Source organism: Tetrao urogallus (genome assembly GCF_951394365.1).
Source record: "Tetrao urogallus genome assembly, chromosome: 3".
In the NCBI taxonomy this organism is placed as follows: domain Eukaryota; kingdom Metazoa; phylum Chordata; class Aves; order Galliformes; family Phasianidae; genus Tetrao; species Tetrao urogallus.
This window is the reverse complement of record NC_136815.1, coordinates 30020999-30093087: the sequence shown is the minus strand read 5'-3', so window position 1 is coordinate 30093087 and position 72089 is coordinate 30020999. Positions and strand designations below refer to the sequence as shown.

The window sequence follows — 72089 nt, the reverse complement described above, 5'->3', positions numbered from 1 at the left end:
TCGGACTATGCTCAATAGAGGGAGAGACCAGTTCATAGTTCCCAACTGGGTCCAGCCTTACCATTGTGGGACTGCAAACAACCATGCAGAAATACAAGTCTGGAAACACGATACTCAGATTTGGGATAGCCTCTGAATTAGATGTAATATGTGATTTGGCAGAATTATTTAGGCTGACACCCAATGCAGGATATTAGAGAGCAGTTAAATCCTCTCAAAAAGAGAGCCTCAGTAAAAGGCAACTCTATAAAACCAAATTTTAGATTTGGTCATCATTAGTGTACTGGAAAATAAACGAAGGTATAACCATGCTCTGCAAATTTTATTTCATTTAGGAAGACTATGCCCCATGGCATACATGCTCTGTCTGTGCTGTTAAGTACATGATGTGAGAAATGGTGGCATGAAGACTTAGAATGGAAGAAGAAAGACATAGTCCACACTGAAGCAAAGCAGAAAATATTTCAGCTTTGTTTTACAAATTCATACATTTCTTAGAAGTCTCCATGGAGCTTTCGTAGAGGTTGAGTTAGAGATCAGGCCTGATGGCAAGTCCCAGGTTAATTCTGAGCAGCTGCCAAATCCCTCAGTAAGGCACACTGTAAAACAATGGCTACTCTAGACTCTAAAGAAGTATTTTAATAATGTTTCTGGAGTGGTTAGTGTAGTGTATAATGAAAACACCTGTGCCCCTGTCAGTATGGAATCAAATGAAACTTACATAAGCCTGGCTTACTCTAGAACTGATCTTATTACCAAACTTCCAAATAAAATGCATAATATTACAAATTCCTCTTTCATTACTTTTTAAAAAGTAGAAGAGAGAGGGGAAAATTATAAGTGAAGAGAAAATGTTGCATGATCCCTTAGCTAGACATCTGGAAACCAGTCAGCCCTTAAGACAATCTTGGAATAGATATGTGATTCCTTTATCTTCTTTATCCACAAGTCTAGTTCATGTAAATAGAGATGAAAACACAAACTCTGTCTTCGAAGACCCAGAAATATATCCAAACATTTTCAGTTGTCTTTCTTGTTTGGCAACAGATGAGAACCTTGTATAAAATAGTCTTTCCAATCTGTGCTATTTGCCGTGGAACCAATTTTTTTTTCCTTTTATTTCTAAGCAGGAATTTTTGAGGGACATTGGTGATTTGGATGGTAAAACATTTGGACCCTTTTTGTTTCCTACTTTTCACTCCATAGTCTATAATTCCATAGAATTGCCACCAAATGACCTAAACATCCAAGTAGTCCGTGGATACAACTCTCCAAAGTGCTCAAGATTGAAAGAAAGGGAAGAATTTTCCATTTCAGCTTCATATCATAGGTTTTATCATAACTTAGGTTGTAGTACAGTAGGCTTTTCATACTTCTAAAGCTCAGGGTTTAACTAATGAGCCTGTCTATGCACAGCAAGGGTAAAAATTTTATTAAAAAACAGTATGCCTTTCATATCAAAATAATCTTTCTACAACATGACTCAGAGAACAAAAATAAAATGCTACCAAATTCTTTTACTTATTCACACTTCTTTCCCTTGCTTGATACCCCATGTGTTGTATGTCATCGCAGATCAATAATTCTGAGTTATTTAACATTAGGAGTCAAAGACATATTAAATAATGGCAATATTTAATGTGTAATGTGAGATACCAGAGCACTTATGGCTGAGTTTTTGTATGAAGAAATTGCAAGGTCCTTTTGGTACAGTTATGAAATACAAAAGAAACAGTGTCCAAAGGTGAATTTTTTTGAGTATGCAAATATCTGACCTTGCCTGGCACTGGCTAAAATAAGCTCCCGAATACGACTTCATTAAGAACTGTTTTTGAACAAATTTGCCAATGCAGGATTCAACTCTATTCCTAATCCCAGATTACCTTCATTCAGCACTGTGACAAGAAGGAGTGAGAGAGAGATATGCCACAGATCACACCAGGTCCTAGCTCTTGACTTTACCACACTGGGACTTGCGCACAGTGCACAGCGCACAGCAAATCGCTTCCACTTCACTCAGGTTGTTGTGGAATGAGACAAAAAGCAAGGGAGACTACCAAGTCTCACTGCCACCTACAATCAGGAGAAGGAGAGAATATGACTACATTTGAAAAACCTATCTTTTTTATTGAATGCACTGGGAGACTAAAGAGACTGGGTAAATGGGTGAATTTTATAAAAGTTCCCTTCAAAATCAGTGGTGATGTACTCTATTCTTATGAAACACTGTTTTTACTCCACTGATTAGCAAGGGAAACCAGATTAAGGCATATCACCAGATGATTCTACATTATGCGAATCTTTTAATAAGCTCATAGTACAGATATATAAAGTAAACATTAAAATAACGTCATACTACTACCCCATGTTGACATGTTCTGTGATATTCTTTCTCATTCTTCCCCTCCTTATGGGAAAACAACATTTAGAGCACTGTTTTCAAGGTCAAATAAATGTGTCAAGTTGTCCTGACAGAATTTACTGTAGTTTTTAAAAAACAGTGATGATAATGTTAGTCTCAGGGGGTGTTTTTCTTCGTATTTTTGGACCAGTCCCCAGGAAAACACTGCATCTAGCGCAGATGACAAATAGCAAAAAAGTAATGGAGTTTCAATTGAAATACTGGCTTTCTTTGAGTTTAAAAATGGCGCCTTAATCACAGGTCTGGTTCCCATGTTTGCATTTTGAATCATTTCTACTTGGTTTACTGACAAAAATAATATTTTGCTACATTTTATTTTCTCCAAAATTGGAAAAATATGAAAGATAGAGTTGTACGTAAGTTCTAACTTTTTCTTCTCAAATTTGAGATCTCATGAATTCTATTTTGTGTCATTATAACAAACAATAGCTGTGGCATTTTTTAAAGAAAATATAATATTTATTTCTTCTTTTTCTACAACAAAACTGCTGTGGTACAAAAGTGTCTCTGATCACATAATTTTCCATAACAAGTCTCATTACCAGTGATAATACTGTAAAAAAACCTACAGTATTAACTGAAGAATCCAAGCTGGGAATCTAGAATACCATTTAAAAAGAATATTTCTTGCTTTAAAAAGTGGTATGTTTACTTCAGAAGTCTTATTTAATAAACACAGGATCTATACTGTCTTTTATAGTCAAGCAATACTTTAAAAATTGTGAATGTTATTGTTTTTACCATAATATCATCTATGATTCTATAAAAGGTCAACATTTTTGCTACGTCATACACACGTAATTTATTACAAATATGACTGATTTTCAATATTCCTACAGGGTTTTTTTTTTTTTGTTTTTTTGTTTTTTTTCCTTTCCTTAGTTATAATAGACTTAAATCTTTAGGTCTCAAGAATCTGGATTTTTTTCTGAAAAGAAATATTAAGAAAAGAATGTTAGCAACATAAGTCCTAGGGATCTGTGAACCTTGTCTTAGGTGTTATTCAAAAGATCTCAGAAAGTCCACATTTTCCTCACAGAATTGGTAATGTTAGATCGTCTTCACTGAAAATCAGCATAAAAGGAAAATTTCTTTGGAAACCATATTTGAAAACAGAACTACAGAAAAACTGCTTTGAAACAAGACATAAGATCACTCAAAATGTTTGCAAACTATTTGATAAATAAAATTTTAGTTTAAGGATATATTTCAGGGTAGTGACTGTGAAATGGTGCTAGTTCACAGCTCCAATTTTTATTGCCTGCCTCATGTACAACTGAGTAGCAGAACAGTGACAAAATTCACTTGAGATGCAAGCTTTGAGTGGCAGTAGCATCCAACAGTTTTCTTTCCACAAAACTGACATTACTTCATTGGGATGTTGCAATTTCTTAAACAGTTTGCTATACTAAATAAACAAATAAAAAAAGACACATCAGTGAAACATGCAAAGACGTTGATAGGAAATGGTGTTCCATAATAATGGCCTATTTTTCAGAAGATCATTTAAAATGAAAAAATTTAGAAGTATATGATAAAAGTAAATGTCTTTTATATCTCAGTAATACTGAACTTTGGAAATCTTCTATACACTTAACATTAGCCACTCAGTTTCTCTTTGTGCACTGAGTCTAAACATAGGTACTAAATCTCCTTCCAGCTGTTCCATCATGACGATAATGCATACAATTTTTTAAAATTCTACTTATGCTACTGTAATGTTCATCTTAATATGGACCTGAGTGCTGGTATTTGTATGCGACAATTGTTTTTTTTCAGATCACAGTAAATGCATGTGTTAAGCTCATTACAGAGCGCATTTGAACTATCTTCTAAAGTATTTTTTAGCTCTTGAAGTAGTAGAGTTTCAGTTAAGTGTCAAAACAACAGCAGAAGTATGTCTTTCTTAGAGATGTTAATCTAGGTGTGTGTGTGATGGCCCTGAACTCTAATAAGGTAAGCCTTCGTTAAGGGCTCAAATTTCATCCACTTCAAAGAGAGATGAAAACATGATAGAACAGAAGAAAGAATTTTGAGAGGAAAATTTGCTGTGCAATGAAGGATATTTATCACTTTCTCAGCTTGTTAATGCATTTTTATTTTTAAAAATTACTTATTTAAAAACATTTTAGGATGAAATGACAAGTGATATTTCCAGTTAAAAGGTTGGTGCTTCTCCTTAAGCCATTTCATGCGTCATCCTGCTTTCATTTGTCCAGCCGCTAATATAAATGATGATCTGCTGAAGTGCATCTCTCTTGGCAATATCTAAAGCTGGCAAGGATTTCTGGACAGTTGCGTACATTTACTTTATGAACAAGTACACCATCCTGTGCACCAGCACTTACTGCATCGCATTAAGCAGTACTGCAAATATAGAGCGACTTTCAGAAGGATTTAAGTAACAAATCTTTTGTTTCAGGAATCTAAGATTTGCAGTGACTGTTGCTTTTGTTTCATCAGGCCTGATAAGGTTCTTTAAAAGGTTTGAGAGAAATTGAACTAATTGGAGAATGAGCAAGGCAATGAACAGTCTTCTGTCTTCTTCGCCTGGTATCATATCCAGGTTTACTAAAAATATCTGGAATTAAACTATGGTCTCACTTAACAACAGAAATCCTTTGTCTTCAGTGTATCCAAGACTACATCACCAACACAAAGGCTTCTCTGTTTTTGGAGCAAAATTCCGCTACTACCAATGGCACCGAAATAGTAACCAATTTCAGAATAACGTCTTGTAAGTATGGTAGAGGGACAATAGCAGTATTTTATCTGGGAATTCTTTTAGAGTGGCAAATTTACTCATGAGCAGCTCTACTGTGGAGGCAGATGGCATGATCAGATCCTGACTGGATTAAAACCTATACCAGGAAGATACTATCAGTATGTTGATTGGAAAACCGTTTCCGCTCTTTTCTTAATATTTATGTTGGTTAAGGACAGTTCTGTGAAAATTGGACCTTTATCATGTCTTGAAGGCTAGGTCGCACCTCGAGTATTGTGTTCAGTTTTGGGCCCCTCACTACAATAAAAACATTGAGGCCCTGGAACGTGTCCAGAGAAGGGCAATGAAATTGGTGAGGGTCTGGAGCACAAATCTTATGAGGAGCGACTGAGGGAGCTGGGATTGTTTAGTCTGAGAAGAGGAGGCTCAGGGGAGACCTTGTTGCACTCTACAATTTCCTGAAGGGGGTTATGATGAGAAGGGGGTCGGCCTTTTCTCCCAGGCAACAAACAGGACCTGGAGAAATGGCCACAAGTTGCGCTGGGGAGATTTAAATTAGACACAGGGAAAAATCTCTTCTCTCAGAGAGTGGTCAGGCACTGAAATGGCCTTCCCAGGGAGGTGGTGGAGTAGCAATCTCTGGCAGTGTTCAAGAGAGGATGAGGAGCTATGAGATATGGTTTAGTAGCTTAGAGGGTAGTAATGGTTATAGGAGGACAGTTAGACTAGATGAACTTGTAGGTCCTTTCCAACTTTGTTATTCTATGACTCTATGATTCTATGTTACAGCATATGCTGGAGCAGTTTGTGTTTGCACATAATTTTTATAATGGAGACCACTAAAAATACAAAGAAAGGTAATGCAAAATCTTGTTTTGCTTTCTTTTTACAGGTTTCCGTAGTTGCAAGTCCATCCTGTTCTGGTCTTATATGGCCACATACTTATCTCTATAATCTTGCAAAATTCTGATGAAAATTTGGAAATTTCTTTTTAAAATATCAACATTGTTTAAAGTACTGTTTTGGAATGGTCGAGGCTGCAAGAAAGATGCTCGTAAAGTCTCATTTTCTATGTCACTATTCTTCCAACACCACAATTCTCTTATGGCACAGTACAGTGATTATAAACACTGGAGCCAGGGCTTAATCATTCCCATCAACAGTGATTTTACCCATCTTCAGACTTCCTTAAATGTACCATCTTTGAGCTGACACAGTGCAACCGAACAGTGTTGTTAGTAATTTTTGTGAGATAAGAGACTTTGACTCTAAAACAGGTTGATCAACAACTTGTGGCTTAGAATTTTACTATAGGAACCTGCATGGTCACTTTACAACATCTGGCATAACGATTTTTCACTGCTGGAGGCAGTGAACAGGCATTAAAGTAACAGTTCAGAGTAGATTAAGTAGTACATGAATTGGCAATTTAACTAGCTGTATTTATTCACATAAGCCCACAATGAATTTCTGACCTAGCATCATTTACTTACGGATGGTTTTCTTATAGAAGTTAAAACTAAGTACAGTTATTAAAGATCATGCTGAGCTCTGCAGAAGACTAGGGGTATTTTCCTGAATATTTTGGCTATATTGTAACTTGGATGCTGCTATTCTGCCTTCTTATATTTCTGCCACTGATTGATAGGAAATGTTCTAGTTTTTAATCTTTTTTTTTTTCCTTTTATTCTTTTCTTTCTATTGTGTTCTGCTGAAAGTATTTTATATTGGCATGGACACAGCTGGCTTTGGCACAAAAAGCTGAAAACCAGTTCACAATAACAGCAGTGGATTGTCAGGTTTTGTGTTTGAGGCAAGAGGTCTAAGGAAAATAAAGTGCTCATCTTCCTATTTATATCTGGAGTTTGGACCTTGAAATAACTACTGACTAGTATCTGGCTTTCTGACAGATCCTGCTGCTATGATTTATATGAGAATTGCTCCAAAAGTAATGCCTCCTATTTTTTTGGCCCACGGTGTCAAAGGCAGATGTTGGTGACATGGCAGTCAAGGTTGAAGCTTCCCACCAATATTCTGTTACATTTTGTTGCTGTGCGACAGATGGCAGCAGAGGGGCAGTCAGACAGAATGTTTTCTGACATGAAGCGTGTATAAAGCAGATGCATGTCACTGAATTCCCTCATGCAGAAAAAAATTGCACCCATTGACATTCATCACTGCTTGGTGAATGGTTTATGGAAATCAAATAGCGGATGTGAGCACAGTGAGGTGGTGGCTGGTGTGTTTCAACAGTAGCGATAGAGATGTAAAAAGCAAACCATGTTCTGGATGGCCATGCAGATATTTCTGAGTGTGGTATGCAAGCTGTTCATTGCTGGCAAAAATGCATAGCTAATGATGAATCTGTGAAAAAGTAGTGTTTTGTACCTGAGAATTTGCTCTAACAAACAGTATTACTGTGCACCTTGTATTGGTTGTATTTTCCAGGGAAATAAATAGGAGATCTTACATTCAGAGGGACCTGCATAATAGTATCTTAGAACTTAGCAGATTTAATCTCATTGATTTTCATTGTGAAATAATTGATTTAGATAATGTTTATTGTCAGTTAATTGAAATTGCAAACAAATTTGCAAAAAACAACAAAAAAATCTGAAGGGTTAAAATATTTGGAACACAGATATTGAGATGGCTCTTTTAAGACTGAAAAAGATATATTATCCCTTTTCCTCTGGAAACTTTCCACCACTCCAGTTGCCCTGAACTGTTTTGCACTTTTATGGTAAGGCATCACAATTCTGTTAGAAATATCTGCTTTATTACTGAAAGTTCCTCTCAGTTGACGTATAGTATGAACATTGCTTGAATAAAGTTTCTGTCTTAAGAGCTAGTATACTGATGCAGACTGTGATCCATCATTTTTGCACATTGAAGAACTGGTAAAGATGTTGTTCCAAGATGTAAAACATTTTTAAGGTCAGATTTTCTGATCTGAAGTTCTCTTTCCTGAAGACATCTGTTGAAATAGATTGTAGTTCTTTACAATCTGAGATAAATCATATCAATCTAATTTCTGTACTTCCTAGTCTTAAACATCTCCTGAAGTATAAGCACGAGAGTACTTCTACATTTGCCAATGACATATGTTTTATAATGGCACGAAATGAGTTAAAATACAATCTACCTGTGTGCTAGATAGAACTGTGTTACAACATTTGGGAAACATGAATGGCTTTATCTTTTTTCACAAGAACAAGATGAGCAAATAGTATCTTTCAGCAGGTTCACAGCATCACTGATATTTTAAATTCTGCATTAGCATTTTTTTTTTTTCCTAAATCTACAATCTTCTGGATCTAGAAATACTCTATTTTTTCTCAGAACAGAAAAGATGTTCTGTAAGACATAAGAAATGTATAGGAGTAGTTTTGACTGATGTAATCAAGGAAATTAAAACATAGCACCATGTACAAAATAAACCCATTGCCATGTGTGGATTAAACTACGTTGGTTACTTAGAATGCCAATATATGTCTACACTTTCAGACTTAGGATCCCAGGTATTGTTTTGGTTTAACCCAAGCAGGTAGCTCACACTTCACAGCTGCTCACTCACTCTCCAGGTGGAATGACTGAGAGAATTGGAAAGGTGAAAGCTAGAGAACTTACAGATTGAGATACAGACAGTTTACCAAGTAAAGCAAAAGCCACACAAGCAAGCAAAGCAAAACAAGATGTTCATTCACTACTTTCCATTGGCTAGCAGATGTTCAGCCAGTTACAGGAAAACAGGACTCATTGCAGCTGTTTTGTGAGAAGACAAATATCGTCACCGCAAATGTCCCTTCGTTCTTTACCCCAGCTTTTATTGCTGAGCATCATGCCACATTGTATGGGATATTTTTTTGGTCAGGCTGGCTCAGTTGTCCTGGCTGTGTCCCCTCCCAATTATTTGTGCAGCCCAGGTTCCTCACTGGCCAGGCAGTGTCAGAAGCTGAAAAGTCCTCGACTCCTAAGCACTGCTCAGCAACAACTAAAACATCACAGCGCTTATCAGTACTATTTTCATCAAAAATTCAAAACGTGGCATTCTACGCACATCTGTAAAGAAAATTAACTCTAGTGCAGCCAAAACCCTAATTGATGTGCCCTTCCATGTTCCTTTACATCGCTGTTTTCTTTAAAACATGCTGTTTTAGCTATTGGATGCCTAGGGTTTCATAGCCTGATTTCAGGGGACAAAAATCCCAACAGGAGATGAAATAAAGCTAGGAGGCTTTCAGTGCTGAAAGAAGCTATTCTCCACATAGCTTAATAATCATCCCAGATTAGGGTGATTAAGCAGTATCAAACAGGTATTAGAAAATTAATTAAAAGAACACATACAGTAGCCATGCAAACACAGATGCCAAATGAAACCCTGTTGTAATCAGTAGAACTTAACTGATTTCATATGAGTTGTGCCTTACCTTTAGTGCAGTTGAATTTATCCATTTAAGTGAGGGCTTAGAGTAATTTCGTGAAACCATTCTCATTAACACAATCTCAAATTTTGATAAAACAATGGCTTTATTTTTACTAAATTAAATAAATTCAACATCTGAATTGGTTATATTTTATGAACTTTACCTTTGATCAAGAAAGGAATGTCATTTTCCTACCAAAAGATCAGCACTGCTGTATGCACAACATGAAAAAATCATTCAGAAGGGCATCAAAGAATAATATTGTGCTCTGTCTCTTGTTAATACAGAATGTGGAATTCCAATTTGCATTTGCATCACTTGGCAAACCCACTGTAAAAACAAACTCAACACCACCATTCCCCTATTTTAAAATATTTTGTCTAGTTGTCTTACCAGAGATCTTTGTTAGCGATCTTAGCTTGAGGTCAAAGAGGCCATTGTATTGCCTGTATTCATAAGAGTGTAAATAATCTAATGGGACATAGAAGATTGACATGAGTTGAAGATATCTCCTTTAGTCTTTGCCAGTTTTTTTCTAAATTGAATGCAGATGTGTTTAGAGGATGACAAGAAGATCTAAAAATAAAGCTGTAAGAATTACCTTTCCAGTAACTATTTTTAATGCAAACAGCGAGACAAATAATTGAAATGCACATCTCTTCAAACCTTTTGGTCTCTAGGAACAAATCTTACAGAATAAGTCATAACAAATGAATAATAGAAAGTACACCTTTGTCCAATTCCAAATCAGCCTTTAAAAAGCCATTGCCACCATTTCTGTTCAGCAATAAGATCTGCCTTTTTCCCATCATGTCTGCATCATATTGTATGGTTTCCCCAGAGCCTTTCTAGCCAGTGATTTAATGATTTCTCCGAATTACCGTTTTCCTTCTGTCCTAATGAATGTTCACATCAAGATGTTGTAAACTTTCTAAAAGCTAGTGAGTCTCACACACCTTGTGTAAAGTAGAAGTAGGTCATTCCACTTTTCCAAGGTGATCCAAGCTGAGCCTGAGTCTCATTTCTTCTATCAGATGTAAAAGATCTTTAATATGAAAGAGCTCTTAGTTTGAAAGCATTATTACATGTTGCTTGCTTTCCATATGGTACTTTCCACATTTCTGTTGAAAGTAAGGACTTTTCTCTATTGTTTTAGAAAACACTTTGTGAACCACATTTGGTCCATTGGCTGCATGTTTCACCCTATATAGAAAATATGAAACAAATGAAAACTGTTGATTTAACCAGGATCCAAAGCAATTGGGGTTTCTGCAACAAAAATATCAATACTTAAGAATGAATTTCTGTGAGGCACAAATATTCCAGATGTAACCAATATCAAAAGTAGGTGTGATGCTAATGGCCTTCTCCTTCTTTTCATGCCACTAGGTTTCAACTTGCTTAAACAGCATTTCTTAACAGCAGACAAGATATAACCATACAGAAAAGAATATGGGACTTTTCGTTTCTTCTGATGTAAAACATTTGCCTTAATGAATTATATATATATATATATATTTAACTTCAGAATGACTTGAACTGTAGGGAACCAAGTGAAAGGAAATTAGAAAAAGTACACAGAGCACAAACTGTAGATGACTGCCCTTCAAACATCCACCTAGGGGGATTTTTCTTCTAAAAGACCTGTAATTTCTTATTTTATCCTTATGTAAGAATGAATGGAACAGAGACTGTATCTGCTTATAAATGGACAAAAAATTAAAACATTTTATTACCAGTCCTTTCTTGGAAATGAATCAGATTCACTTTCAGAGCAAAGGAAAAACACTCAACTTACTTGACTCTGTTCTTTACAACTGTATCAATAAAGTATTCTGTGAAATGTTAAGTGTTCACATTTTTAATCATCTTTGTTGCGTGCACACCAGGCTAAATTATAGTCACTGGAATCAGATGAAACCTGCAGAGTTGCTTTTTCTTCACTACTGTGAAAGCCTTTATATGGCAAACTCATAGCTCATAATTGTGGCTGGCTATTTTCTCATTGCAACTAGCAAATGCTACTGGTGTTTTAAATTTAGAATGATTCAAATAAATGGCTTTTAACGTCATTTGACTACTTACAAAACAAACTGTACCACAATATGAAGAAATTATTTTCATCAGTCTCTAGTATAACACTTGAAACACTTCTGGGAACCTTCAAAAGTCCAAAATTTCTGGGAGCCAAAACATGAAATCATGTTAGACATCAGAGTAGATTCAAACAAGTACAAGGAGAGTTAACAAGTTTTTCCTGAAATGGGAAGAAGCATTCTATAGATAGATAAATCTTTTCCCCTGAGTTCTAGTGTTGTATATCATAGGGTTGAGATGAAGTTCAAAGTCAGACAAAGTCAATGTCTCTGACCTTCTGTTATCAAAACAAACACTAATGGTGAGTGTCATTAACAACTCCATAACAATGAATGTTTTTCTTAGAGAAAAGCAGTTTGGGACCCTGCTCTCCCTTCTCTTCTGAGAGAGAGCTTGTTTCATTGCTGGAAGAGTACACTTAAAAGCAGCTCAGAAACTCAAAGATGCTATTATGTTAGGGTGGTGATAGCAACTCTATGGAAATGGAAGATGAAGAAAAAAGGATCTGACCTCATCAGTCTTGCAGTTACTGAACCCAAAAATCAAGTTCTTGACTTGTGCTTCTACATCATGATGAACTACTAAGAAGCTATCATTTGAGAGTGATTCCCCAATCTATACTTTCTTTACCATGTGCTAAAAATATATTTATTTGTTGTGATTTTTTTTTCCCAAGTCTGTGTAAAATTTTTAAGGAAGAATTTCAGAGTTCATCTAGTCCAACCTTATGCTGAAAGCAGGGTAAGCTCTAAGTTCAGACCAGGTCGCTCAGAGTATTGCCTAGCTGGATTTTGAAAGTTTCTAAGGACGAAGATTACTTAAAAACCCATGCCAATCTGTCCTGTTGTTGAAATGTCCACCTGGAGGAAATGCTTTTTCATATACACAGACTGTGCCTCACAATGCCAATGCTGTGTTGGTCATGGATGTCCACATCTTATCTCTAATGCTCTTGCCTGGGTAAAGACCTCTGCTGTGCCAGAGGTAACTGGTCTAAATGGTGCTGGGGACTACGCCCCGTGGTTCTTAACAGTGCCACACAGTTTTCAGTATGCAACCTCCTTCTGCTCAACTGTCTGCAGAAACCACTGTTGTAAGAGATGCACTGGAGGACCTGACAGCATCAATCATCACTAGCTGAATGGCTGCTTGATGCTGCTGAATTAGGAAGCAGTTGAAGATAAAAGATGCAAACAACATTTTGACCAGATATAGCTGAGAGATATTTAGAAACTGCTAGAGTTAACAGAAGAAAATCTGGAGTAGCTACCCTTTCCCAGCAACATGAGTCACTCCAATGTTCCCAGGAAACTTCACAGAAGTCCCTAAAAATCTTAGAAAATTTCCAGATCTAAGGAAAGAGCATAGAAACTACCTTGCAAACCATCATGTCTGTTAGCTTGTTTGGTATCATTTAGTTGCTTTCTTTTAACTTAAAGTCACATTCTCCTAGTAATGTTGTTCTCCATTTTGGGCCTCTGATCTTTATTACAATTCAGTCGTGAGTTAGGGATTCTATAAAACCTCAAAATTACATGTTCAACATAATTCTCTCAAATCTGTTGTAAATATTTCAAGTTTCATCCTGTCTTTGTACTTTCATAGGAAATCGGTATCTTTCAAAAGACCATTTCACTTTTATTGTCTCATAAGTACTTCTCATATCTGTGGTTCAAATCTATCAAAATACAAAAAGCAAAACTAAAGAAATAAAGCAACAACAACACCAAAACACAACAAAAGCAAACACAAAATCAACCTATCACAAAATAAAAAAAAAAAAAAACCCTTCTTTCTGATTACTTTTTTTTAATATTTTTTTTTTAAAGTTAATTTACTCATCCAATATGAAGAGATGAAATTCATGCTCAAATTTTCTGCTGTTTTCTGGGGAACTTTTACTGAATTTCTGGGGAATTTATATCACATTGAAATACTTGAAATTAGCTATTAGCCATTTAATAACTCATCGCTTCATCCCATTTTTTGAGAAACTGTTCCTTCCTTCATTTCTTTAGATGGTAGTCTGTGGAAAGCTCATGTTAGAATGTTTTCCCTGTAATACTGAACAAGTTAGCAACATAGAAAAGTTGTGTAGGTGAGAAATATACTGATCTAAGCAGATTTCTATCAAAACAATCAGTTAAAAATCTCAATATTCACAAAATACAACATTATTAAATTAAAACGTTTTCTGTTTAGTAAAAATAAATGAGATAGAAAAAAAGAAGGGCATTCAGAGTAACAGATTTAGACTCCTGCTTGAAGCTACAAGAAGTAAATTACATTGCCAGGAGTCACAAAGAAGGTCAGTAACTGATCCAGAAATTGATGTTATATTTTCTTCTTCCAGTACAGTGACCTGGTCATTAGACCATATTGCCTTCAAAGTAAATATTTAGAAACTCTTTCAGGTTTAAATTTAATTTCCTTAAGCAAAGTTCATTTGGGGGTATTCAGGTCAAACATCACTTAGAAGGTTCTTTTACTCACAGAAATCTCATATGGAGAGAGATGAATGCTCGAAATGTCAGAAAAAAAATACTGCAGAATGTACACAGCTGTAATGCAAAACTGCCAAGTTACTATACATCTTTTTATTTAAAAAGGAAATATGAATAGTTGATAATTACACAGTTCTACAGTTAGAACTTGGTTTGCAAATGACAGATGTTGAACACCTATCCAAAATTTTATTTTTTTGGCTTCTCTGTTCTTCAGAGTTCTAAAAAGGATGCTTGAGTCCAGAAGCAGAACATGAGCCTCTGCATTTGGTATGTGAAAATTTTCCTTTTTTAGTACTGGTATACACTGGAATTTTCAACTGCATTTTCAATTATAAAAATGCTTAACTGACCATATAAAGGACTATATTATCAATGAGATATGAGAGCACACACAAAAAAAGCTTTTGTCTAGTCACAATGAGTCCACAAGGCAAGCACTGCAATTACTGCACTGATGGCTTGAGAGGTTTTGTTGTATAATTTATCTACCGAAAAAACTTAAGCACTGATGCATTCATTTGTTTTCATTATGCTGGCCATGATAAGACTTCTAGAACACCATAGCAATGCCCAGAGTAGTGAAATGTGACACAATAACCAGAAGAATTTCTGGAAAATGTACGCCTAGTATGACAAGTACACATAGCCTAGCAAATTATTAACCCCTTTGCTTCTTGTCTCTGTAGCCAATGGTTTCTGCTGATGTGCTAGTGAGAATACTGATTTTATCAGTGCATCATTCTGCTAATTACCTCATTTCCAAGAAATGCGATATTATGCCTGGCACAGCAAGCACTTCACCATCCATTCTACTCAGCAATAATTTCTTGTCAAAGCAAAGTTTTTGTTACATGTAATTAACATTTCCTCCAATTATATGCAATTGTTCCTCATTTTCTACTAATTATTTTCTAGACTGTTGGTGTATTTCCCTGAGTAACAGACAAAGCTGAGCTGCGTAAATTGTTTCATGATCCTTCCAGGTACCATTTTTTTTCACTCTTTTGTGCCATAGAATCACAGAATCATAGAATGGCCAGGGTTAGAAGGGACCTCAAGGATCATGAATCTCCAACTCCCCTGCAAGCCTGCATAGGCTCACAATATATTAATACTTGTGCTTGACAGAAGATATATTTTAAATGTGTTTGGGAATTCAGGAAAAATGTTTAATACAGTTGTCCATACTGCTGTTTTTCTATATTCTTCCTCTAAAGCCTCTTTTTCTAGACAGAATTTGGACCTAATAAATGTTGATATGTTGGATGGCATTCAGTTCAAGACGAAGGCATTTCAGTGCTTATAGATTATCTGAGTGTGTAAGTTTACAGTGATTTTTGGTTATCAATATTCCACATTATAACATCATGTAGTACACTGGGAGTTAAAGTGTGAAGTGTTACCAGCCTGTAAACCGTTGACAGTAGTCAAGAAAGATGTGGTCAATGCAGTCAGTAATATTGACAGAGTTACTCAAGCAACCTGCCAGGGTAAATGTCTGGTACAATATGAATGTCTTCATCTGTATTTCAGGAAGGCACAGCTAACCAGGAAGTCTGTGTTTGGGCAACAGAAAATCAGCCTTTGTGAGCCAAATAAAATTTCTAGGCTTCACAGACCCTTGGCTATCATTTAGGAGCTCAGTTAGTTCTCTGGATGCATATATATAGTTGTTGTAATCTTAAAATGAAAACTACTATATGCCCAATTGTTTTCTGATATCACAAGACAATTGATTTCTCTGCCATAATTCTTTTTTTTCCTTTCTATTTATTTAATTTGAGAAACAGTATGAAACTTACCTTCTTTCCCAGGATAATTCAGAGGTCAGATCAAGGTAAAACTGCACAAGAGCCATCATTTGGGAGTCATTATTCTGTTGAGGAATGAAGATAAAGATGGTGTGTTTCATAAACTTCAATTCTATTCCCTTTGACTCATGCTTCTATACAGCCTATATTCCAGGTGAAATCCAGATCTTATGCTAATATTTTGTATTGTATATTTCTTTTAATACATATGGACAAGAATCAGTGAAAAAGTAGATCTTTCCTAGTCAACAGTTAAAATCTAATCCATTTCCTAGAACAGAAAAAAAAATTTAGAAAAAAAATCGACTTTGTTTTTTTCACTTTCTTCTAAATTCTTTCTCATTCTCTATGTAACTTTCCTCATTAAATACAAAAAAAATTTCCTTATCTGTTATTCAGACTGCTCAATAACCCTGATGTGGCTGCTTCTGTTGGCACATTTTGTTCTTAATTAGGTTGAAAGATATTTTGACATGTTTCATGGTCTCAGTAATTGTGTCTGGACTACAATAATCTTGTATCACTTGTTCGATTGTTCTCTCCAGTTTTTCTGAGGACTTTAGAGTCTCAAAATGGATCTTTTCATGTATGTTGCAGATGGTTCTATCCTCATTTCATTTTTCTTCTTACAAGCTTGCAGACAGCTTAAATCCCTCCTCTTCCTTACTTTATCCATTCCTCTCCTTTTTGTGTACCTTCTTGAAGACTTGACTTAGTAAGGCTTCATTGGTTTATGCTGATTTTTTCTGCATGACAATTCATTGATTCATTTCCTTCACAGGAAACCTAAATGCACACACGTGTGGTTGTCTTAGTTATCATGTGGAGAGTCACCATTACTCTTGCTCCATCTGTAACTATTTCTTATTTGAGATCTTGTTACTATGACAAGCTTGGGTTAATGCATTCTCACGTCCTAAGGCCTTTTATATTTGCAACATGTTTTTTGCTACTGTGCTTGTTAGTATTGCTCATAACACTTATTTCTACATTTTGATAAGTAGTAGTACTGATGATCTGTTAGACATGGAAACAAATAATTAGGCAATAACCACAAGCAATGGAAATAAAAGAAATCTCATAAGTTGGCCTGCTTTTAGGGAAGTACAGCTCAGTTTTACAGCTGTGAATGTTAGGGCTGTTTTACAACATTTGCTGGCACATCCTAATTGTTCTGTGGCTAACACTGTACAGCCTTGTGTCGTAAGAACCTTTAAATTCTGCCACGGGGTGAGTATGAGGAAATAATGATAGCAATCAAAAATGGGACTAATTAGTAAAATTTACCCTCTGAGCTTTCTGAGGCGCTAACTTGGAGTCTTCCCTTTGATAATTGCAGCTCGTTGAAATCAAAGGACCTGTGGCAATTCAAAGGAGACGAGAATTGTTCCCATTGTTCTCAAACAATGGGATGAGAGTTCTTGACACTAGCATAAGCAAATATGCACTTCATTTCAGAAGAAAGAAAATTGCATGAAATTAGTTGTCCAACATCTACTCTTGCAAAGACAGACGATGTGTTAAAACTTCTTGTACAATCATGTAAATCATACTTGCAGAGCTACAAACTAAGCAGCAGTTTTAGACAGCCTAAGTATAGATATAGTAACATAACTAATGATGATACTTCATACTGATTTAACACCTTTCATCACAAAGTACATTACCAAACACTAGTTATTTGAGGCTTACAACATGTCTGTAAAAGGCTGTTATACCATTGTACAGATTGCACACAGAGATTAAATGGCTTGGGTTAGGCCACACAGCGAGCGAGCAGCAGAGCCAAAAGGAGAGCGTGAGTGTTGGCTTCCAGCCCTATGCTCCAACTACTGGACTCCACTTCCTTCATACGGAATTCCCATATTGCTTCTCTGAGAGAGCTACTGAAATTTTTGGGCACATGATAATTTTTGTGTAATGCCGAACCAGTTTTCTTTTTCCCTCCTAGCTCCTGTATGACACTGCATTAACAGTATGATTATATTTTTACCTGTGTTGTTTCAGAAGTTGCCTGGGTCTCCTGGCTCTGCTGGCCAGTCTGGTGACATCATGGTGCTTCCATTCCCTGTCTCTAGAAAAAAAAAATCACTGCTTTATTCTGCTAGCTTCCATTGTGGCCTCAGCATTACACCCTGAGCTCTGCTGTGGAGTGACTGTACCATTCTGTGCTCAAATAATTCCAGCTATATGCTAGATAATGTGAAACACATGTCTCCCAGGCAATGTAAGAAGCTTTCAGTCCTGCTGCTTCTGCTGTAGTTTCCCACAAGCAGACAGTCAGGTAACAAGGCATAATCTCCCGAGTGCTTTGTACTGCCACGACTGCATGTGCGTGCTCAGCAATGGAGGGACAGGGCAGGACAGGCATTGGTATGGCACTGGTTCCCTTCCCTGGGAGTGGGACAACAGCGCACCCTGCGCTGCAGGCTGCGCTGCATGTGCTCACAGAGCAGCAGAAAACAGCATCGGACAAGCCAGAATGATGTTCATAAAATGAGGAAAAACCGAGAGGAGCAAATTATTATTTTTTAAAACGGTAGGAAGTACCGGAAGAAAAAGGAGTCTTGCAAGTTGCCTCTTTGTGCTATAGAAACGGGGGTGTGACTGGATATCCAAACCACCTACACTAGGGAGATGCCACCCAATCGCTGTGTGCATGCTCCGGAGAACTCCTCCCCTCTGCCTCTGGCTCAGTGCAGACCTTCAGAGGAGCTGCCTGTTGTGGAGCATGCACTGTAACATATAAAAGCTGTTAGCAGTTCCTGTGGCCAGAAAGCTTCACAACCAGCAGAGTTTTGTTCTTTGGGAGTTTGTAATAAGAGGCACTCCTTCACAAAGGTCCATATCATCACATAGGAGAGTATTATACATACTGGGAGAACAATAGAGTGTATTCATTGTGGTATAATCCAGAGGTAAGCTATTCAACTCAATAAGCTTGCTTTGCATGCAGTTTTATTAATGCTCACTACACTTTGCTGTAGTTAAGATGTAAATGCTGTTTCTGTGCTTTTTGTGTGTTCTTTTGCCTCTTAGTTTGTCTGTATGACACTGTCAGAGCAATCCATGCATACAGTACAGGCACAACCTGGGATGGATGTTTTATTTTCAGTGCATAACATTTGTTAAGCTTTCTTGAAGTCTCCCCATTAAGAATTTATAGTGTGGTTTATGGACTGTCACGATTTCAGGAATATGACTAGATCTGATCATGTTATTCAGAGTCCAATGATGTTTAATTTGCTGTTTGGAGTAAAAGGGCATTATCATTTAATGATAATATGTTAGTGGAAGTTGCTCAGCAGCCCATATTCTGACTGGATTGTTTTTATAGCTGAACTGACAGACAGAATCGTTTTGACCACAGCCTGCCAATTTGCTTTGTCCCACTGTCCAGATGTACAGAATCACATCTTTGACATCTTCTCTTCTACAGATCTGTTTTCTACTGCCCTGACTTAAAGCAGAGAACCTCTGTGGCCTATCTTTCCGCTTTGGCCCCAAGATGACAGTAATAGCTGCAATCAGTTGTGCTTTCTTATTTTCCATTCTGTGCGAAACAAGTGCATTAGTGTTACCCAACTCCACTGACCTACTCCTGTCAAACAATAATTTCACTGACATTGAGACGGCTTTGGCAGCTCATCTGGACTCAGCAAAAATTCCCAAAGCCAGGCGGAAGCGCTACATTTCACAGAATGACATGATTGCCATTCTTGATTATCATAATCAAGTCAGAGGCAAAGTATTCCCACCTGCTTCCAACATGGAATACATGGTAAGTGAACTTTGTTTACTTCAGAATAAAACAAACTCTAAGGCACTGATTTCATTTTATTAAGTGAGTTATGGAGATTTAATTAGGCAGACTAACAATTTTGAACTCTTACTGCTTACTAAATTTTTCTTTCCTTGCATCTTTTAAAGTTGAACTAACTTTAGCATTTAGCAAAAGCTAATACTGAACTCTGAACCTCTTCCTAGCCCTGTCGAATTTTCATTTCCATAAGTAGTTCTCATGAAGCTTCTGAGACCTCAAGTAATGAAGTTGTGAATAAACTGCTTGTTGGCCTCAAGAGTGGTACATGATCATAACATAAACATGGTCCAACATTATCGTGACATCACATGTGTTATAAGTAGTAACCGCTAGCTCTCCCACTGCTTTGGTGGAGCACACTGGAATTCATTGCCCTGGTGTATGCAAAAAGGTAGCCAATGAGCACTTCCAGTTTCTATCACAAACAGTACTTTCAGACACAATATGGTGAAGCTACTCTTGCAAAGCAATTCATCTAATGCACTATGTTTATCGTGCTCATGTATTTTACCTACTGCATGTTATTTGCATAAACCTAATATTAATATTTTTCCTTTAGGTATAATGCTTATTTTAGATGTGTTTCTAACATGTAGAATTTAATATGTTTGAAATGTTATGTTTGTGACAGGCACCTTTTCTCCTTATGGGCGAATAATACATTGTATGAATTATCTGTTCCTTCAGATATGCTCTAAGTTACTCATCCACTGTGATTTCATACATGGCAGTAATAACTGAAGCAACATGTTTGCCATTTCATGTTCCAGCATTCAGTGTGCATACTCTAGAGTTCTAAAGTTAAACATAGGTTTGCCAAGCAAAAAGTATTTTGCCTTCTCAGGTCTTCACACTGTCTTGAAAGCACAGACAAGTTGTGTCAGCACCATATCTGCCTAAAGCCATAGAGCACCTCAGATGACAACAGATGGTTAACAGGTTTGAGAAGATATAACACTATCAGCATGACATAATGACAGAATAGTAATAATAGCAACTTCTTTTTATCAACTAATGACTAACAGTTTGAACATGTGTCTATCACAGATGTTACCTACATTTGAATTTGTTCATATAATCTGTTCATATAATTCAAACGGCACCTTAAAATGCTGATTGCACTCAAAACACTGCAGGATGTAGTTCTGTAACCATATCATAGTCTGAGTTTGAAGTTTGTTAAGTAGAAAGGTTAGAGACAGAAAAAATAGAGAGGTCAGAAGTCAAGCTCAGTCATCATTTTTATTGCTGAGCCCTCCGTTGACATTTCCTTTGATTCTGCATAAATAAACTTTGTTGTAATGTCTGAGGGAATGTCAGCCTACCATGCCCTTCCTTGGCTTGTGTCTTTCAGAAATGTGCTCCTACAGTTTGCTTAAGTGAAGACAGCACCTTGTTACACTCCCAAGAGTTTTATAAGTGCAGTGTTCTTAGCCTGCACAGTAAAAAAGAAATTTAAACAGAAAGAAAGCTTCCTTGATTAAATCTATAGTTAACGCACACAAATGTAGAAAATTGCCAAGGCTTCACCTATTTTGCTTGGGTATTCTGTTGCAGCTTTGCTCTGCCATGGTACTGTGCAAAGTTAGATACAGAATCAAGGCTAAGGTCATGCTCCTAACCACTTAGGTGTTATTCTTGTCCTTGTCCTTCTTACTATTGCTTTTGCAAATACCAACCATCTGTGGGATGTTCTTGTGTTCCTGGCACCATCAGCCCCATTGATGGTCACAAAGGAAAATTCTAAGGCTTAGTTTCACCTTTGGTTTCACAATAGTATGTTACTTCATGCAGCATCCTTCAGAGTACACCACAATTTACTTAGGTAATGATCTAGAATGCAATTCCAGTGTGGATCTCCAGATGGCAGCTAACCTTGGCTAGATTCTCTTTTATAATTTAATCAGTATTTGTCTGCATCTTGTAACTTTACAGATTGAAAAACCCAGTGAGCAATATCACACATAGGTGTCTCTGCCATCTGGTTTGTAATGACAGCTGCTTCTATTTAACTTGTTGGCTTTTGTGGCTGCAAAAAAATTTTGGTGGTTAGGTCTTGGAGATGGCATGGCATTATAAGACTACCAAGCCTGGGGAGCCATCTCAGTAAAGAGACTATTATTAGACTATTAGAACGTGCTCAGTTCATTCTTTAGTCTCCAATTTCAGTGTGTGGCACAGTTTCTGTTTTGTCTTATGAGAGCATAAGGTTAGTGGTATTTAATATGAAAGAGGCTGTGCCACTCAGTACTAATTTCTATAAATAACAACCATATTTTCATTACCCAGAAAACACATGCTGTGCTGAAAATTCTCACAGTGTGTGTTCCTGTCCTGAACACTACAGAAAAGTGATGTGACAGTGATGAAAGTGGCCTTTCCCATTCAACTAACAGTGATGAAAAATGATGTCATGTTTTAGAGGGCTGGAAGTACCTGTAAAATGCAGTAGACTCTGGAAAATTCTTTTAAGTATACTGAAGTTGAGGTGGACTCTGCAGTTCAGAAACACATACAGAAATGTTTTCTATACTTTTCTTTGATCAAAGTCATAGCATATTTTGATTTCTTCAGTTTTCTTAATTGTTAGGAACTCTTTTCCTCTGATGAATGATTTCATTCTCACTTTTATATATATCAGTTTTCTTGTTTTCTTCATCCATAAGAGCATAAGATTTAGCAGCATAGTTATAGATAGTTTGAAGTCCTTGGGCATTATTCTGTCTGCCCATGTTGTCTTGAATATTGTGTGCTACAGGACAATTGATGGGATGCCATAAAAAATGGCTTTAAGCACACCCATTAGGCAAGACAAATTTGGTCAAACATAGAAGTAAGAGAGGGAGCATTTCACTTCTGTGTGGGAGAGGTGGATGTGAATGCTGCTCCAGCATGCTCCTGTATGCAGTTACTGATGTAAGTAGCCAACTGGAGAGTCAAAAGTAATTATGAGAGGCATTCTTCAGTTGCTGGTCCCTAGTGAAAGAAACAGGCATGTTTTAAGGCTGGATATTCAGGACTAGATGTGGCTCTGGGCATCCTGATCAAGTGGTTGGTGGCTCTGCTCACAGCGGGTGAGTTGAAACTAGATGATCTTTGAGGTCCTTTTCAACCCAAACCGTTTTATGATTCTATGGTTTTAGGCACTATGGGTCAATAAGACTGGGTAACATTTCTCTTGGGATGTTACCACTCACTGAGTCAGATTTTTAAGTAAGTCCTTTTATTTCTGATGCTGGTAGTGCTGTGTCTTCAGTTTGAAGTTTTTCAGCAAGTACCAGTCTAGACTAAGTGAGTGGGGAAAAGAAAGAAAACAAAAAAGAAAATGTGAACTTCCAAACTTATGATGTTAATCACCTCTGATTTTTAGTATTGGTCTTTTCTATATTCTTCATTTCTCCTTATCCTAAGAATGTCATTCTGCAGTCTTTTCTTGTGCTCTTAAGGCTAATGCAGAAAGAAGTCCAACACAAGCCTTTAGATCTGGCATATGTAAGAGGACAGTCATCCACTCAGTTTTACATAGTTTTTCTGGAGGAAGAAGAAACATTCAATAAAACTCATGGTTCAGGAAAGCAAGGAATTGTCTTCAGTTCTTTTGTGTGAATGGTATGTCAATCTGCAAATCCAGGGGAAGTCTGTGGACAAGTGATCACTTTCTCTGAATGCTAACTCTGTGGTATAGAGACCTGTGTTGCCTTCCTGGAACATTTCTGGTGCTTAGTAGGCCAGTGAAGATTTACAGTATGTTGTTAGATGAAATTTGAGTTTTATAAAACATATCATTTAATATACATTGCTACTATCTGTAGACTCTCAGTACATGCAGTAAATAAATATTTGTGCTCATTTCCACTTGAGGCTAGTTTTTTTAAAAGGCAGTGTGCTCTTTTGATGTAATCAAAGTTCCTGTATGCATGCAAAACCTGCTGTGAACAGATGCTTGTGTATGTGCATGCTTCTTACATTTTCGCATGCACCATGCAGAAACGGTAAATCTGATAAAACTCCCCTTAAGATGGGAAAATCTAGTCTAGGTAAGAGTAATTTAAGTTGAGCTGAAAGCCTTACTGAAAGACAAGCTGTGAGTCTTACTGCTGACTTAAAAAGCCTTTCATTTGAAATTCTGCAAGGATGAGTCCCAAGCCCAGTACTGATCAACACAGTCATTAATACACCAGCAGTAGTATGCCAGAACTACAATAGATGGGGCCAAATTATACACTCAAAACATGAAGATAGTTTGTGGAATGCTGTCTGAAGAATTTTAAGGAGTAGAGAAATATTCTAGGTAAACTTGAGCCTGCTTCTGTCTAGAAGATGGTCTGATAGGGTTTCAGATCCTTTTTGTTCAGTGATTGCATACGTACTTTTTTATATTTGGGAAAAACATGCCCCTTAGTGAATGTGTCATTTTGTAGAACTTAAAGTAGTAACAGATTCCCAGACTGGCCAGAAACAAATCAGTTGTTTCATGGCAACCATAAGACAGTTTCTCATGAGCTGGTGGCAGAGGAGTTGGAAGGGAATGGAGAATGAGGGAATGAGTTCATTCATCTTCTAGTAAATCTCATATGAAATAATGTGATAAAATGGACAAAGGTAGTGAGAAGTTTTTCTAAACTAAAAGTAATTTGGCAACTGCCCACAGCAGGAGGATTGTATCTAGATGATCTTTAAGGTCCCTTCCAACCTAGGACAGTTGTGTTCCAAAAGAAATTTCTATGGTCCTGTGCTCTAAGACAAAGTCACAGGGGAAGTCTGATTATTCATTAATACCCAGGAGTGATTCTCTTTGTTGAATGATGAATTTGGAGACATTGTTTCCTGTCACAAAGATTTGCAGGCAATAATCTGAAGTCAGTTCTGAGAAGCAAGAAAATAGTCCACTTAATGGTCATTGACAGAAATAGCTTCATAACTATTTCACTCCTAAATGTGAAAGTTTTCACAATATTTTCTTGCTGTCAAAGTGATCTTAAAAAATGTTTCATCAATTTGCTTTAGATAACGGGTAAGACAAACAGAAGAAGTGTTTTCTAACTACTTCACATTTTCCAAAGTTTTATTTAATATCTGAACACCTTTCACATGGACATGGAAAAAGTGAGTTAATTTGTTTTCATCTTAAATTCAAATACATTTCTGATAAATGAACTTCTCAACTTGTTTGCTTGTTTTTTTTCTATTGTCAATTCTTACAAACCATTCTAAATCTTGAAGGACATTTTGTTCTTGAGTTGTTTGCCCTGGCTCATCTACATTGTCCCACTGAAACCATTCATGTTTATGAGGACTGCAGGACTAGTTCCTTCAAGATTTATGTCTGTTGAGTTGGATAGAATCTCTTAATTCATATAGTTTATCCCCACCCCTTTGCAGGGCTTCCTTCTGCATTAAATACATATGGTTTTCATCTTGTCTACTCCTGAACACATATAGTGACGCTGTCTCAGTCACATCTCTTGGCAACTATTTTACCTTAGGAATAGAAATGATTTCCAAATGTCGAACCTAAGTACTTCCCTCCAAAATTCAGATAATTAATCTTTTACATGTCCAGTATAATTTCCTTCCTTGCTTAATTTCAAATATTATTCTTCATATATTTACTGCCAGTTTTCTTGGCATTACTTAAATTGTATGTATATTCCATGCTCATGTCTTACAATTCTTCTGCATATTGGCACAAATTAGTGTTGCACTCCAATTGCAGCTCTCGTATTATATCAGTGTCAAAGCAGGTTAGACATGTATTTAAGTATGCATGTTTAAAGATATAAATGATATAATGCAATGAAGAATTAACCCTTCAAGTAACTGTTCCCTTAGTCCTATGTATGCAGTGAAGGTTGAAACAATGAGTCAAGGTACAAAGATCTTAACTTGCCATCATCATGCACAAAATAAATCTAAGTACTTCAATTCTCTGGGAAGAGAAACACATAGGAGCTTGGAGCTTCCCTGGTGTTATTCACCTATCCCAGTTTTCCATAGCTTTTAGTTTGCTCTATGCTGGAGATTCACATATGAGATTAATATGATTGGGGTACAATAGGAAAATATACTCATTGGCTCCAGTTTTTCCCTCCTACCCCTTGTGCTTATGTTTAAACAGCTGAGTATGTTCCTTCTGTTTGGAACCAACGAACAGGAGTGTCTGAAGATCATGAGTGCTATGAATATGATCCTTTCCAAAAAATTAAAAGAAAGCAAAAAGTGTTGAGGTGATCCTCATGATTACAGTAAGGAGTTTCTGTCTGACAACTTTGAAAGGACACAATCATTTTACACCATTCCCTGATTTTTCTCACAGCAGTTAAGCATGGTAACTGAAAATGAGTTGAAAGAATGCAGGAGTAGCTGGACTTGGATTTCTACTAATTTCGGTAAAATAGAGTTACCAAGCTTGTTTCTGTCTGTCAGGTGAGTTTCTCCACTTACCTGTTTCTTACAGCACTGCTGTCAACGATGCAACACTGCTCTACTCAGTGCTTATCAGTGAGGCACAGGATGCTGCTGATTTTTCTAGCAGAATTCCAACAACAGGAGTCTAGGAGACACAGTTTAGTCTCTTACTAAACTAGGGTTCCTCTATGGTAAGTAAAACCAAAACTGATGCTAGCTGCATGACTTACAAAAACCACAAGTTGTATTCAGTATGAATGAACAGATGACCTGCTTTAAGAGATGAACAGAATGGATTTTTCCTGGAAAGCAATTCTTGAAATATCTGAAGAACTTTCCCAAAAATGATATTGTTAATAAATATTGCAATAAGAAATGGCTGTGTTAAATTTGTTTTGCTATGAGATCTCCTTTCCAAAATTTTATGTGTATTTTAAAACACAGATCTCCTGATGGTGCCTTAAAACAGAATATTTACATTATTTAAATTTAGTATTAGCAGAAAGCCTTCTAGGAGTTTAAGCAAACAAAAAACAACCTAGTAATGACAGAAAAGCAGTCTGCCCAGTGCCCTCAGAATTAGACATTCCTTTATTATTAAATGTAGCACCTCTTGAACTTTTTGGCTAAAAAGAGAGACAGGGCATTTTTCATGAAAATCTTGATCCAAAATACACAGTGCTTTGTTTCGCACATGAATGGAGAAGATAGTAGCCTTAAACCTCTCAACATTTTAATCCTCCTTCTGTATCTGAAAAGATCTGAGGAAGAGCCTATGCTATCCAGGCCTATGGAAATGTGTATCATAAAGTCAGCAAAAGATGGAAACTCTGGGATAACCACTTGCTTTTGGGCAGAGAGAATGATCTTCACCAAAGGTATCTGCATATGAATTTACAGGTGCCCTGAGGTCTGTTTTAACTCAAGTAAGACAGGACTGTTCTTCCATTTCTGTCTGTATGACATTATCTATTAGTCTGTTTAAATAAAGATTTTTAAATTGAACATTCTTATTAGAATAAAGAACTATTGTTCTTTTTCTTTATCCTGCAGAAAGAAGAAGCTATTTGTTTTCCTCTGTGTCACACTGCCATATCTTTCAGTTACAGCTACTTAGGAAATAAGTATTAACTTTGAAAACTTCTAAAGGAATTAAGGAACATTTTTGTTTAATGAAAACATCCATTAGTTACTAATACTTTTGTAACAAAAAGTAGAAAATGTAGATATGTTTCATGGAGAAAAGAAAAAATGCACTATATAACACATTTTGTATTTACATTTTCTGGTTTTGAAAGAAGGCGATCTATACTGATCATAAAAGTCAGACACCTTCCTCTTCAGACTTATGAAAAATTGTTAGGGTGACATGGAACTGGACAGTTTGGCCCTTTTTGTTACCAATTCTGAGATAAGCTCTTGCCAACTTAAATGTGCCTTGCAGTAGGTTAGGAAAGCACTAAATATTTTAAGATATGTAGTTACGATATTTAACTTTTCCAAAAGCTAAACAAATAATAGCATATCAGGGAAGCTTAATGTTATTAAATTTGACAACCTACCAATTTTCTTTGTTTCTTATTGTTTAAAGGCCTTGTGCCAAACATGAAAAGAAATGTGGGCAACATTTAGGAGAAACAAATTGGCTATTAGAATGGTTGAGCCTCAAATAATAGGAGTTTGAATTTAGACCAAATAGACACCCAGAAATACAAACTTCTATGTAAAATACAGACTTGGATTTTCATATGAAAAGAATTTCTGGCAGTGAGTTTTCTTGGACCTCTGTCTAGTGATGCCCTCAGCACTGTAAGTCAGACTTTCTAATACTGAGCCCTTCAGAAGTGTGAATCAGATGTTTGGAGGTTTTGTTTATATGAGAGCAAAGTGACTGTGAAACATTGCATAATTCTACTTTGAGATGCAGTGGAGTATTGGACAAGCAGCTTAATGCATTAACCCTGCATGTATTTGCAAAAGAAGTACAGATCTGCAGTTTTTATTGAGACTTCTTTCCTCTAGAGGATAGAATTTGGGATTTTTCTGTGTAAACTTTCTAATTAGTATCTAATCTGTTTGGGAACATGAAGATTTGCACATGAAGTAGGCACCAATTACAGCATGCACAGTAAAATACCTAACAGGTGGCAGCTGACAGCAAAAAGTATTCATATTCTTAGAGAGACTGCCTAGAGTCCAAATGATCTCAGAGCCCAAATAAATACATAAAGTTTGCCAAATCTGTCTATAAATTCCAGTGACCTCATTTTTTCATCACACAGTATGTATTGAAAAAAGCAAGGGCAAAAAAGACAAGGCTCTTTCAGCCACTTTGCTGAAAATGCAAGCAGGCAGAGGGGCTGGTGGTTTTCTTATTAAGCTTTATGCCAGATTAAGGGTACTGAATGTGGTAAGAGGTCCTACAGAAAGCCTCTGGACCTTAAAAAGCAGAGATGGGAAGAAGCTGTGCTAGGGAATTCTGCATGCTATGTACGCCGTTCTGGGATTTCTGAGAAATGGGTGCTGCATGTGTGAGCAGTACAGTCAGTGTAAGGCTGCATGGCTGAATGACCCATAAGGACAAGGTCTGTGTATCTGGAGGGGTAGCAGCCTACATCTGCTAATCCTCTCTGGGATTTGAACCAGCAGCTGTGAAGTGCAGCTGCACAGATGGACTGGTTATGTCAGATTTCATCCTTCATTTTCCCGACATTTTTTTTGTTTTGTTTTGTTTTGTTTTCATAGGAAGAAATCATTTTAATTGAGGTTTTCTTCTTTTCTACTTTTTCCCATTCTGGAAGTAAGTGCTGCTGATCTTCAGCTGGAAAAAACAACAACAACAACAACAACAAAAGGCATAGGGATAATGAAGAATAAAATCAGAACTCTGATCTAGAAAGGTTATTTTTTTGACTGATTGCTTCTAGAAGAAGGTCCTACTGGCCACCTTTTTGAGGTGCGTAGGAACTGGTATGGATTTGTTTCTGCTATTGGTACCAAATAGCAATCTGAAGAACTAATACGAGTCCACAGTAAGCACATAATAGTGACAAATAAGATGACAAAACTGACCAAAAAGATCATACTTTCTATTACTATTACTACTAAATATAAACTACTGTTGCCATGCAGCTGTATTGAGATTGCATATCACAACTTATCATCTGCATTTTTATCATGCAATTGCTGTCAACAAATTGCTGTACAAAAACTTTTAAATAGAAGAGTGTGTAAAAAATTGACCTATTCAGTCTGGATTTGCACTACGTCTTGAATCTGGAAGTTGTCACTCTAACTGGGCAACTGGTGGCAGCAGGCTTGACACGTCACAGCTGACTTGGCAGTAGGACTAGCTGTCCTTGCCTGATGGGTGCTCTAGAGGATTCTTAGGACTGTGAGTTACTGGGGTATGTATGCTTTGCATAAAGAACTTTCTTTGCCACTGAGAAATATGCAGACTGTTGTACTAGTTGATATGTTACATGAAAAAAGCCAACACAAAATACCAACACAACAAAATCCACAGTTAAGTACTGAGGGTTGCTGCTGGTATTCAACATTTAGAACAAGTGAGAGGAGCTTCTTTACTACCAGCAATAAATCTGAGTTGGGGTATTTTAAGGATTATGATGACAGCAAAGGAATGGAAACACAGTTCTGTTCTGCTTGAATGTGTTAAAATGATCATGAACAGAACCCCAGCTTAAAAACTTATCTTTATGAATTCCCCAGCTAACTCATCTCTACCAGCTATGCAGTATCTCTGCTGGCAAACCATAATGTTCCTACTTCTCTTTTTTTTCCCCGTGTTTTATTTGTGACAATGAAAGCTGCAAAGAGTTCTTCAAAAATAAAATAATAAATACAGTTTATTCACAGATATCCAAAAGAAATGAGAAAAATAGTACAGTGTATCAGTAAAAATATTCTTCTCAATTTCTTTCTAGATCACAAATTCTTGTGACGCATTGCCATAAGCAACAATTTTAAAATATTCACACAGAAGAGATTTTATTAACATTTATTTTGGTAATGATGTCTTACATACAACAAGACACGTAAAAGTATAACCATAGTAAGATGTTTCTCCTGATGTCAGTGGGAATTTGCATTGTAAAGTACAGTATCCTATTGCCTTGGAAAGAAAACAAGAATGCTTAGCTCTGGAATTTAAGATATCAGCAAAAGTTAAATTGAAACTATTTCAGCTTTCTCATGTAAGTCATCTTTTGCTAACTGGTCATCCCTGTCCCAATAACATTTGCATAATGAATAAATTGACAACCAAAGGATAGGTTGATTTTTTTCTCACTGTCTGTATTCACTAAGAATAATGAATTCTAAATCTCTCTTCTTTCTAATTTTTAATTTCAAGAACTTACAAATGGGTATGATATGACTGTATCAGTCATATTTTCTCAGGTGTGGCATCTCCACCTTTACAGGTGGAGATTTACCTTTACAGCTCTAAAGGTATTATCAGTGTAATTACCTGTTTTACTTGGGATCTCAAGTATTTACTTAGATCTTTTTTGTCTACCTGTAAGAACACTGAAATAAACATTTTATCTGCATGTACTGTATTTTTATTTTTGAAGTAATGAGTTATTACGGAATGTAACATCATTCTGAGGGCAAGTATCTGAAGTAAAGGGCTGACAGATCTTGGTTAGTGGCTTGGAAGAAGCCACTAACTGCTTTCTGAGAAAAAAGAAAATCAAAGCACGTTTTGCTCTGATAGGTACATGGAAACTGAAAAACATGATTCTTCCTTTTTATTCTTGACAATGTTGAAGAGTTACAATAGAAACAGGCACATATTTTGATATTTATGGAGTAGCAATCTTTTGCTTTCTTTTTCTATTGCAAAGCTATGAAATGCTTGTGTTTGAACCATTATACTAAGGTTGCTTAAAGAAAGTATGCTACCCAGTCATGAGCTCTACAGATATGTAGAGGTCCTGAATCAGACCTTATACAAGATAAAGTTTTAATTTGCTAACCTGCATAGAATTGCACAATACAAATATGTGAAGCCACACTTCAAGGACTCGAACCTTCCATACAGCAGAACCAAGTGGTGCTCCAGGAAAAAAATAAAGTCCTTAGGATGGTCTGGCATGAATCTTTTTGCCCATAGGTAGTCATATCTACAGTGGAGGTAACACCACGATCCCCCCTTCCCTCACTTAAATAAACATACAGATCCAAAATTCCACACTCCCTTAATACCATAAAAATGCTGAGACTTCATTTTGCTGTCACTGAGAGGAAGCTTCAGACAATGATAATGCTGCTTTGAGTCCCTACTCTCTTTAAGTTAGTATAATTTAACCATGAATTCATATATTCATCCTTCACAAATATTCTCGTGTTTGCTAATAAATTTGCTCTACTGTACTTACAACTGTGAATCTTGTTACTTTTCAAGTAAAACTGTAGTAATCAATCAATCAAGAAGATTGATGTTTATTCTTGAGAAATGACCACAGAATGAAAGTTTCCAGTGCAACAGTATATTTACAGTAATTCAACAGTTTGTTAGAGAATTTGCAATATGAACAAATGATACTCATTAATAGAGCTCCGTTTAACCTGTTTCACCATACATAGTCATTGTGTTCTGTTTACAAATAACAGAGTGAAGTTGCTGCCTGAACTACCCTGTTGCTTTCCATTTTAGTTCCCATTCTGCTGCAAAAATTGTTCCCCTAACATGTGTCAAACAGGGTCAAAAGAGAAAGCTTCTTCATTCAAACTGTAGACATTGTTTTCAAGTTCAGTTCAGTTATGTAATGGTAATGTACACCATTCCTCAAATAAAAGCATAGCCAGGTATTCTTCTATAAATGTTGTGGAAAGATCTTTGTAATACTGTAGTTTTTTTTTCTTTTTTCTTCAACATAATGTTTCTTCATCATAACTTTATTACCTAATTGGACAATGGTGACTGGAACCTTATGGTATTAAAAAATATTCCAACAAAGAACAAAAGAGCATCTCTATCCCCTGTATGTATGTAGTATGCAAGAATGACAAAAAAAACAGCAAACAGCTACAGAAAGGCAGGTAGGTATGACCATGACATTACAAGGTTTCCTCTAAGGAAAGAAGCTCCCTCTGTGGGCTTACAAGAAATTCTACAATAATTTATTTTACTATTTGTTTATAGAGTGAGCAGAAATCAACAATCTCAGATGAAATTCTGGCCTTGCTGACAAAATTCCCACTGTTAAAACTTAGATTTTATTCCTGATGCTCAACAAGCATGTGCTGTTCGAGTGCACGGAAACACCACAACAACTTCACAGAGTCTTGAAAAGTGTTCTCGGGTATTGAAATGTCCCATATCCTAGCATTGGCCTCTCACCTATATTCAATCTGCTTGAAAAATTTCAAGTGAAGTGTAATTTTTAAGAGTTGTTTAGCAGGGAGTTGTGTAAAGAGCACAGTCAGACAGCTTTCTAGGAAAATAATCTTTGGCTGAGGAAAGAAAAATAGTTTGGTCAAAGGATGTTGACTTCAAGTTGCCAGTGGAAGTGTGGTAAGATGCTTTTAATCCTCACAGCTCAGTTAAACCCAGTTGGAGAGGATTTTCATGATGAACAAGATTAGTGGTCTGGATAGTTTGGGGGGGATCTATATGTTGGATCACAGGAAGACAACTGCTTCCCCAAGCACTAAGGACCTAGCATACAAAAGTTTGCTATCCCCAGGGGAGCAAATGAGCAAAGTCTGATCCTGTGTATTTGCATGATTAGTTTATGAGGATGAGTCATCTCCTCAGATCTCGACTCACTGTGTATGCAAATCTTTTTTTCTTTTGCAGTTTTCCTTTCATGTTAGGCAAGTTTCTCTGCTGTGTTTAATAAAATGATTATAAATAGATTGACCATCACTACAGAGTTGACAGTTTTGTTTATCGCAATTTTAAACTTCTTTGTTAATTTCTTTGAACTTTTCAGTTTCTCTTCATATAGAAACTACCCCTCATGTTACTTCATTTTCTACTTTTATGATACTTTTCTAGTTCTGTTATCTTTTTTTTTTCTCTTTGTTTGTGTGTACAGCACTGAAGCCTCATGGGTTCATAAAGCCTTAAATCAGTTTGCCATGGTCTCCTACACAGCCAAAACAGGGAACTGATCTGAGATAAAAATTAAAACAAGTTTTGACTCAGAATCAAACTTATTTGGAAAGACTGCAGTGACAGTACAGTGTCTTGTAGTTTAGAACATTTAAGGTCATTCTGAGATAATAATTTTTTCTGCTTCAGCCTAAAATTAATTATTTTTCTTTTCTTGTGAAGAGGAACAAGAACTAATCCTAGATGGACTGATACCATCACTTTACTTCTAGAAAAAAAAAGATCATGGTGAAGTGCACTTCCCTCTCTCATGAAATACAAATGATTACCCGGCAGGAGAGGACTCTGTACAGAGGTATTTCATCAACCTGTTAATAGTGTTAGTAGTGGAAGGAATTAAAAGATACTGCAGATGGTCGCTCTCCCTCTCATTCAGAGGTTATGTACTCTTTCTTGTTCTCTCTATCTCCCTTCTTTGCCAAAAATTTCGTATGTCCAGAGAGTGGTCAAGAGTGAGTCAATATAATGGCAAGCAGAGTGAACTATATACCCAGTAATGTTTACCTGCCAACCTCACACTTTTAACTGAGTTTGAAGCAATCCCCTACAACTTTCCCAATCTGATGCTGCTAATGATTCCTGAGAAACAGAAAATGAAGCTAAAGAAAGTAGACTACCAATGATCTCACTGTCCAAGAGGGAAACATGCCCAGTTTAGAAAGGGCATTAATGGTGAAAACTCAATCCAGTCTCAGCAGTTCTTTGTAACAAGTAACACACTACTTTGCAAGGCAATTTAGTATGCAAAATATGCTGAGTGAAAATCAGGAGCTTGATGCTATTTGTGCAAATACAGTACACATTTGAATTATTGTGGGACTGCAGCCAGGTCACTTGGGAGCAAGTACGCAAACCTCATGTTCAGCCTCCTGGCAGAGAGCACTCATGCCAGAAGCATGATTAATCCCAGCAAAGGAGGGTGTTTATGGGGTGTCACAATACTGGCTGAGCTGCCCCTTATGGATGCACACCAGGCAGCTGTGTTTGGACCCACACACTGGGTTCATGTGCTTCTCCATTCCCCCAGGCCTGGCAGGCTCCAAGCACTGTCTGTTGCCCTGGCCTGTCAGGCGTGCTTCCCACACACAGTTTTACGATGGTGCCTGCTGTTGCCTCCTCTTTCAGCCCTCTTTTTGATACCACTGATAAACTGCAGAGATTATAAAGGGTTATTTGTGTACTGCTTGCATTCAGATAATTGGCTTAATAACAGGAATAGAAATCAGAACAAGTATCTGCATACAGTTTTCTTCGTCTTGGACCCTGGAGCATTTTTTAGGTTTTTGACAGTGCCAAAGCAACTCCAGGTCCCTCCTCATGTATGCGAGCGCTCCAGATTAGCTTTCTTTTCTTGAGTTATAGGCTTATCTCTAACTCCTCCAAAAAACTCCCTTCATTTTTCAGAGATGAAGTCAAAGGACTGTCTGGCTTAAGACTGTTCCTTTTTAGTATGTTTCTTCCTGATTCTCTTCTATTTTGTCTATTTTTTTGCTTTGACTTCATTCTGGCACCTTTGACAAACAGGTGTATAGTTAACCTTCTCTGCTTTAAACTCCATCCATCTTACTTTCACTAAAGTGATTCAACTTGAATGGAAGATCATTTCCATTAAGGATTTATATTTATACCTGTTGTGCTTCTTCAGCTTTAATTCAGGAAATACCTCAACTACTCTATGTTAGGAAAGGTTTAGTACTGTTTGCTTAGAGAAATTTCACAAATTACGAGCAGTCAGGGGCATGAATTTCTGTCCTAGTCCATGTCCTAGTCTGTGATCAGTCCTTTCATTCTGGAGTCTTGGGAGCTTAAAACTATGAGTTCATTGTTTTGGAAATCTGTGTTAGTTCATAGTACAGAAAATATTTGTATTGTGGGACACCTGATCCTTTGATAAGTTTATTGCTGACTTTTCTTCTTATTTCATACCTTACAGAGCATAGTCTTTATTTTGTAGCTGCTTAAGATTTACAAGTTTAGCTTTGTATTTAAAAAGATGCAATGGGTTAAGAAATTTGACTGCATTTTGTTCTTTCTTTCTATATGCAATTCACTAAAACTCAATTCACACACCAAAACAGTTCATATGCGGTTTTCAAAATTCATATCTAATTTTAGGATCTAAGGCCTACTTGGATATCACTTAAACACACAGAGCCTAGGATTTGTGAAACTTTGTGTAACTGTGTAACTGTTCTCTTCATCTGTAGCTACAGCAGTGCATCAAGTTATAACTAAGCACGTGAGTGAGCAAGCATCAGTGCATAAAAGAGAGAGTGTTGAAGTTCACTCATCGTGTTCTTATCTTTGGAGTAGAACTTGAGAAAGTGAATCAGCTCTTACAAACCTCTGATCTTTGTAACCCAGTTAAATAGCAATGTCAGCTCCTATGTAGAAGATGGTGATGAAACTGATTCTACACCTGGAAACTATTCATTTCTTTGTTTTTGTGGAAACCCTTTTCTTGACTTTGTGACCTCAGATAGGAAAACCTTCCACACATACTCTCTCTGGCTACTCCTGAAATCTTATTTCAAAAATATCGGGGTTTTGCGAGGTATGTAATACCTGTGGTGAACTTTATTCCTTTGCCTTAGCCTTCCATTTGGGCCCCATCCAGTGTTTCATTCCTCTCCACACATGGATCTCATTAACATAGAATGGTAGGAGAATGCCTTTTCAAGGGTTTTTCCAGATACAAAGAAGGGACATGAATATAGGCCTTCCTTTGATGATGTGGGCAGGGATTCTGCCCAAATTTGGGGCAGATGTTGCCTGTATGTGCTGACTGCTGATCCATGATTGTCTGTATTTGAGAGGTCTTTGCCTTGATAAAAAATCTTAAATCTTTTATGTGTATTTGTGACTTAAGATATTCTCACATTCTTGTAATTATTGCTTTTTTTTTTCTTTCTTTTTTTTCTCTCCCCCCCATGCTAATGGTGCTTTATTTTGTCAGGTTTGGGATGAAACTCTTGCCAAATCTGCAGAGGCTTGGGCTGCTACGTGCATTTGGGACCATGGACCTTCCTACTTGCTGAGATTCTTGGGCCAGAACCTGTCTGTGAGAACTGGAAGGTAGGCGGATATCCTCCAGAAGAATTATTTTGTCAGTCTTTGTACAGCCTTTGAGATTCAAATCTTAAGTTGATGCAAGAAACATTTAGTGTTCTAGCAATAACTGATATCCATCTATTGTTTACAAAGATTTTTGTTTGACCTGAGTAGTTTCTTATAATAGAATGATAAAATCATAGAATCATTAAGGTTGGAAAAGAGCTCTAAGATCATCTAGTCCAACCATCCACCTACCACCAATCTTGCCTACTAAACCAAGTCACTTAGTTTCCCATCTACATGTTTCTTAAACACCTCCAGGGTTGGTGACTCAACCTATCCCATTCCAGTGCCTTACCACTCTTTTGGAGAAGTTTTTTCCAATATCCAACCTTAATGCTATGCCCATAGTGATGTATTGAGAAATGTGTTTTTAGGTGTCTTGAATCACAGCAATGATAAGCAGAAAATTCCAAAATATCTGAAGTGATACATTCCCTTCTGTCTTTAAACAAACATAGGTATCGATCTATTCTCCAGTTGGTAAAGCCGTGGTACGATGAAGTGAAGGATTATGCTTTTCCTTATCCTCAGGACTGCAACCCCAGGTGCCCCATGCGATGCTATGGACCCATGTGCACCCATTACACACAGGTTATATACATTGCATTCTTCTATTCAAAATCTACTGTCCAAAGCTAGGCTTTTCTGTGATTTATTTATAGCTATTTTTCATATAAATGTGTATATATAAATATATTTCTTTTTAATTTGGACTTCACCAATAATGAATATTTATTCAGATGGTTTGGGCCACTTCCAATCGTATAGGCTGCGCAATCCACACATGCCACAATATGAACGTCTGGGGATCTGTTTGGCGACGAGCTGTTTACTTGGTATGCAACTATGCCCCAAAGTGAGTTACTTTCTTTTCATATTGTTTATTTTTATACTGCTTGCATGTTTGGATCCTCTCTTATGCTTACACCCTTTTCTGCATCTTGACCTTTATTTGTGCTTTTTCTGCATGCTGCTCATTCATGCTGACATCATATCTGAATATATTGCACATGCTTGACTTTAGTATACAGAAGAAAAAAGAAATCCCTTGATGTGTTTGGAATGAAACGAAAAAGATATTTTCTATTGTTATTTCTTTGTCCTCCTCCTATGTGTTGGATCTGCTTTAGTTTTAGCTCCTTATTACTTCAATCTGTTATGTATACTCATGGTGAACTAGACTTCCTCAGATAAGCTACTACACTGTAGGTAAGACTGAACCAAAACTGTTGCCCACAATTACCTTTTCTTATCACCATGCTGCTTAAGGGCAGCCCAAGCATAGATTTCTTATAAAATCCTTTCACCTAAGCCCAGTGTAGTCCTTTTACCAAAGTTTAATGTCTGCAAATATCATCTTGCCTTCCAAATTTGAGTCCATTAGAGTATGCATCATACACAACTATGGATAGCCTTTATATCAGACACCTGTGCAGTGACCTATGTAAACCTGAAATATAGAAATGATTTTTCACTCGATGTTCCCCTAGGAAACAACTTAAACTCATGTCTAAGTGCAAAATGAACCAATAAATTGTGAATCTGGGAGAGCTTTGACTTGAGATCTGGTTTGGACCAGTTCTTCAAAAGCATTATGGACAGTGTGAATGGCTGATTTCTCTGACTGTGTAGCATTAGGTAGAGCCATAGTTCCATATAGAAAGCCAAGTATAATTAATTGAGCACATCATCTACAAAATTTTGGTTCAGACTCAGGTCCATATGTGGTAAAGTTTATGCTTAAGTATGTTGCCACTGTAGCTGTTACATGTATAAAATATTTCTTCTAAGATTTTAAAGATTTCTCAACATGAAAGAAGCTAAGATTTAGTAAAAAAATGACAAAAAAAACCCAGCAACCTTTTGTTTTGGAAATTAAGATTTCTTCATACATTTATCTTTAATATCTACTAGGAAAGACTGGTAAGAACTGAATGTGAGGGGTATCAGGCAGAAAAAAAACTGAACCTGATGTTTAGCTCCATAACCTGGAAGAAATGAAATCAGATTTTATAAAAGAAAGCTAACTACTATTTCTATCTTCTCAGCCTAAAAATCCCAGTATATTTCTCAAAAGGCAAAGAAAAGCGTGGAGTTACAAGCTTTTTCTCTGGAGGAGATTTTTAGCAGATCTTTGTTTCTTAGGTAGTAGGATCAGGATTTTCATACCTACTTTATGCACAGTCGAAAGCAAAGGATACTGAAAAGGATACTGAATAAATTTGTCTAATTTAAGGTTATATTCTTAATTCTTCAGAATTAATAAATATTAGTTTAAGGACAGTGGACTTAATGTCCTTGGGAAGACATGCAGAAGTCTCTGTTAATCAGTAAAGGCTCTGTCCCTCTGAATACGTCAGAAGCTTTTCTAAAGCAGAAGAGGCTGAATATTACAGCCTTCTAAGTTACTAGAATTGGAATCTGGAAAAGATTTGGGATTTAGAATTCCAATAATTTTCTCTAATACTAAGTCATAATGCTGAAATACTAAGTCATAATGCTGAAAAATATATGTGCTTCTGAAATTAGAAGAAAAAAGGTTTACGAGGATAATTACACGGTTTACAAAGGCCCTGCACCTAGTAAACTAATATGAACTCATAAAAATCAGTTATGCATTGTACAGAAAATGAAATAGAAATCATTTTTCAGAAAACCTCTTCCTGGATTTCCATATCTGTTATCAAACTAAATGTATTTCCTGAGCACTCAGTCTGCTGTACCCATTTGGAACAGAAGTAGGAATGAGCAAATTATTTGAGATTCCTGCTTTCTTCCAAGGTACAAACCAGACCAGGGCTTTTGATCCAGTGTTATTGGCTGGAAGGTGGAGAATGAGAAAATGTTTTATAAATAATTTCATTACTCAGTGCTATAACACATCACATGCAAACTAGGAAAGATCTCTGTTGAGTGAAGTGTAACAGTTAAACGGAAACCTAATTTTAACTTTCTGCTGACATCACAATCATTGCACATATCTCTATAAGTCTGGAGATTTATATAAGCACCCAAAAGTCTGGGTAGGTTTTTCAGACATACCTAGATTTTTCAGTTACTATTTTTACCCTTTCTTCCTTATGGCTCTCTCACAAACAGTACATCTCTATTCACCAAATGGGAGTCCTTAACTTCCATTAATACTTGAAATCACTAAAAATGCCGACATAAAGTTATTTCTATTACACTGCAGTAATTAATACTTTTCATCTTCTCTTTGCCTCCAACTGTGAATTCAACCTCAGATCAATGCGGATCCAGGGCAGTGAAAGCTGATACTGATTCACTCAGTTCATCTTTCCACCTGTGAACAACAAGCTTTTAGATAACTGCCAGACAAAATATTCTCAAGGAAAATGTTGCCATCTGTACTTGTGTTGCTTATTTCCCTCAAAGTCTTCTGGTTGAATAGCTGGAATATCCCAGTCCTGGAGGTTCAAAAGTCACTTGTTTGTCATGTATTCACTGCAGACATATAAAGGATATGGGACAGACCACTGGTCTGGGACAATATGGTCATACTCCTTGTCTTTTTTAGATCAGTAGATTGATGTTTGCCAGTAACCTCCAGAAATATATTAATGCATGTTTTCAGTAATGGTAAATTTATGAGATATCACTAAAAACATTCACTTAATCACCCAGAAGATACCATTAATGAATATTTTTTCCTCCATTCTCAAAATGCTAAGTATTCTGTTTTCTTTTTCTAATTTTATTTTTCAGGGGAAACTGGATTGGAGAGGCACCATATAAAGTAGGAGTCCCATGTTCTGCTTGCCCTCCAAGCTATGGAGGTTCTTGTACCGACAATCTTTGTTTCCCAGGAGTAACATCAAACTACTTATATTGGTTTAAATAAGTTAGTGTTTACATTATTTTTAAAAAACTTGGATGAGTAACAAGAAGCTTGTATATTGAATTTTGCACATATTTTATATAGAGAGATATTGTAATAATACTCCAATGTTTTCTTTTTGTATGCTTTTGTATAATTAGCTTCCAAAGTATAGTGTAATTAGTTGTTAACTCTTCGGGATTTATGACTCACATTAGCCCTTTTAGATTAATATTCTGTGAAGAGGAGCAAACTCATTTTCACTTTAGCAAGTGTAGCTTCCTGAAAATAAGGTTTATTAAAAGCACATGAAAAGGTACTGTCAATTTATACCTAAAATATGCTGTCCTTTAAAAAATTATATATTTTGAAAGAGAAGGATCATTGTTTAATACTGTGCTTTAAAAACGGAGACATGTAAAGCAGTAATTCTTTGTCACACTGCCAGTGGTTCCCCCCATTTATACCTGTGCTTTCATCTGCAGTGTCAGTGGGACTGTGCAGAGGAAAACATATCTGCAAGAGAAACTGCAGGATATTACCTACCTCATGCACAACATTAATTCATTTATGGTGTTTCAAGAATTCAGCACACGGCTGCTGCTATCATCAATGATGCCTGTGTGCAGACAAAAAAATAAGAATAAGAAACCATGTGGGCCAAGATGCAGTGGCTGTCAATCATGTGCCTAAAACCTGATGTAGATAGAAAGCTACATCATTTTGTATATACTGATGTAATCAACACAGCCAAACTTTGTATTGCTGTGTTTCTGAGCACAGTCATGGAGGTATAAATGTGCTTTGTCACAATATATTTTTTCCTGTTCTGGAAGTAAAGAAATTAATTGATACAAAGCAATGCATATCAGTAAATGACATACATAAGACATCTTTCAAACTACTATCTTACAAGTATATCTGCTGTTCCCCTGACTGAATCTCATCCACTTGAAATTTTCAAGAATTCAAGCCTAAATTAGGTAAGAGAATTTCCGAGTAAAAATTAAAAATTCATCAGGCAACTTTAACACCTTATTTCTTCATACAGATTAGCAGTGAAGATTCCAAATTTCTAAAGCAATGAACAATGTCCTTTAAAATATATTTCACTATTTCCCGAAAGTATCTGTATGAGTTATTAAAAGACAAATTATTCATATCTTTCCTATCAAAATCTGAACTGAATGCATAGTATATACTCTGAGAGTACATTTCAAGCTAGGATATTGCACAATTAGTTTTCTTCAAAACCAGATTGTAGAAAGAAAGAAATCCAGTGTCTATCACAACTGTTACATTATTGAAATAGCCTAGAGCTTTGTCGTTATATTACAATCCTTTTGAGGTTGTTTGTCTGAGACAGTCTGTCATCCAGTGAAGTACCATGGTGGTGCTATATAAAAAAGTTGGAATTGTTCACATTAGCTATTCTTTTTCTGCATCAAGACACATGTGGAGGGACTGAACTGTACAGCTTGCTAAACATAACAGCCCCTCTTCATTTGTCCTCAGAGAATATCAGCAACTGATCTGTGACCGTTCAGATATTTCTGGTTAATGACGTTCCTCCATGTGACTGGAAAATAGCTAGATAAGTACATTGTCTTAAATGCTGTCCGTGTTTTGAAGGAACAAAATTTGTAATATTCTACCTTTATCCACACAACTACAATGTATATGGTTTTCCTTCTGGTTTCAAGGGATTCTGGGTTCAGAAGTGTGAGATCAGTCAAATACTTTGACTAAAATCCTGTTTTGGAAGTGAAATATAACCATGTACACATGTACTTATGTATACTTACTTATGTACATACAGAAAGAACTTTATGAGACAAAACTACTAGGTGGGTCACCAGCCCTCAGCTAGCACAGTACTTGACAAAGATGCATGAGACATATACTTTTTTGGTTCAAATTAGATTCTTCTCAAGAAGTAAAGACAGCACAGTTAAAACAGTGCACTTGGACATTTTCATGTAAAAAATACAAGACAGGAAGCAGAGCATAAGCAAAAGTTCAGGTTACACCATGGAACCTATAGCAGAAGGTGTATTGACAAATGACTATGCACTTTGGAACTTGCAACTTGTATGTTATATGGTACGCTTTCCAAACAGGTCTAGGCATTGTAAATTAATTTATAATTCTGTAATTCAGCTGAAATTATTATAACGGGTATATATGTTATTGTATCTGTTACTTTTTAAGTTGCTACAAATACCTTAATTTTGTGAAATATCTTGTTTTTTTTATGGATATAGAAAACTTTGCTTTTAACAAACAGGTATGCAGGTGTTCCACAACATCCCATAATGGTGCTAGGAATTAACTACTCACACTGCAATTGTTAACAGCAAAAAATGACCTGGGAATAAGCTATTTCATACGAGCAGCTCCTGATAAAACCAGCCACTAGCACTCAAGTATTAGCTGAATATTTTGAATGGAGATGACTGCAGTGAATCAGGTGTTTGATTATGATGCAAAATTTGTCCTTCCACTTTATTTTATAAGTAGTTTACAGAAAGCCTTTCTGTATTCCTAGCTGAACCTCCCCAGTTTCTAGCGTATCTTTGTCTTGGGTTGGATAATGACAATGTCAGGAAAGATCTACTTTGATTGCCAGCATCACGGTTGCCTGACTGATTACCCGGCACAAAGTGGAGCTGGAAAAAAAAAGTATTGAAATGTGCTAAGACTTCAGATGTCTTCAGCAATGTGTCTGCTATGATATGAATTGAGGAAAGCTCTAGATGAGTTCAAGGTTACACTGAGGCAAACTAACCCCATTTGCTATTCTCACAGCATATTTGCACTTCTTCCAAGCAGAGTAGTATGCCTTTAAAAACAGTCTGGCTGTTGGAAAAATTAGCTCAGACTTTTGTTCTGTTCTAAATACAAAATTATGAAAGTATACACAAACTAGAATAAGGTTAAAATATTTGTTCTCAAAATACTGTGAGAGGTAGAAGAGTAAAAATGGGGTAGTGGATATCATGAACTACTGAGTGCAGCTTTTTATATGATTATATTCCTTGTGATATTTTTTGCCTCATTTAAACATCTGAGATGATGGGTAGCAATTGATACCTTCTGGTGCTAACCTATATATTCTGGTGCTGAAGTAATACATTATTTTTGTGGAAAAGTAGATTTACTTCTAATATTACCATATACACTCCAGTGTTTCTGAGATCTTTTCCCACTAAGCACATAATTAACCACTGGGATGGATTTGCTTTCAAAGTTCCTTTCTATGGTTGTTTCAGGTTCTAATGAGAATTTTATAAGCATCAGAGAGGGAAATGTATTCCCGTTCAAAACCAAAACAAACAGCATTCTCTTCTCATCACAATGAGGTGCCTGAGGGAAAAAATATGGAGAGAGTAAGACCTCTGACAGCTATGATTTCAGAATGATGCTGAGCAGATTTGAGTGACTTGAGATTTGAGGAGACCCAACTCCTCTCTCTGGGGTAATTAATGACTTCAGAAAATTCAAGCTTGACCTTGCACACTTAGTCTTGAGAAGCTGTGTGTTCCTCTTCTCTGAGATCAGTTTGTTCCCCTTTGAATTTGAGATGAGCTGGATCAGGTCTCAGTGAAGACTGTGGGAGGCTTTTGCAAGAGTGAGAAAATCTGGTTCCATCTGCAAATATCAAAATGAGACTGTAAGAGCTATCCCTTACAAACACTGGGATAAACCACAGCAATCTGAAGGAGGAAATTTCCCCACAGAAAAAGTGCTCTATACCACAATTAGGATCTAACAGAAATCATATTTATACTAAATGTGTAGATAGGGGATAGATAGGTAAATGTGTGTATTTATATATTACCTTCAGGGATCCAGTTACAAGCATGAATGCCCTCTTGTGGTTTATATGCTAATATATATTTGTTTGATTTTGTCTTACTCCAAAAAGGGTTAGGCTTTTTTAAAGAAAAACAATCATATATATTTTGTTTGATTGTTGCTTTCCTTTTTAAGTTTATGACCTTGATTTTAAAGATGTGTGACTTTGTCCATTTGCTTTGAAAAAAGAGGTCTATCATATACATTCTCCAGTTCTCATCTTTATGTCATTTGTAAATACAGTAGTGAATCAAAATTGCATTGGCTTTTGCTTGCCTACCATACAACGTTCTAAGAGTATAAGGTAAGATAGAGCTATTCAGATGTCTGACAAATTTTTAGCTGCACTACTTCAGACACAGTTCAGAAAATGTAGAATGTAGAGGGTGGGAAGCAGCCTTAATCAGATTCTAAATTCTAGTGATCCTTAACAAAAGTTCCAAATTACAGTTGACATTTTTCCCTAGTTGTTAAATTTTCAAGAAAAAAAAAAAAAAAACACGATTTTTTCTTCAAGAATGAAATAATCTCATAGAATTTGAGCACACAGTATTCTGATGTGCTTTTTAGAATGATGCAAAATAGAGAATTCTTGTGCTCTTTCTGTTAGACCACAGTTGGTTTGACGGTCGCAAAGAACACAAACTTTCTCATTTGGATTAATAAGGGGAACATTAAATCTCTAACAGTAGTGATCTGAAATAACCACAGACTTCTCAGACTGCTTTGTTTCACTGGAAAATAAAGCAAAAAGCAAGAAAACATAATAACAGCCCATCTACTTAATTCAAGACAGAAGAAAAGAATCATTACTAATGGTAATTTCAAGATTTTCTTGCTGTGTGACATTCAGTTACTGAGTTTCTCTCAGATATACTTATTTTCTGTTAGAGGAGGAGCTTTTGTTCATGTTACAAGGGAATGCAGTTTAAAATTAGGCATAAGATGTAATAGTTACCCCATTCTGCTGCGCTCACCTGATTGTGAAGTGTGAGAATACCAGACTGAGATTTTTGTGGTGGTACACTATTATCTTCTGCTGCCAAGAGAGAAAATTCAGAGTGAAAGAGATTTTACTATACTTTAATCGTTTGCAGTCTTATCATTTGACCATCAGTCAGAAAATTCTTTTAAAATCCCTTGTACTGACAATCCGTATAAATTATTCTTGGGATATTTTGGCCAGCAGGAGAAGAGAGGGAACGTCTCTTATTATGGTTATATGTTTAGCACACAGACCATCCTTCGAAGGACTCAGCTGTTTATCATGCTGCAAACTCATCATAGCTTCAGTCATCATGTAAGTAAGGAATCATCTTAGATGATAGTAAAAAACCTGTTCCTTAAGAGTGAATGGTAATATTGGAATCTAATAACTCTGAGGAGTTAAACATCTTGTTTCACATAGGGTGCTCTTAAGAAATCAAAATGGTGCTTAAAGGCAGGGTTCATTTAACAAACAAACCATTTACAGTTGCTTTTCTACTTCTATCTGCAAGGAGGACGGAAGATTTTTCTGAGGACTGGAAATGCTGAGGATTTGAAAATGATGACATTTCTATGCTCTGTATGTGAACCCAAGCCAAAAACATGTTAAGTATTTATACAGTAAAATATCCTTTTCTCCCTCTAGTTATATATTGTCATCATTTCTAGTTTAGATTTTTTTTATTTTTATTACTGAGTGGGTGGGATTGCATCTGTTTTTTCAGAGAAGAAAGCTTGTTTTGTTACACATCTTACAGTGAATGTATCAGTATAATATTTTTTTCATACTGTCATAAGATGCTATATACATGTTATATCTGAGATATAAATTTGTATCCCTGTTTCAGTTTTTGATGCTATGAATCTAGCATCAAAATGATGCTATGAAACTAAAGAAATGTACATCATTTTGTTCTATTTTGTAACATCTATTCATTTAAATAAATAAGTAAAATGATTAGTATTTACACTTAATGTTCTTTGGAGGCATTGTTTGTTGTTTCTTTTGTTGATTTCCTTCCTGGAGAAGATAAGTTTTCGGGGAGCTGGTAAAAGATGCATCTGAACTGTGTTTAAATTCAGTTTGAGTACATCTATATCTGTGTATGCACACATGCACTTGAGCTCTGACACATACTTTAAATCTGTCTTTTAGTCTCCAAAATGTTGACATTTAATAGGCAGCACTGAAAGTCTGAACTACCCACTAGAGTTTGTGGTCAGGGGATGATTTCTTATGTGCTTCTAGCTAAGGTGACCCAAATCAGAACCCAGTTCAAAGGCAGTGTCCAAGTTTTGGTTTCTTCATAATATATGGCATGGCAAAGTATTTTGGATTTGTGACGAGGATAGCCATGATAGCACACTGATAATTTAGTTGTTGCAGAACGGTGCTTGCACAGACTCAAGGACTTTTCTATTTCTGGTAATTGCCCTGCCAGCAGAGCTGGATGTGCACGAGTTGCTGAGAAGGGACAGAACCAGAGCAGTTGGCCCAAAGTGGTGAAAGGGATATTCTATACTGTATGGTATCATGCTCAGCAATAAAAGCTGGAGTAAAGAGGGAGAAGGGGGAGGATGTTCAGAGTGATGACATTTCTCTTCCCAAGAAACTACTAGGTGTGATGAGCCCTGATTACCTGGGAGTGGCTGAACATCTGCCTGCCCATGGGATATAATAAATGAAATCCTGATTTTGCTTTACTAGTACACACAGCTTTTGCTGTAACTCTCTAATCAATTGTAATGGGATTATGTCAAATGTAAGTAGATCGCCAACAACATTCACTGTTGTTGATCATCTCTTCCTCATCTGACCCCAGTACTATTTGAACTACAAAAAAAAAAAAAAAGGTGCTTCCGCAGAGCTGCTTACTTTTGGATAGACTTGATTTGAGTTCTTGTCCTCTCCTCCTATCTTGCTTCTCTTTCATCTTAGAATCATAGAATCATAAAATCATAGAATCACTCAGGTTGGAAAATACCTTAAAGATCATCAAGTCTGACCATGACCTAACATACTATCCTAACAACCCTCCACTAAATCATGTCCCTGAGCATCACATACAAACAGTTTTTAAACACATCCAGGGATGGTGACTCAACCACCTCTCTGGGGAGCCTATTCCAGTGCTTAACAACCCTTTCTGTAAAGAAGTTTTTCCTGATATCCAACCTAAACTTACCCTGGTGCAACTTGAGGCCATTTCTCCTCGTCCTGTCACCTGTCACCAGTGAGAAGAGACCAACCTTGCTCTCACTGTAAGCACATTTCAAATATTGGAAAAGAGCAGTAAAGTCTCCCCTCAGCCTCCTTTTCCCAACACTGAACAGCCCCAGTTCCTTCAGTCTCTCCTCATAGGCCATATTCTCCAAGCCCTTCACAAGACTTGTTGCTCTTCTTTGGACCTGCTCCAGCACCTCAATGTCCTTTCTGTACTGAGGTGCCCTAAACTGAACACAGTACTCGAGGGGAGGACTCACCAGTACCGAGTACAGGGGCAGGATGAGTCCTAGTCCTAGTCCTAGTCCTGCTCACCACACCATTCCTGATACAAGCCAGGATGCAGTTGGTCTTCTTGGCCACCTGGGCACACTGCTGGCTCATATTCAGCTGACTGTCCATCAGTACACCATGGTCCCTTTCCATCAGGAAAGGCAGCTTTCCAGCCACTACTCCGCAAACCTGTAGGGTTGCCTGGGGTTGTTTTGACCAAAAGTAGGACCCAACATTTGGCCCTACTGAAACTCATACAGTAAACCTTGACCCATCAATCCAGTCTATACAGATCCCTCTGTAGTGCTTTTCTCCCCTCTGGCAGATCAACACTCCCTCCCAATTTGGTGTCGTCTGCATACTAACTGAGGGTGCACTCAATCCCCTCATCAAGATCATTAATAAAGATTTTAAATAGAAGCAGTCCCAGTACCAAGCCCTGGGGGACACCTCTCGTGACCAGCTGCCAACTAGATTTAACTGCATTGACCACAGTTTTTTGGGTCCGGCCATCCAGCCAGTGTTTCACCCAGAGGAGTGTAAGCCCATCCAAACCGTGGGCAGCCAGCTTCTCCACAACAGTGTTTTGGGGGACAGTGTCAAAGGCCTTTCTGAAGCCAAGGTAGACCACATCAACAGCCTTACCTTCATCCACTGAGTGGGTTACTTTGTCATAGAATGAAATCAGGTTTGTCAGACAGGATCTACCATTCATAAACCCACCTCAGTGGGCCTGATCCCCTGGTTGACCTTTAATTGGTCCATGGTGGCAACTGAGATTATCCATTCCATAACCTTCCTCAGCACTGAGGTGAGACTGATAGATCTGTATCTTTCTCTTGAACTATGAATTGTTCTGCAGTTTTTGGAAGATAATAATAAGGTAAATCAATCCATTTCATTCTTTTCATTTTTTCTAGTTGTCCATTTGTCTGTGTCTGAGACTGAAACAGAATTACCCACTGAGAATCCTACAGGTCTCAAGTCTGGGACTCCTAGTTTTCTACTCGTGGTTTCCATCAATTTCACACCTTCATTTTCCACCTACAGGAACCACGGTGTGGAGGAGCAGATGTGTATTCGATATATTCCATGTTAGAGAAGCTGATTGTAGCTGGGATGTGCAATCTTAGATGTGGGAATTTAAAATCAGTTGCAGAGTCCACAGTTCATATACAAGACCAGGTGCTCTAAACTTTTACTTTAACAGGAGGAATAGGCATCACTTTAGTCAGAAGGTAGCAGTCCCACATGTTGTAATTGCCCTGAGCTTGGCTTGCTTTTATGTCATTCACTGTGCAGTGGTTATTGTCAGTCTAAGATCTACTCGTGTAAATTAGTGGATTCAGCTTTGTTTATTTTCTTCTGGAGAAAATGTTTGTTATACCAAGACAGTATGTATCTATAGAGTAGCAACTCCATATATGCACTGGTAATTCATGTGCCATCCTAGGCACATGAATTGACACAAGCATTGAGGAGAGAGAGGCAGCTTCCCTGTGAAAGCACACAGATGTTCTTTTTTTTTTTTTTTTTTATGTTAAGTTTATTTTCTTTCATTTTAGCAACACAAATAACTGGTTTTTTTTTCCCATGTCTTTAACATAGTCCCTTTTATTTGACTGACAGATTTATATCTTAGTTGCAGTCTTTACATATAAGCAGACCTTTACAGTAACCTCATGAAAACGGGTAATGGAAAATAATGTGAATATTTATCCATCATAGATAATAAGAATAGAGAATATATTTCCTCAGTTTGGCAGTGCTTATATCGTTTTTTGCTTTCAGTAGGATTTCATCTTGAGCTCTAGCTCCATGATTTTGAATCCTCTTTTCATCTGAGGCAAGACAGAATTATTTGATTTTGCCTGTAAAATCTAGCACTAGACTTGCTCCATAGCATTTTTTTTTTTTTTTTGTCCAAAAAAACATAAATGTATCTCTGTAGGTCCAAAACTCTCTGACTTCTTGCTCATTTTGCAGTCCATACACTTTTGATCCTAGAGTGCTGTTTTGCAGTTTTCTGTAGACTTTGGCAACAGTGTGTGACAGTAGTTTCAACCAATATGGACCTTGTGCAGTGACAGGAGATTTTTCCAATGTATATCACATTCAGAGTCTCCTATATGTATGAATGTTATATACATTCATACATACAAATGAAATTGAAATTTGTCTTGATTAGACACCATGGTGGATGAATTTAGAGATTTTATTGTATCATTTTACACACATGCTGAGCAGAGTACAGAGGGATGGGTTAATATCCAAGTAGGAGTAAATGTATTTATGTTTTTTAAGTACTGTTTTTTCTACTCTAATCTTTTAATATCCTTGTGGTCATGCAGTCACTGTAGAACTCTTGGCTTGATGCTTTTGGTTGGATTTAAGTTTGGCATATTTTTTTCTGCAGCATTCTCCAAGGAGTCTCTGTATCTTTTCTTTGTTTTTTGGATCAGATATGTTGATAAATTCTTTATACTTAACAGGATCTAACTGATGATCTTGCCATATAAAATTATCTTACGTTTACTGCTTTTATCACAAGGAACTGCTTTTTGTTTGTTTGTTTGTTTTTACCTTTCCTCAAAATCTCCAGCTCTTTCCATAGTTGCATACATTTCTAGATACCTTCTCCACTCCTTCCCAACAGAAAGTGTGAATTCTGATTCCTACGCTGTATACAAATGAAATTTTCCATTTTCCAGTGAGGTAAATCATATGTGCCAAGCATAACTGAGATGGAAGTCTACAAAGAAATGGTCTCCTTAAGGGTGTGTTGATTGTGCACAGACATGTCGTCTATTTTCCTATGGGCGATGCCAGAATCTTACTGATATATCAGACATGGAAAAATATTTGGCATTAGCAAACTCCTGAAGGATTTTTCCTCTGGCAGGTAGTGGAAAATATTCCTCTTTCACATATCCATTTGATTATTTTAGAAATGATCAAAAGCAAAAGTAAGCACATTATACTATGCAATTGTAATTGTATTTGTAATATGTAATTGTAATTGTAATGTAATTGCAATAATACTATGCAAAGTAAGCACTACATACTATGACCAGCGTGTGTCTCTTATCTACTCTTGTAACATCCTTTCAGTCAACGAGAACTGTTTACCAAAATGTAGGTACAGCATATAGCTCAGTAAGCTGTAAGGATGGCATGCTCAAAGAGAGGCTCAAAAGCAAACGTCTTTGGAAACCACAGAGTACCATTACTTCCTTGCTGGAAAACACAAAATGGGCCTTGCAGCTGGATCTTGTGGTGATGTAGCAATCTCTACATCTGTGGTATCTGTTTCACTTGCTCCCACCACTATATCATGAAACTTTCACAGCAATACAGCCTTGACAGTGGTATGATAAACGTCCTGAATGTGACACCTTTCAAACTGCATTACAAGTCAAGAGCCAGGCAGGACAAATCTTTCCCATTGCTGTAATCCTAAGAGGTATCTGTGTAAACTCAGCTCAAGGTGAAGGCACTTATTAGGATATCCAAATGTGACATAACCTGTCTGGATGATGCACAGAATTGAAAGGTCCTCTGTGCTTTGAAAACACAGTCAAATTCCATACCTGTTTTGCTTCTCTTTTTCCCAACACAAACAGTCTTAAGACCAGTGGACTGACATGCTTCTAATACAGAAATAGATGTTCTTTGCTGATGTTCTATTAAAGTTTCTATCATTTTCATTATTCATTCACCCCTGAATGTAATTTGTGTATTCTTTCATGGAAATAATCTTATGCTGAATTTTATTTACTCCTCTTCAACTACCCATTGTTTCTCTGACAATTTTGAGAGGAATGCTTCAGGAAAAAATTAAAGATAACCTTTTGACTTTCTTTCCTTCTATTTGTATCCAATTATTATTGCCTTCCCTTGTCAAAAATTGTTTTAACTGCAATCTATAACCTTTGATTTATACATAGATTTTCACTTCTGTTGGTTCTTTTCAGGTTTTTATTCCTCCTTATAAGGTATTTTCTTTTTATCTTAAAGACACTGTTCTTCAGGCCCTTCTGAGAGTTTTATGGTGGTTAGAATATCTTTTGATGGAGGTAATTCCCCTCTTTTCCAACAAAGTTGCCTATTTCCCCTCAGACATTATCTCTATTTTCTATCACTGTTAGAACTTATTACTCACGTTCCATGGATGCTGGTGCCACTGAAATATCTTCTGATATCTTGTCTCTCTTTGAGAAAGGGATTTGAAGCAAGTGACCTCCAGAGGTCCTTTTTGACCTCAACCATTTTGTGATTCTGTGATTCTTGCTTCTTTCAAGAGATTATTTTTTTTCTTCTATTTGGTACCATTGTTTTCATTGTACGTTAATAACTTCAAATCCTCTACCACATAGTGGTACTTTCCTGGAAAACTGCCATTTAGGTGTGTTTTCTACTGTAAAGACCTATAGCTATGAAATCAAACAACAAACCTTTTAAAATCAATGAAATTTTTCTTTTGTTTGCTGGAATTTTTCCTTCACTCAGATGAGGAATTCTGCTTTTCCAAACCTTTCTAAGAAGTATTACTTCATCTCAGTCAGAGAAAAGGAACTTTAAAGCTGCAACCTCTGTCCAGTTCTCCAAAAGGCATTTGAGCTTGTAAGAGTGAGAGAGTGATTACAAAAAGAGAAGAATACATCAGAAGGAGCAAAGTGCCAGCTGAATCCAACTAGGCAAATGGAAAACACAGTTTTAACTCTGAGTCTTTGCAAATTTCTCCTTTTTTGTACAATGAAGACATCATAATGTAGAGCTTGCTTCAAATGTACAGATTTCTGCTGAAAACATCTGAATTTACCAAACAAATGGAGCCAAGAGAAATAAGTGAAATATTTGATACAGTTGAATAATTGATTCCATAGAGGGCACTTATTTTCTAAAAATAAACAATACTACTTGTGTAATGAAAACTTCTTACTTCTGATTGGTGTTATCAGAAATTACTTTCTAATCTAAATGTATGCATTTATTTTATTTGTGCCTAATATTTTTTTCTAATCTTATTTTAATTCTTATCATTATTGTAAAACTTTTTCCTCTCTTTTTCAGCTCTTCTTATGGTAATCCTGTCAATTTTAAAACAATTTTTTTTAGCCTTGCTCAATCAGAAAACATTGGTACATAAAACCATTACATGTTTTACTTTTATTGTGTAAATATTTTTTTTTAAATCAATATGTGTTAACCAGTAGTTCCAAGTGTTATTTCCATATATTTTCAAGATCCTTTGCATATATGTTAATGAAAATGTTATTCATCTTTACAAAGAGAGACAATTTTAAAATAACTGTCCATGCACCATGTGGAAAAGCACCTATGCAAAAAACGAAAGAACCCAAAAAGTCACTTCATTACCTGAAGGTCTGCTTATATGGAATTTAAATTCCTAAGTGCAACAAAGTAATTGTTTTGTCTTCCTAGAAATGATGCCTGTTAGTGCATAAGCACATCCTGTTCATCTGTTTTCAAAGGTGAAAATAAAACTGAATTTCACCATCCCAAGCATGAAGGGCTGGAGCCTTCTTCCTTTGAAAATAATAGATGGTTCAGAAGACTCTACTAGCTGCTTCTTTTGCTGCCAGGGAAGAAGAATGGAGGCTAAAATGGTAGCAACGAATGCTTATTAGCAATTAATGTAATGATACAGGAAGCAGTTGTCTTAGTTTCTTCCTCAATTAGAAAATTAAGTTCCTCTCTAACACTTTCAGTAGATTTCCAGATAACGTAATTGACATGCACAGAACAGCTCTGTTTAAAAGACAGGTAGGCAGGTAATGAGAAACTACTGCTGAGCAGCCAGGTATGCAAGATTTGTGCAAGAGGACCAAAGGAAAACAAATAGTCTCTCTGCATGTTTTGGACAGTTAACTAGAGGAGTAACAAATCTCAACCGCAGCTCTCAGGATGGTGGCTACTGTAGATAATGATTTTAGCTTAAACACAGAAAGTAAAATGCAGTGGTCTTGGGAACATAGACTAGAACTCACCAACCACTGAGGAAGAATCTGAGAGGACGGATTTCATGTTCTCTCATTAACCATTACAGATGGTGAGTGAACCCTCAAAAGAACAAAGCAGAAGCTTGCTCTGAAATCTGTTTTGACCTTACTTGTTCATACAGATAGTTTCAAAAACAGAAGTGGAAATAAACCCAAACATGTTAAACTAAAATGTATGTTCTCTTGGGTGTTTTGAAATTTAAAATAAAGAAATATGTCATCAGGGAAGCATGGGTCTTATTTTAGATAGGTGGGGGAAGGAGCAAAGTGAGCTCCTTACCAAAGGCCAGATTTTGTCACTTCTACTTCAGTTCTGTAGTTGAATCAGTTACTGGCTGAATTCAATGGAATTAAGGGCAAAGTAAGATAATACAGTGGTAAAGTCATAGTGGCAAAACACAGACTGCGCTATTTATCTGTGCGTGTAGAAGTATATGCAGATCAGCACATATTCCTAAGCTTTCACATTCCTTAGCCATGAAAAATTTGGCAAATCTTAACATTACTACAGAGAACATATATCAATCCATAGAATTTACATCGTAACTTTTTTCCCTTGTGCCTTAGCCAAGCCTCACCATGTGTGTGCATTAGAAAACCTTGACAAAAGCCAGCTGAGAGCTGAAATGTTGGGAATTTGCCCTCTTCACCCTTATGAATAAATCTTTCTTTAAATGCAAGGAAAAAATCCTCCTGGCTTGGAATACCTCAACATGCTGACTGTGCACAAACCAGGGTTGGAATAATTGTGCATTACTGTGATTTTTTTTTGTATTGACTCCTTGTCATGTTTTAAAAGAATACAAAAATTAAGATTTCTTATTGCTGTGCACCCCATGCTTTCCACATAGTTAAGGAGTGACAGCTGCTAGCTTTCAGGAGATGCCAGACAGATTTTTTTACCAATGTATTCAGAAATTTGTAACATTCCTGCAGATTGCCCAGAGAGGTTGTGGTATCTCCTTCCATGGAGATATTCAAGGCTTATCTGGATGTCCACCTGTGTAACCTATTGTAGAGTACCTGCTTTAGCAGGGGGGTTTGACTCGATGTCTCTTGAGGTCCCTTGCATCCCCTGTGACTCCGTGTGATTCTGTGATCTGCTTGACTTGAGAAGGAGCATTAGGAAAGCATTCAATGCAATTTCAGCTGACTGCCTCTTCATGGATCACCAGTGAGTACACTGCAAGCTACATTTGAAGAACTGTTTCTGTAAGTGATGCCACATGGATGCAAGGTCTAAAAAAAAAATAATAATAATAAACAAAAAAACAACAACAACAACAAAAAAAAACTCAATTTTTTTCATTTTTATACAGTGAAAAAACTAATACTCATTCACTGCAACTGCTGGCTCCTATAGAACCAGGATAGCTGCAAGCCTATTAAAAGAGCTCAGAGGGGAGAAAAAACCTGTCATATAAAAACCTGCCATAAAATCTAAGTTTAAATGTTGTAACTGTTGTTGCTAAAGCCATTGGTACAACAAGACAGCCTTAGTTTTCCTGCAGTTTAAAGATGAATTTTTATTCCTTGTGACTTATATAAGCTTTCTCTTGTTCATGCAGTTGTTATTATAACCAGAGACGATAATTCTTGTTCCATCCTATCCCTCAAATTAAAGAGCTTTCAGTGAGGCACAACTCCATTGATCTGATTTGGCACCAGCCCAGACAGCAAAGTCTGCCAGTGACTATGATGGGAGGTGCTTCAGCTCTGCCCAGCCATGTATATTCCAGAAGAAGTACTCCACACTGTTCTCTTTCCTGCCATCTCACACCATGGCTAGGTGTGGAGAGCTGATCAGAAGGGTGAGCACAAATGGATAAAATCACAACTTTAAAGAAGCACTCTAAAATATGAGGAGATCCAGAGCATGCCTACAGTTCTTCTACTGTGTATCTATGTGGTAGCTTTTCCACAATATCCCTCAAACACTTTTAGTCTACTACACAACTCTTTTGTTGAAAATGTGATAAAACAGTGGCCTCACAAAACAGCATTTGTGCTTCTTATGTCTCAAGGTTCACGAGAAAAATCATGATTCTCTTTGCTCCTGGTACTGGGCTCTTCTATGTTTTTAAAACTGTACTGTACCTGCAACAAGAGAAGCTACAGCTACAAGAAATCAGAGACTAAACCCTGAGTAACCATTTTGTTAAGGGAGGTATTGAAGAAAGAAACAGTTGTTCAGTGTGCCATGGAGGCTGAGATGTGCTGGAAGTAATGGGCTCCAAACTTGTCTGCCTTGTGTTCCCTCCCTCTGTTAATTCTAGACTTAGCCATTGGATGGTAAATTTATTCCACTAAAAAGTCAGTGTGCATCTGTCATTTCACTTTGACTTAGAAGGTAAGACGACTGCAAGTGTAGTCAAAAGCTTAATGGCAATATTAGCAGCCCAAACACTTAGACAAGCTGCATGTTCATAAAGAAAATAATTGCTTAAATACAGCTGGATAAATAGCATACATAGATGAAAAGAGATTACACATCTTAGCATCTGGCCAGTCTCATACTTGACAAGGTCCACTGAAAATAAATAGACAGATCTATACCAAATAGCCTAGAGTCCACATTTTCCTGAATAGTTTCATTCTCCTTCAGCTTGATAGAAGTGTCTTTTTGAGACATTTTTGAGACGAGAAATCAGTTCAGTTATTGAAAGGAATATACTTTCCTGAATTTCTTCTCAGACTGCACATGCTCTGGTGATTAAAAATACATCTGCCACTTCCTACTGTGCACCTAAAATCTTTATATCCTAAAAAATACAGTAGGATCACACTTTCTACGTATTTATTTATTTCCTGAAATTTCTATCACTTGCTGCCTGAATCAGAAGATGATATTAAACACAAAGGAAATGCATAAATATGACTGGATCTAGAGATTAGAATTTGTGGAAGAACTCAACATTACAATTTAGGAATTTTTTGTGTGTAAATACACTTGCTTAAAGATTTTTCATAAAAAATGAATCTCGTAGATCAGTAAGAATAAGGAGGAACAAGAAGTAAAGATACAGCTGCAGGATTTGCTCAACAAAGCAGGATGAGTTCAAAGCAGGCATAGAGCCTAGAAGCCAAGAGAAGGCAGAAATCAGAGAAAGTGAGAGGAAAAGGAATCGCATAAAAGGTAGAAGGCAGAATAAAGTTGATAGAAACATGCCTATTAGGTTTAACTGAAGTGACAGTTAAAAGAATTCTCTAGTTCAGATTATCTGCTGGCAATGATAATCCATTTTTGGTAAAATCATTTTTAATCCCTATAATTTATAATTCTACAGTCCCTTCTACATACCAAAATAACCTTTCTCCCACATTCGGTATCACTCTATCATTAGCACTGTTATTTCAACTTTTCATTTTGAAAAACATTCAGCCCTCTAATCAGGGGCCAGAAGATTTATTTTATCCCTGTTTTAAAAGAAAATGGTCTTAGAAGCCAAAGTTTATAGAAGAAGAGTGCAGCGGAGTAGTTCCAACACACATCATTTTTTTCTAAATGCAGCAAGGGTACAAGATAAGTCAGCCATATGAAGCACAAGACAGCACTGAACAAGAAATAAGTGATACATTGGTGAGATCATTCCTGCCTTGGTAGGGAGACAGCTTAATGATCTAATGGATCTTTTCTGATAGCAATTCTGACTGAGCAAGTTAAGAAAAAATTAGGGTACAAATGAAGCCAGTGCTACACTGAAATATCCACCTCCTTAAAAGGTTCAAAGGCTAAGGCTTGGTTTCTTCGTCCTTCAGTGTCCATGATGTATCACAGGCACTGCTGTCTTATTTCATATTTAAGACATCTCACCTGAGCAGTTGGCTTTTTTCCTTCCCCTAAAGCTAGTTTCTGTTAAAATGCATTTTGAAGAGTTTTAGCATTCTCATTTTAGGTTTTTATTTTAGTTAGAAACATGCTAGGTTGGCCAGTTGGTTTCCATTCTCACATTAGTTTTATACCACTGAGCTCTCCTCCTTTCCTTTTGTTGAGGGTTCAGTTTCTATACCTGTAGGAGAGAAAAAAAATGGATACAGATAGTTTCTCCACCTCTCTGCTTCCTCATCTTCTCACTACCCTACTGCAGACTGTGGAGTCATCACCTGTTTCTGGTAGTTAAGGATACTAATTGACTCAGCAAAGTCTCAGGGGATGGCAATCAGCCTGGAAGAGGCTTTGTCCTATTGGTCTCAGTGGGAGAAAGAGCTCCATTATATTCAGTGTTCAGAAAATGTGAATGGCAGACAGGAATAACTTCCAGATTGTGTTCATTATGGGTTACGAATCACAGCATTTGCTGCTCATGGAGATTGACTTAAGGGGATGATTAATTAACTCACTCAGCCACTAATTCAATCAATCAATTCTTATTTTGAAAAGCAAATTATGGGCCAAGCTTAAGTTTTTATATTTTTACCCTACTGAGGAACACTGTTTAAAACAGAGGGAAGAATTTGATTGTGTTGCCACTGCTGCTAAAGTAACATCCAGCTACAATCTGCCATGTATAAAGTTGCCTCTACTGTCCATATTCCTGTGAAAACACAATGAAAATAATATGGTGAATTTTACATAGACAGAAGGAATTGTACTTAGAAAGGGAAGAGTTTATACTACTAGTAAAAAATTGAAATCTGAATTCAGTCAATTATTAGAAACACAAGATTCAATGTTTTGGGGAACCATAGTGATGACAAAGAAAGAGCCATCACATTTCAAATGAACACATTTGAAATAAGTGTAATTAAAGTCTGTGTAGCTCAGGATAACATCTTATTTTCTACATATGCTGCTTCTAAACAAATGGCTTTGATTTGAAAGGTTTGTGCTGACTTTTTCTGTTTTCTGTTTCTCTGCGGTCTCATGGTCTCACTCTAACATCAGTTCAACTGTGGGAGCTTTTAGCAGAGGGAGCATATTACACTCATATGAGTTGAAAATGTTGAAATGAGAAGAAAAAAATCTACAAAGGGCCTGATCTATGGTTTCACTATATAATGAACCTTCTTGTTGTCTGTCTACATAGTGAGGTACAAGTAAGTAAATATCTTGAAGATCACGTGAAAACCAACATGACTCACCAAAGATAATTTCACCACCCACTATTCTTCCTTTAAACAATGTGTTCTAGAGAACTGTGTGTAAATTCATGAGATACAGTACTGCAGCTGTCATCACAGCGAGTCAGACAATATAAGAATCTTTTTTTCAGAAGCTGTGTTAGCCAAAATATATATGTTTTTATTGCTATTTAATTGTGTAATATTTGTGTTGGACTAACAGCATAAAGTACTGGGGCTGTGCAATGTAGCTCATTTTATGCTGCTCCTGGAGTGATAATGATTGTATTTCTTCCAGTTTTGTCATTCTAGTTGTGTAACCTACAATTTTCACCAGTGTATATTTCCTCTCATTGTTTATTGATATCTCATAATCAGATATTACAAAATTCTATAAAAGAACAGTTTGTATGAAACCTGTAAGTGGAATGTCTGTAAGTGGAATGCCTCCCAAATAAAAGTAGGAATTGTATTAATATGGCAGAATACTAAAGAGCTGTTACAGAACATTAGGACCCCAGCTGGCTCCTTCCTGTTAGTGTTTTTTGACAATTTGCCTGTTGGCCCTCTATGAGATATCAGATGATTCTTCTGACAGATGCAGTGAACATGAAGAGTTCAAAAGCTAGAGCCCAAAAAGTCAGAAGAGTTAAGCAATTTGCATTCTTATCTATAAACTTGATATTGATGTGAATTAATTACATTGTAGTGTCTTTTTTTTTTTTTTTTTTTTTTTTTTTTTTCTTCCTTGAAGAGAACACAAGCATTTTGGGGAATTTAAGCACAAGGTTTTTCATATGGTGTTATTCTGTAATAAATTTCTATGTAAGATAAAAAATGTATGGACAGAAAAAGCAGAAAAAAACCCCACCATTTTGATTAATACAAAGTTAATAAATTTTTGAAACATTTTTTCTTATTTTTCTAAAACGTTTTCATTTAATGGAATGTTGTACTTTATCAGAATTTCATTTCTTTAGATCAATGTCCAGTAATATAAAACTGTCCTTTATATCTTTTAGGTCTACAACAAACTACAATCTAATCATTTTTTTTGCAGCATTCTATTTGAAATTATGGATGACCCTGAATTTTTTTAAATGTAAATTATCTTTTTCAAGATCTTAAGTAAAAGAGAAGCGTATGTTTTACAATTTCTAATTCTGTAACACACTTTTTGCTAGCATGAAGGACAACAGGAACAACTTTTTTTTACTGTCCTACCAGTGTTGGTGATTTGTTGTAATTTGTAGAATTTTTGGCTGTACCATTCAACCGATCCATGCCTAACTTTCAGAAAAGAGGACATGTGTAACCAGTTACACTGTGGAAACTGTTCGTAGGCTCCCTTTAGGTACTGAAAGGCTACAATGAGGTCACCCTGCAGCCTTCTCTTCTCCAGGCTGAACAAGCTCAGCTTCCTCAGCCTGTCTTCATAGGGGAGGTGCTCCAGTCCCCTGATATCTCTGTAGCCCTCCTTTGGACCCTCTCCAACATCTCCCTCACAAGAGCCTCACAAGAGCGGAGTAGAGAGGGACAATCACCTCCCTGTCCCTGCTGGCCACCCCTCTTCTCATAGAGCCCAGAGAGTCTCTCTACCTTGAGAATAATGAAGAATTTTCACTGGGTGAGAATCTGTCTGAAGTATTCATTCAAAAATATTGGGGTAGGAAATGAAGAAGAATATCTTAAAGTTTCCAGGAACAAAAGTACTTACTCAGGATACAAATTTACTTTAGAAAGAGAGGTAAATGGATTCTTTACCAATCACATTACAACACTTTTTATTCATGGGATCATTGAAACAAAATGAAAGTAAGGATATTTCTATCTGAGGTGTCAGTATTATGTGCTAAATTTTATCTAGGAGATGTGATCCTATAGTTGCTCATTAATCAGGTGGCTTAATTAAGCCACATGAGGCAGAAGTAGGAATTCACAGTAAGAACACAATAGGGGCACTTAAGCATTGGATTAGGTCAATTAAAAGGTTGCTACATCTCAGTATGTCCGTATTTATATGGAAAATATACTGCACCATACATCTACGGGGCTTCAGTAGGGGTTCAAATCTTCGTATTTTTGGTGTAGTTTCTGAAGAGACACCATATTTTTTTTTTCTGTGGGTTAGCTGCAAGGAAATAAGGAAAGCTTGGACCTGAGCTGCTGTGAAGGAATAGCTTGAAAGCCACGAGCAAGCTCAAAGCAAGTCCCCTACAGAGAAATGCAAAAAGATGTTTATTTTCAAAGGAAAATAACAGTTGGTTTCAAAACAATCTTGTATTTCCAACAGAGTTATTCATAGGAAAAAAAAAGTATGAAAATATTGGAATGAAGTGCAATCACAAGAATGTAGGGTGAAGTTAACATTTTTACAACAAGCGAAGTTGTCATCATGAAAAATTCTGAGATTCAGTCCACCTTGCCAAAACACACACAGATATAGTACTGTTAATTAGACATATACCTCTAACACCAGGCAATATAATTACATGTAAGAGTTATGATAAAAGCTAAATGAGTGTTAATTGAACATTTCCTTCTTCTTTTCTTTTTTTTTTTTCCTGGCCCCTCCCCTTGTCTCCAAGATCATTAAATTCTTGGCAACTGCCAACGCCCCTCACCACAAGTCTGGAGGAAAATGAAGGCAGTCAAGAGATGGAAATGACCCAGCATTTCCACTACGACTCCATTTGTAGTGTTGAATGGAAGACAGCCTCTTTTAATAATATTCCAGTACCTCTGTTCAAGATCCTGCTATTAATCTGTAACTGTTACGTTCCCTTGGAGCTGGCAGAAGGTCATCATAAACATACTGTTCACTAATGGCAAAAGTAACACAAAACACCCCTCCAATCAATTGAAAAAACCTTTATCCTTCACATAGAGACAGGAAACCATCAGTGGATTCAAACCTGCCATGGCATTGAGCTAGTTGCACCTCATTGTTGAGGCCTTAGTGATGAACTATAGCCACGTTATTATAGTTTAACAGGTAGGAAAGTAGCATTTAATGCAATCAATTGCCTCTTGGGAAAAGACATTGGTCGTTCTTGACTGTCAAACACTTTTATCTGAGATTTATATTACTATCTTCTTGTGCAGAATACTGATTGTGTTTGAGAGGAAATTCCTGGAGCCTCTCAGGTATCATTCAAAACTTCCAAAGGAATGTTTCTTTTCTGTTATTTCCCCTGCTAAACAAGAAACAAAGAATGACCCAAACTATTTCATTACAAAAGCTTTTGTCTTGCTTCACAAAAATAATTCTACTTTTGATCCTGAGACCAATATTTTAGGGGACTATTTTATTACAGTATAAACACACATATACATTACCCTATGTTTACAAAATATTACTACTTATTTTTCAGTTGATGATTTAGAGACTTATTCAAAATAAAATCCAAAAGAGATGAACCTATTAACTATTTTTATGAACGTACAAATCAGTAAAACTTTTTTTTACTTTTTTAACTTCATAAGCCAGAAAAAAATAAATATTATTACTGGAATAAATAACTTGACTGCTAAATATAAACTGGAGGCAGAATTATAAACTCTCAAGACCTTTCTGGTTGATATTCAATCTGAATGAATAATCAGAGAAAATCACTGTTAAAATGCTGCCCCCACTCTGGATTATTAATGAAAGCAGAGGAGCTGAAGCATTTATTTTAAAAGTGAAATAGCAGGACTAATGGAATTGTCAGAGTCCTAACTAACACCAGGACTATGCTGAGTAAGACAATGTACAAACAGATATTTTGAAGCAGCCCAAGGAACTTACCATTCAGGTTTATGAAAAACATGAGGACAATGACAAACAAGCAGAGGTGAGAGACCCAAGTGACTGCTTTTTGCATAATTAACTGCATTCAACAGGTTGTCACATGAATTTATACTTTTAGTTATTTGTTTATCTGTAAGTGAAAGAAAATGAGCAATGACAAGTGCCAGCTATTATCAGTGAAATAACATTGCCTCTCTTAAGCATAAAGAAACTGACAAAAATGTATCTTGTGCTTTTGGAACTAGACGTAGTTGTTGTGATCACACTGCAAGCTTCTGATATCTCAGTCTCAGAGGGAGCTTCTCAAGATCCTCGCAGGTGAACAAGACACAGTAGGGAGAGCCCAAAGCAGAACACTATCTTTATCCCTTGGGATTCCATAGCAGATCATTGAGATGTGCTTTGGTTTTCTCCAAAATAGAAGAAAAGAACTGAATATCTAAGAATGAAGTTTTCTACTTGTCAGGACGAAGAGTTCAAAAGAGAAGCATTAGATTCCTCAGTGTTGATTTTTTTTTCAAAACCCATAATGAGGATCAGTCCTTTTCAAAATACGAGATACAGTTTTAGAAATAGATATCTATGTGACTTCTCAGTGTCTTTGTTCTGAGTGTGACAGCTAGCTTCATGTCTTCTCTGCTTGAATACAGCTTGAAACCACAGCTCTAGGGTCCTACAATGATGCTACAACAGTGCGAGGCTTTATACAGTCAAATTGCTCCAGTTTACAGAAAGTTTGCATATCACTATCTACCCTTTCAGGGAGTCCCTTGGAATTCATGGACAATCATTCTCACTTCCTCACAGGTTTTATGCTTCAATACAAAATTAGATATTCACTGTGAAATACAAAAAAAGTCACATGGAGACTATCCTGAAATGTGGCACAGCCTGGCTGTTTATATTGTCTTCCGGCAGTGGAAAAAAAACTGGTGAAGGATGGTCAAAAATATTAAAAGCACTCAGAGCTTCAATCACTGGCTTATTGAATAAAATAAGAATTATTCTTTAAGCTAGCTGAAGAATGTGTGTGGGAAGTAGGCATTGTGGGGAGGTGTTGATAGCATGATCATCTACCAAAGCACACTGTGTTTTGAGAAAAGTGGAAGAATGCTTGTTTCATGAGCCCTGAAGGAATTGACTGATGGGAAAGGAACTCTGCAGTTCACTGCTGTCAGATTACAGACAGATATGTGCATAGGTAGTCAGAAGACTTTGGTGCCATAGTAATATTAGTAAAGGAAATATGGGCTCTGGAAGACTCAGTTTTTATAGTGTTCTTGTGCCCTCTAGCAATGGCTAGAAATGAAGTTTTACTGGAATTTAGATACCTAAGTAATCCTTGTAGGTATAATGATCATATAACAACTGAAAAAGCAGTCAAAAGTCAGGGACAGGAGAAGGAAACAGACATTAGAGCTGTTTTTATTATTTTTTTATGTATTTCCACCTGATCCAGAGTGGCAGAATCAACAGAATTGTAATATTTTATACCCAGTAGACATATGACTTTTATTTGCTAATTTTATAGTTATATATATAATCATTCTATATTTAAGTATTATTATTAATTATATATATGTATTTATGTTTTCTTTTTAATCCAGTAATTTCCAGCTATCCATTTCTGCAACATGAGATCACCTGACTTTAAAAAATGTGTCAACTATGTATAAAAAGGATTACAACGGAGAGAATCCTAAATCCTATATGAGTTTCATCAGATGAAGTTTTTAAGCACTTGAAGGCCAGTTTGCAAAACTGCATCTAGCTAGTGTGAGTCTCTCACTTTTTCAGTTTTCACTGAAGATAACTTGTTTTGCATCTTCCTCAGGATTACATTCTTAACCACTATGTTGAAGACTTGTAAATATTTTATCATAATAATATCACATGTGAATAGAGAAATGTGACAAAGATTCTCTTGATAAAGACTGACCAGATAAAGCATTTTGTTTTCTCCAGTTTTAATATGCTTTTATGGAAACTTGGAAGGCAGAAGTTCATTGGAATGGATGATTTTCAGTGATATTTCTTGATTTATGTAAATTGTACCTCCTTTTCCTTCTTTTTTTTTTTTTTCCTCAGATCAAAGTCATAATTTAGCAACTTTTCTTTGCCTTGTGAATCTTCAATTTTCTCCAACAAGTTAATTACTTTCTTATTTATTTGGCTCTATCACTGTACTCCACCTCTAGTTATGAAGGCAGAAAATACTGAATCATTGTGAATTAGGCAGGATTGAGAAGAGGCTCCAAAGGGAGCACTAGCCAAGGAGAAGGCTGGTCTATTTAAAAAGGAACCATTCCTGTTCCAAGGCTGCTGTCAAATATAGATTTCCTTCTGTACAGCCTCTGTCTGTTTTTATTTTGCTTAACCTTCTGGTACCTGCTAATGATGTGATCAGTGAAGTACATGTGTGCTGCCATAAAAACATGATGCACCTCCTCCTCTGTTTGTTCATTACTTCTGTTAGCTGATCTAGTAGAGTTGCTGTTTTAGGTCAGTGGGTGGAGGTTTGTGGTTTTGGAAGCCACATTTAAATCCCAGTGCTGTGTTTGTGGTTGGCTGATGATGCTGGGGTCAGTATGTCTGTGGTCACAGATCATTACTCCCTGCAGACAGCAACTCTCATAGCACGTCACCAAAAATTATACCCTGTGAACAGAGTCTTGTCTTCTGGACCATCTGAATATTCTAAACTACTAATCTTTTGAAGATTGCGCACAACAATTGGCTTGGAAAAGACACTTTTAAATAAATGTTATCTCTTTATATATTTTAAGATTTTTTGTTGTTGTTGTTTCTATGTACATTGATTATCTCAAATTTGGTGATGAACAGTATAGAAAGTTATTATTTTTTCCTTAAACATAAAAGATAAAGTAATTTAAGAGCATCTATGAAAAAGGAGCACAATGCTTCCACTGACTCCAGAAGGTGTTGGATCAGTCCGTGAGTACAAGACTATGTCTAATTCAGATCAGGCACAAAAACAGCAAACCAGTTCTTGCTGGTTTTACTCATATTGAATATTAGAATAATTAATTATATTCACAAATATATATTGTGTAAAAAAGTCTACACATTTACACAAAAAATGTCTACACATGTCTACAAGGAAATACAGAATCAAGTCAGAGCTTCTACTATAGGAGCAAAGCAAAAGAACCATGAAGTAGACTCTTGTAGCTGGTAAACATGGGCTGGGTGTGTTTTACCGGCTTAGAGACTAAACTATAACCTGAAGTTACAGCATTTGTGACTCACAGTTCACAGATATGAGTAAATATTTGTTTGTTGGAGTTCAGTTCTGCTTTACCGGAAGAGGCAGAGGTTTTCTTATGAGTTTCTGGATGTCCTTCAACTTTCTGTAATTACTGGCCCTATCTGTACAAGTGTTGGTTAAAATGACCTACAACTGTCTTTTTATGGGTAAGGAAAAAAGACAAAATAGGGATTGCACTTGTTTTTTTTTTTCTATTATTTATTTATTTATTTATATTTAATATACAGGTGCTTCTAAAAATACAGATAATTTTTTAGTCTTTTTCACTACTGGATATAAATAACGCATTGAAGCTCAAAGCACTTAATCAGAGTTTGATTCTGTTCACCTTTTGCTTATCTGAATTCCTCAAAAAGTAGAAGAAATGGGACTTTTATTCCCATATAGAGATAGAGAAGTTGATTTATTTTGAGACATATCAGTATTCTCTACAGTGCCATCTTTTATTTTCTGGAAGAGAAATCAATAACAACACTCAAAACTAATTTTATTAGTGCAACTCCCTCCAGCTATGATCTTGAAAGGGTCATATGCTGTACATGGTATGGATCTATTAATAAAGTAACCACAGTAAAACAGCCAACCAACCAAGCAGGCAACCAACCAAAAAACCCAGGTACTTCAGTGGTAACATATTTTGGACTAGTGTTTGCAGACTATCATACACTGTAAAAACATATCTCAATTGCCAAAAGCGAAACCTGAACAATTGTATTTCATTATTAAGTGCCTAATTGCCACACATACATTATTGTTTATTTTTTAAAACCTTACTGCTTTCTAATAAAAAATGCAAATAAATTAAGTCTCTAGACTTCTCTGGAATAGAAGAAACTTCATTTCGAAGTTAGTATGTTCACTTTTAGGTTAAGAATTCATGTTAAAAAGCTGTGTTTGTAACTTCACTGTTTTCTGGACTTCTGAACAGGAACTATCAGTTTTAGTAGCATTGAACTCCATGCTCAGAAGAGTCTTAAGATTTGCATCTTTCTATTTTTGAACATGAGTTTTAGCAAAGATCTTTCATTGCTGCCTGCTGTGAAGATCATTTACTACTTAACCCAACATATGTGTTTCCTTAGCAAGTCTCAGAGGGAAATAGATTGTTCTCAGTATTTGAATGTGTCATATATCCTCACTTGTTGCTTTTCATAGCCACTGCTACTGCTGAATGTACTTACTTGTTATTTCCTACTGTTTTGATTGTTCTTGTTCGGGCAAATGTCTATCTCAAGCTCTTCTCAATGTTTCCTTCATCATGCAGCCTGGAGCAGCTCAGGAAGCTGTAGTCTGAAAACAGTGGCAGACAATTTTGAGCATATAGTCCATATCTGGAAAACAGTGCAGCATTTTTAGGTTTGTTCAGCAGTAAGTTCCCAGTGGTCACAATGATGTTTTGGCTGTCTTCATGATTAAGCAAAGCAATGACTATATTCACAAAGTTACTGAGTTTTGGGTTGCTGTGTGGTTTGGGCCCACGTCTTTCACGTACAGCTCTTAGAGGTTGCAAAGAGGACACTTGTTAAATTAAGAGTATCCCATATTGTATAGGGTGTTTATATCAAACTTATGGTAATGAAAATTTCTCATGATTTGACGTTAAGCAATCTTGCAGTAATAGAGTCAGTCCACTTCTTCATAATTTAGACAGTATAAGCTCAATAAATCATACCTTCTGGGGGGACTTACTCTGTAATATTTGTATAAGAATGCCTTCATCCTTTCAGTTCTCAAAATATTATTGAACATGAACTAGAGTAACTCAAAGCTGGCAGAGGGACATAACAATCAAGGCCAGGTTGGATGGGACTCTGAGCAAACTGATCAAGAAGGAGGTGTCCCTGCCTCCAAGGGAGGTTGGAATCAGATTATCTTAAAGGTCCCTTCCAACTCAAACCTTCTAGGATTCTGTGATTCTAAGATTCTAAGATTCTAGGATTCTAGGAGTCTATGATCCTGGAGCCAGTTCTTTGTCCGTTGAAGAGTCCACTCATAAAATCCATATATTTCCAATTTGGAGAGAAGGGTGATGTGGGGTATTGTGTCAAAGGCCTTACTGAAGTCCAGACAGATGACATCAGTGGCTCTTCCCTTGTCCACTGATGCAGTGACACCATCAGAAAAGGCCACTAGATTGATCAAACAGGATTTTCTCTTAGTAAATCCATGCTGGATCTCCCATATCACCTTCCTGCCTTCCATGTGCTTCCATGTGCTAAGCATAGCTTCCAGGAGGATCTGTTCCATGATCTTTCCCAGCACAAAGGTGAGAATGACAGGTCAGTAGTTCCCGGGGTCATTCTTTTTACCATTGTTAAAAATGGGTGTGATGTTGTCTTTTTTTCCAGTCACCAGGAACTTCACCTGATTGCAATAACTTAAATATCATTGAGAGTGGCTTGGTGACTACATTGACTAATTCCCTCAAGAATTTATTTATTTCCATGTAAAGTATGACAGAGGAACACAATATAATTATTGGATACAGCAAATTCGCAAATGCAAAACATTATTTTTCAACATACTTGCCACCATCAGCTATGCTTTTTCACCAGCAATTAACAAGAGCCTGCATGCAGCACTTGTAAAAATTTGCATCAGCAGAGGTGAACCACTGTCATTGTTGCCACTGCTGAAATGCACCACCTGCCACCTCAGTGTGCTCACATCCTTTGTTTGCTTTCCATAAACATTCAGCAAGTGTCAATGAATGGCAGTGAATGCATTTTTTTCCACATGGAGGAATTAAATTCCATACCTTCATACGTAATTCCATGTCAGACGCCATTGTGTTAAACTGCCCCTCTGCTGCCATCTGTCACACAACAATAAAATGTAATGGAATACTGGCAGGAAGGTTCAGCCTCTACTGCCATATCACCAGCATCCACTTCCAAAATTGTGTGCCAACATAATGTAATAGGATACATTACCTGCAGAACAATCCTCATACACTTGCTAGATTGTCACATAGCAGCTTCAACCATCACACATTCCCACATTCATTTCACAACCTGAAAATCAATCACAAACTCATCACTTATCGTTAGAAAAGCTATTTTTCAGATGAAACACTTTGGAAAATATTTCACCCTTGCAAAGAAATGTTCCATGACAGTAGAGGATAGAAATGTCAAAGCAGGAAGGAAGCAAATGAGAATTTTTCCAGAAAATGAACTGGGTCATGGCTACATGTCCTACATTTGTACAACTAGCCCACTATTCATTGGTAACAATTTATGTCTAGAAAAATATTTCTGTTGATGAAGTTCAGATAAATGCTGTATTTCGTATTCCTGTTCCCTTTCCTTCTCCATTTGCCTTCTTATAATAACATCAAAAATCCATGGAACAGTGTAAGCAAATTCAGTGCTTAAAGAAAAGATATAACATAATTGCCTTAGTTTCATCTAAGAAAGTGGTTATTTCTGAGTCAAGTTTTATATTTAAGTGAATGGATCTACTATGGAGGCTTACATAATATGATATGCAAGGGTTAAAGGGTAAAACCAGAAGAAAACAGTCAGGGATATTCAAAAGTTATGGAACATGAGCATCTTTGAATAAAAAGAGGGAAGCAAGTTTATATTATGGTCTCATCATTTCTGTTTACTGTTAATCTTTTGCTGTAATAGAGTAGAATTTTCTTGCAGCACAGTGAACTCAGATTTGTCCATAGCAAAGAATCTCATTACTTTAACATTCTAATTAATGTCCTCATGGAAGGTGCTTATTATTATTGGCTCTGTCTTGTCTGTGATTCTGACAAACTAACAGATTGAGGGAGACTGTGTTGATGTTGCCTATAGCTGTTTGTGGCTTTCCCATTTGAAAGAGTATATTAAAGTTGGTTCCAGATTACAAATGTTTAATCTGGCAAAGACATTTGGTGGCCTCTAAAACAAACATTGTGTCATTAATATAGCAGTATCCATAAATGGGACTGGCGACATATAATGCCGTGTCTGTGGATATTTTCATACTCTGTTTAGGATCCTTAACTAACCCCATTCTGTGTAGGTATTGCAGTTTCACCTCTTCAATACCTAAACACAACAAAATTAGTTTAGACTGTATTTTTAGCCTTAACTCTAAATTCTCAGGAGTTTGTGGTTTTTAAATGAGAGCTTTAGCATTATCTGGACTTAAACTTCTTTTGTGGTTCAATAGAAAATACACAGTATTCAGTTTTCACTTTTGGTACATTCTTACAGTGGCATTAGAAATAGTGAATCCTTTCAAGTTTATTCAAGTTGACATGATGAACCATAATTACATTGTTTAACACAGTTTATTGTATAAATACAAGTTAAGTTTTTTTCAAGTGAATTTTGATCCAATGCCAGAACAGTTCTTTGAACTATTTATGCTGATCTTTCTTTGACATGATACTTAAAGATGTATTATCTCCATCCAAACCACTGAACTATTATAATGTTGTTACAGGAAAGAGGCGAGGGCCAAAAGATATGAGTACTGAACTTAGGAAAATATGACTGTATAGTAACTGATGTTCAAACAAAAGCATGGTCAATTTTATTAATTCTTTTTTTTTTTTTTTTTTTTTTTTACTACCAAAGCAAAAAAGCTGATTCTGTCTTCTAAACTGTAATCTTTAAAGACTTTGTGGGATAGCTACTGCGTGGAGAGGACCACAAAATAGCAGGCCTGTATTTTGGTCCATTGCTGCTAGAAAGGCAGAAGTTGTATATGCTACTAGTGGCATGTCCCTTACACCTTTGTCTTCAAATTGCCTTTAAACTATTCTATATCACAAGACACATATTAAACTGAAACCTTATGTAGACAGCTGAGATCAACCAGTGAAAGCAACAAGTGGAAATCTTGTCTTGAAGAAAGTTTCAACATGTGACATCTATAGGCACTATTTATGAACCTTCCCTATTTTAATTTTCATATTATCCTCACTTTACTTCTCTTATTTTTTCATACTGGTATTTTTGTCAACGGCTCTGTCATGGTTTTATGATTTTTTGTTATCAGTATTCCACATCATAGCATCATGTAGTGCACTGGGAGTTAAAGAGTTAATGCTCCAGTTCCATGCACTGTTGCTATTTCCAGATACTCAGAAATGAAGAAGAACTACATCTCCCAGAAGACTTCACTGTTCTGTTTCTGTCTTCCATTTAGAGGGAAAGATAAAACCACTCATGAGTCACGAGACTTCCCCTTCTTTCACTGCCTGTCTCTGCATTGTGCGCTCCCTAGCCATCTCAGCTTCAGCATCAGAGTAGGGCAGAGCCTTTGGTTTTGGATGCTCTCTCTCATTTATTTTGTTTATTAGCTTCAATCCCAATTAACTTGTATTATTTCTGCTATTATAATTAGTAAATTAACCTTCCTTCTCAGATCACTGCCACTGTTTTTGTTTTCCCCCTTTCTCCCTTTGTTCCCTTTCCCTTCCCTCCCCCTTCCTCCTTTTCTGGACCAGAGGGCTGTCTTCCTGTCATGGACACAGATAGATCTAGAGATAACACCGTGACAGGCTCTTATTAGTATTAATGCAATTTGATAAAGTTAGCCAACCACTACTAGAATGTGAGGACAAAACCTCATTTTTTTCCCAAGAAAAGTTGCATGCTTCTGCAAGCAGCTGTAAAGGATATATTTTAGTAACTATAGTAACTGAGGAACTATAAATACAAATTCCTTATTAGATATATATATGTTCCCCGTGATGGGAAAAGGGAAGTTTGTGTTATGTGGCAAAAATTGTAAGTATGCTTATAAAATGCGCGTGTCTTGTTTTGGTTATCAGATGTCACATGTATTCTCCTCTGGAAACATTTCACACCTTCTATCCTTTCAAGTATGTATTAATTACTAAGCATTGCCTTGACAGTACTTTTCTTCAAAGAACTTGCTAGACTGGTCACACAACAATAAAAATAGGACATTCGTTTTTGTAGCTTACTCTTTGCTGAAGTACAAATAAATTATCATTTTTAGTATGAATATTTACAGTGAAAAGGCATCATCAACATCCTTGGAGGCAATCATTCAAGAACATGCACAATATTTGTTCAAAGATTTTCTAAAAACTCCTACTGCTAGCAAATAAAACTTGGCATATTACATACAGTGGAAAAGAACCTTCCAACTCAAAACTCCAAACACAACTCCACCCCTTGATTGCTGCTAAAGCTTTGCTTTTTATGCAGTAACAAGAAGGATTTCAGTAAAGCAATAAAGGCTTCTACATTTCTGAGAAAGGCCAGCACAGAACAGTCTTCTG

At 36.5% G+C, this 72089-nt stretch overlaps 1 protein-coding gene across 1 annotated transcript; it reads left to right on the top strand.

Annotated features, from left to right (window-relative positions):
* Positions 1-19497: 19497 nt before the first annotated feature.
* On the top strand, positions 19498-40346 carry PI15 (peptidase inhibitor 15; the record flags this gene model as incomplete). Its single annotated transcript, XM_079533202.1, has 5 exons — positions 19498-19770; positions 36324-36442; positions 36943-37075; positions 37225-37340; positions 40211-40346. 5 exons carry the CDS (start codon positions 19498-19500, stop codon positions 40344-40346), a joined length of 777 nt encoding a protein of 258 aa, XP_079389328.1.
* Between the last annotated feature and the right edge of the window lie 31743 nt (positions 40347-72089).